Source organism: Sapajus apella, unplaced genomic scaffold (assembly GCF_009761245.1).
Source record: "Sapajus apella isolate SASKATOON/1434 unplaced genomic scaffold, GSC_monkey_1.0 scaffold31, whole genome shotgun sequence".
NCBI classification, from domain to species: Eukaryota; Metazoa; Chordata; class Mammalia; order Primates; family Cebidae; genus Sapajus; species Sapajus apella.
In genome coordinates, this window is record NW_022436971.1 from 10,084,776 (window position 1) to 10,156,864 (window position 72,089).

The following is a 72,089-nucleotide window of genomic DNA, read 5'->3' on the forward strand; positions in this document are numbered from 1 at the left end:
ACCAAGAAGAACCTGCCAACAATGGCTTGAGTTCCATAACCTTCTCTGCCCCTGCCAAGCTCCTCAGGTGGGAGGGGTTCCCGGGGAGGAAAAGCAGGAAAACAAGAGGATGTTACACAAAGTGAGTCATCCAGCCTCAAATAACCAAGAGCTGCAAAGGCAGAAAGTTCTTGACTTGGAAGTTTGCCAGCTCCAATGCTGCAAAAATAACTGTGATGAATTCACATATTTCTGTACAAGTGTCGGTCCACCATAACACTGAATACTCAGCCATAGCAAACTGGAGCGCTGGGCCCATATGCTCAGGCTTTGGTCAGGGTTTTCTTGAAGAAGCCCAAACCTGTATTTTCCCATTGAAGGTCGTCCTGGTCTTCTAGCTTGTCCTGGATAAGACCATGGAATATCAATTCCTGCTCAGGGTTAAAAGTCACTAGGTGCCTTCCGTTTTGGGTCTCAGTATCCACAGAGGAATTTTCATTAGACCCTCCCCACTGTATGATGATCTAATCATAATATTTGTTGTACACCCACTGTGCACACTGTAGGGAGAGAAAAAGAAGCACAGCCCGCCCAGAAACCCTTCACCAAAGCAGAATTTAACCCACCTGGAAATATAGAGGGAGGAAAAAGGTCATAGAGCAGTTTTTAAAAATTAAGAGCTGCGGGCTGGGCACAGTGGCTCACATCTGTAATGCCAACACTTTCAGAGGACAAGGCAGGAGAATCCCTTGAGCCCCCCAGGAATTTGAGACAACCTAGGCAACATAGAGAGACCCTGTCTCCACAAAAAAATTTAAAAATTAATCTGGGTGTGGTGGTGTGCACCTGTAGTCCTAGCTCCTTGGGAGGCTGAGGTGGGAGGGTCACTTGAGCCCAGGAAGTCCAGGCTGCAATGAGCCATGATCACACCACTGCACTCCGGTCTGAGCAACAGAGTGAGATGCCATCTCAAAAAAAAGAAAGAAAGAGAGAAAGAGAGAGAGAGAGAGGGAGAAAGAGAAGGAAAAAGAAAGAAAGAAGAAAGAAGAAAAAGAAAGGAAAAAAATTAAGAGCTGCATTATAAAGTACAAGGGGGAGACAAAGGGTGATGTACTAGGAGGTTTTCCTGGAGAGAGGGCACTTTGGGAGGCCGAGGAGGGTGGATAGCCTGAGGTCAGGAGTTCAAGACCTGCCTGGCCAACATAGTGAAACCCTGTCTCTACTAAAAATACAATAAATTAGCTTGGCCTGGTGGCAGGCTCCTGTAATCCCAGCTACTTGGGACGCTGAGGCAGGAGAATCGCTTGAATCTGGGAGACAGAGGGTGCAGTGAGCTGAGATTGCGCCATTGCACTCCAGCCTGGGCAACAAGAGCAAAACTCTGTCTCAAAAACTAAAACAAAAACAAAATCTCAACCTGGGGTTCTTAGACTTAACTACTCTGGACCTTGGATTCCTTATCTGCAAAAAATGGTAACATTGGCTCTTACATGAGACAAAATATAAAATGGCTGGCTCGTGGCTGGTATTCAAAAACATTATTTCTCATGCTCCCACAAAGGAGGTGGCAGTGACTCGGGTCCCTAAGGATGATGGCATTTCAACAGGAAAGAGAAGGTGGGAAGGTCTTGAAGCAGCAGGACTGAGCAGGGAGTAGTGGACAAGTGCCTAGATTCAAATTCTGGCTCCACTGCTTCCTAGTCACGTGATCTTCAGCAAACCACTAATTTCTTGGTGTGTCTGTTTCCTTATCTATGGAAATGGGAACACCAATAAAATTTGCCTTCTAGGGTGGTGTGAGAATTAAGATGGGTAAACACTTAGAATAGTACCCGATAAGTGAAGGGTCAGAAATGTTATCCATCGTTATTATATATGGAGGGGAGAAAGGAGCCCAGATTTGATATTGAGGAATATAGGAAATAGGAATAGGAAGGCTGGGACTAGACTTTAGATGCCCTAAGTGCCCAAACTAGTCTAGATTTAAAGCAATCAAGGCCCATCACAGGCTCTTGAATGGGGGCTGACGTGGATTAATAACAAGTCTTAAATGGTAGAGGCCAATGAGCTCCTGTCATAGGTATAAATTATACCAAAAGAGCCTGCTCTTGAACAGTGATTCAAGTCTTCTGCTTCCATCCAAGAAGCTATTCTTTGGAGAAAAGCAGAAGGCAAAGGACAGATCACGTCTGGCTGTTTTTCCAGTTCGGATCTCTTAATCCCAAATCCCAAATCTCCCTGTTTCGCTAGCAGGGAGATTATGGAACACTATCGCTTGGGGTGTCCAATCATCACTTATGTTTTTCAAATAAGCAGCCATGAGCTACTATTTGAGGTGATGAGATTCATTATTTGGGCTATCTAAGCCCACACATCCTGCCCTCACCCCCACCCAAACCCCCCGCCAGGCAGGCAAAGTCAATTGAAGACCATTCCACAAATCTCCAACATGCTCTCGAAGGGCAATGCCATACTTCCTAGGATCCTGAAAGACTAGCAAGCAGCCGTGACTTGTTGACATGATACTCCACCTGATTTCGTTCAAATCTGGGCTTGCAGAGACAGGCAGAATCAAAGGAAATGACTGAGAAAAAGCATTCCGAGTTCTGGAGATGTTAATGAGCATAGCAGCTAGCACAAAGGCAATTTTGACATGTGTGGAATTCTTTGTGCAGAGAAGTCCCCAGTGCTGGGCGCAGGAGCGAGCTGGGGTGGTGGCAGTGCAAGCGTTTCGTAACAGGAGAGTGCACTGGAGCACAAACTACACGGGGCAACTCACAGGAAAACAAAACCCTAACGCTCATTCCTTGGCCTTCGGGATCCAGAAAAAAAGACCACAGCCTCTGTCAAATGTAATGGGAAATAATTCCTTTGAATCTGTGATTTGCTCAGCTGAAAAAAAGAAAAAGGAAGTCGGGTAATCCTTAGGTGACCCCAAGTGGTAAAAATACACCAGCACAGTGTTCTTTGTGGGTATTTCTGTGACGCTGGCGCCACCTGGTGCACTCAACTGAGAAAGAATGACTCAAGCCCATGAAGGCTGGCGTGGGGGCCCATGCATTTGTGTTATTTCATAAGAAAGTATTCTCTTGGTGCTAGGTTGGGAGCCAAACAGTGGGAAAATGAATACCAATTTATGGACAGAAGCATGTGATAGAGTTTATTACAACCAATAGAATTAACACCAATATTTTAAGTGAACAGAATTTCATGATAAGGGTGTAAGCCAATGTCTCCAAATTGCTAGCCTTTAAGGGCCAAACAAAACACCTGGAGCTTTCAGCGTGTCTGCAAGTTAGCCAGTTCTCTCCCAAATACATCTAAGGATTCTTGAGAGTGCTTACAGAGCCTGATTGCCACTAAGCCTGACTGTCACTCTTCTGAGCTTTAGACTACGACTCCAGAGAGTCTTCTTGTCCTCTCTTACCATTAGGGACCTATTTCCCACAGAACAGGATCCTAACCAGTTCCCACACCCTGTTCCCAACATTATTTTGTTTACATGCAGAGAGAGCTTTCCCTTTAACACCCAACTCATACTGACAGACCTACTTGCCGACCTAGGTAGTTAACATCTGAAGGTATTCAGAGAATCACAGTGTAGAAAAGGAGAATCAAAACTCATTATCAGACATCATCCCTCCAGCATTCAACTGCACCTGTCCCCACTGGCCCCTCTCTTGACTCGAACTCCCTGCTCTGAGTAGGATTTTCTATCTCAGAGTATCTTCCCTGAGACTCTACTCCACCACAAAACCTGGAAGCCCTTCACACCCAGTTATTGCCCTGCAGAGATACATCCTCTGGCTGCCTCTTCAAAGTTCTGCTTTGGCAGCAGCAAATATTTATCCTTAAATTGGGATTCAATTTAAGGAAACACAGAACTAGCAACCAACCAGAGTCTTTTCTGGTGAACAGAATGAGTTACCCAGCTGGAGAACAAGATGTGAGGTAAAATACTGGGTTAAACCAGTGATTTTTAGAGTATAAACTGGTCCTATCTAAAGCAATGGCAATGTTTTAAATAAAAACAAAGTGGCAATGTCTAAAATAAAAAGAGAGAAAAGACCAAATGGGTGTTGAAAAATTGAAGCATCCTTAAAAAGACTTGCCTGAATCCCCAAAGCAACTATTTTGAAGGCAATTAAACTCACATGGCTACAGGTGAGTAGCCTAGTGAATAATCTTAACAGTTTCTTGAAAAATGACATGTGTTACAATTTTTATCAAAGTTTTTCTCTACAATAATCTCCATTCACAATATTTTAGCAAGGGCTCCAGCTTGAGTCTAACTATATCAAGACACATTAACTTGGGCAGGTGCAGAGGACACAGGATTTGCAACAGGACCAAGAAACATCTAGAGTCAGGCTCAGTTTAAGGCAGCTGCTCCCAAGCCCGGCAGCACATTTACATCACCAAGGGCACCCAGGCAGGCCCCACTCCAGAACAATTAAGTAAGAATTTCTGGAGGTGAAGCGCAGATACTGGTATTTCCTTTTAAAGTACCCTAGGTGGCCTTAATGTGTAGCTGGGGTTGAGAACCACTAAAGCTAAGGAAACAGAACTCGAGGTGGACATCTTGAGCCCAAAGGCAGTGGACCAGAAGGAGACATGATTCTAACTCAGCAAGCGTCTGTCTTTCAGATGTCGTTTTGGATCTTATTCAAGTCTTCAAGGAAAAGACTGCAGTGAGAATAAAAGCTCTAAGCGTCATTTCTCTGTAACTGTGTGTCTTGAATTGTGGTTCGAGGTCCATCTGCATGAAAGCAATTATTTGAGGAATTTGTTAAAATGCAGAGTCCTCGTTCTCACCTTATACCTAATGATCTCTGCAAGCGAGTTAGCTCGAGAAGTCAGTAACTATTGTTGGGATCAAATCCAGGCCCATCTGATGACTTATCTTTCAAATTCCCCTAAGTACTTTTGATCAGAAAGAGTGGAATTTATCAGGAAAAAAATAGACATTTCAATGCGTTTAAATGAAAGGTAATGATTTAAAGCAGTAGAATGGAAAACAACTGCAAAAATTCCCCCTCCACTCCTCCCTCCAAAGGAATCCTCTATCAATTACTTTGGAGTAGCAAAATAGTATCCCTCCCTTTCCTTCCTGTTCCACTACATTTTTTCCCTTCTGACACATATTCCTTTTTCCTCCCAAATAAACCCACTTAGAAAAAAGTCCTGGTAGTACTTTAGAAACTGTCAACATCTATAGGGAAATGATAACAATTACTGCAAGAGAACCTACCCAGGATCTCATTTTATATTTACCTATACCTTTTTGATATTTTACATATCTCATTCAAACTGAAATAAAGCGCATAGTTCCCTTTTAAGTCAGAACAAGGAGAAGAATGTGATTAAATAGCTTTGACCATTTGGAATTGGCCAGGAACCAACTTTTTTTTTTTTTTTTTTCAATCTGGGCAGTTCAGTCATTGCCACACGCACTTCTACCTTGAAAGACAAAAATTAGGAAATTTTAAAAGCCTGCAACCTTATTTAAAACAAGTCTAGGTCCTTGTTTATCTGATGATGGTGGGACCAGGAGTGGGAGGCAAGAGGAGGCAAGAAGTTGCGTGTAAGATGTGAGACTACCTCTACCGACCAGCACGCATTCACACACCATATGAAGAGACGTCATGAAATCACACTTTAAGTGCAACAAGCTATGTTTCAGTTTGTAAAATAAATTGTACAGACTTCTTCCTATATTGTCAGTGCTCATGTCAACCAGCACAACCCTTTCAGAAAGCAATCTGATGACTCTGAAAAATGTTCATAATGTTGACTCTTTAATTCAATAATCCAATTTCTAGGAATCTCGTTTAAAAAAATTCAAAAGACAGAAGATGCTCACTGCATTCAGTGTAGCACAAAAAACTGTAACTTCTATAAATACAGCACACATGCCCCTCATCTACTATTTTGCTGAATGTGTAATATGATCCTGAATGATGTGAATTATCTTCACCATTTTCATAAAGAAATCAAAGCTTAAAGACCTTGTCTCCTGTCACATTTCTAGGAGGAGTAGAGCCAGATTCAAATCCAAGGCTAATATTATAAAGTTCACATCCTTTCCAACTCCCCTCAATGCTCATGAGCAGTAAGTGCAATGGTTCCACAAACAATAGTACATTCAATGCATTATGTAGCTGCTAAAGTATTTATAAGAAAAATGTTAAATAAAAATACAGAATCATATATAGATCAAAACAGTTACAGAAAAAAGAAACGAACCAAAATGTTAGCGATGACTTTCTTTGGAAGTGGGACTATAAATAAAAAGAAAGGAGGAGTGGGGACTCCGCTAGTCTAAAATTTCCATGTATCTAACAGGAAAAGATACGTTAAGAATGAGGTATAAATTAGCCACGCGTGCTGGAGCAGGCCTATAGTCCCAGCTGCTCAGGAGGCTGAGGTGGGAGGATAGCTTGAGGCCAGGAGGCAGAAGCTGCAGTGAGCCACGATCATGCCACTGCATTCTAGCCTGGGCAACAGAGACCCTGTCTCAAAAAAAACAAAAAGAAAAAAAAGAACGAGATACAGAAAGGTTTTAGCAATTTCATAGCTAAGACCACTAGTTAGAATCCTTTAGAATCAATTCTCTTAAGGCAAACATCCTGAGACATGAAAGCATTTGGTCCCTTTATTTGGTTTTCTATGCTCTCTTAAATAAAATATAACTTGTGCTTAAATGAGTCCATCCTAGCAAGGGACTCAAGTTAGCAATACAGGAAAGACATAAACCTGAGTCAGAGCAGAACACTTAGTTTTATTAAGATTTGAATAGCCTCTTCCCTAAACCACTTCAGTCATTATGAAAGTAAAGTTCTAGCAATCAAAGCTTGAAGGTGGCTTTGAAGAGAATGAACAGTGAATGGAAGGCTAGATTGGGAATAAGAAGGAATGCGCCGAGGCTCCTAAGATCTTGGGCCACGTCTATTGGGTGTTGAAGCTGGGGCAAGTCTTGGCCTTTCTGTTTAGAGGTAAGATTGACATACAACTATATACACCAGATCTGTGAGTACACTTCAGATCCCTGCACTAGAGAATGGACAAGTAGAAGCTCTGAATCAGAAATACTATCATATGAAGGTTAATATTTAGCATTTACTGGACTTGGAAGGGCCTCTAGTGTTTTATATATTAGTTGAGATAGAGGCTAAAGTTCTGTAACAAAGAGCCCTAAACATGAGCAGCTCAGATAACATCAAGTTATTATAACAGGCAGTTCAGAGAGGGTGGGCAGCTTTCTTTTTCAAGGCCACCAGGTACCTCTGTCTTGTTGTTCTGTCACTCCCCAAGTATTACACTTTTCTAATGGTGGCAGTGGGGTCACTAATACCACATCCAAGTCCCAGCCTGAGAGAAGGGACAAGGTGAGCAGGGCGAGGCCTAGAAGTTGTACACATCACTTTGACTCATACCCCGCTGACCAGAGCCTGGGAAAGGCAATCCTGAAGGAGGCAGGCAATTAGCATCTCTCAGGCTCACTGACCACATCTCTACCAGACTTTTAAGAGTTACTTGCATTCTTGGCATTAATACAGTGGCCTGAAGGAATTAGCATCTGGATGCAAGACTAAGAGTAAAAGGAAGAATTAATGGTGATGTAGGTAGGAAAAAAGAGCAAGTCAGGTCTCCAAGCAACCCTTCTGCTGGTCTGGTTACATGTGGCTTCTTCGTTTGAAAACTCTTGTTCCCTGGGTAATTCCAGTTGGACAGTAAGTAATTAAAGAGGAAAAACATCCCCACCATTGCTAAGCTCTCTGGCATTCCTCTCTGGCCTCGCAATTTGGACCTGAGGATCATCCTCGAAAGGTAGCCAGTCCAAGAGTAAAACCTGAAACTGAAGAAACCTAAGTTCTGTCTCCAGTTCTACCCACCAGGCCGTGCGAATGTACTTCGTCTAAACTCAGCTTTCTCATAAAACAAGGGTGTGAACGAGGTGATTAGAAAGATCATTTCCACTCTAACATTTAAATGATCTGAAATTCAGTCTTCTCTTTGCTGTCACGTCAATAAAGCAGTGATTAATGTGTGTGAAGGTGCACAGAGCCGTCATCACACAGCTCTGAGCTTGGTTGTAGTAGTTCTTGGATATCTCCAAAGCAAATGGTCTAGAGATAAGTGAAAGAATGGTATCCTCAGAATCATTTCACACAAACTCTAAACTCGGATATATGAGATAATGGTTTTCTCACTACAGCTTTTATCTGTTTACATATCGTGTTTCACTCAAGGTTTTTCAATGCTAAAAGGTTTGAAAACCATCATACAAGAAATTATAACACCCTGTGCTCTTAAAGGAAACTATCGGACAAGAGTAGTTTCCCCCAAAAAACTACCTTATAGGCTAAGAGTCAAAAGGCACAACAGAACAATTCAATTACAGTTTTAAATTTTCACTTTTTTCTTCTGATATTTAAGGCAAGAGCCAAATAAGAAAATATATTCCAGAACCAGACATGGTGGCTCACGCCTATAATCCCAGCAGTTTCAGAGGCCAAGGTGGTTAGATGGCTTGAGCTCAGGAGTTTGAGACCCACCTGGGCAACATGGTAAAACCCTGCCTCTATTTTTATAGAGAAAAATATAGACAAAATACATAAAAATACAAAAATATTAGCCAGGTATGGTGGCACGTGCCTGTAGTCCCAGCTACCTGGGGGGCTGAGGCGAGAGGATTGCTTAAGCCTGGGAGGTTGAGGTTGCAGTGAGCTGTGTACATGCCACTGCACTACAGCCTGGGTGACAAAGCAAGACCCTGTCTCAAAAAAAGAAAAAAGAAAAAAAAAAAAAAACCTCAGTTTAAGTTTGATTTGAAGACTTGGATGGACAGTAGATTAGTTCTACTTGAATGAATATGCATCATCTGGAAAGAAAGGTTCATAAAAAGAAGATACATCTTCACTGTCACCATCACACCAGTCATCAGTCCTTAGACACAGAACCTTTACCGACTCCCTGAAAACTTCCATGCTTCCAGACTAACCAAGAAGTTCTTCTACACTGGGATCATCCAATTTTCCTTCATGTTCCAACTCTCCTCTAGCTTCAAAATACACATAGACAACCTTAACCATCTGAAAATCTACTTTTAGAATATTCCCTAGTGGTTCCACATAAGTCCTCTGCCAGATTCACAAACCCATAAATTCTATTTCATAAGCCCATAGTGTTCTTAAAAAAGAAACAGAAAAAAAATATATCAATATAACTTTAAAATAAAACACAAACCTTCATGAAAATATAGTCATCAAATTTATTTTCATTGGGATGCCATTTTTTGAAGAATTCCTAAGACTAATGTTTCTTGACATGCAAGAGTTAGCATTAATAGCTTACGTTACTATAAATACTGCTGCTTGGAAGCAGTACAACTGTTTTAGAGTTTTAAGACTACAGACTTTCATTACTCAAATCTTGTTCAGTAAATGTAAAAATCAGAAGGTTCTGAACAGCTGGTTAGGAAGGTAGCCAAGATGCAGGAAAGATGTCTGCGCCTCCTTTTCAAGGGCAGCCAACTCTTGAACAGTAGGTGCCAAAATATCCACATGGCCTTTATAGCTTCCACCTGCATCACACACAAATAACAAAGTAATGTAAATGACATGCTTGAAATAACTTGTCAGCAATACTTTGGCTCAATTATATCACTTTAAACATTGCTTGTAGCAATAAAATGTACTACTGGGCAAGTTATCTCCAGAACTTTGACTTTTACAAATGTTAAATCAATTATTTCAATATAAATAAATGCTTAGGGCTCACTAACAGCTGTTCCAATACCTCTACCCACCCTTGGCTTGGAAACAACTAGTTAGGCCTGAGTCTTACAATTTTTCAGGAACAAGCTAACAAAAGGGCATCCCAGGCAGAGGAAATAATATGCTGAATTACCACTTGAATTAAGGCAGAGGAAATAATATGCTGAATTACCACTTAAGTCAAAGGCTTCTGATTCCTTGTTCAAAATCATCTATTATACTCTTGTTTTCTAATAATTCCACAAAATGTTCAATTACTTTTATGATATTAACACTTCAAGAGAAATAGTTAAGGTGAAGTCTTTCATTCACATAAAGATAACACAATTGAAAAATGCTACACAGGCAGGTATGGACAAAGTATTAGGAGTGTAATAAGGAGGGAATAGCTCTTAACCTAATAATATGAAATTACTGCCTTCCTGAAGCTCAAAACAGGTACATTTATATTTAAAATAGATTTTAAAATAATTCAAAGCTTACCACCAGCCGCCCTCTTTTGACCATAGGTAACTTTCCCATCAAATTCATCCAGGGGTACCTTTATATCTGGCTCAACCTGAGAAATGGTACAGTTCAGGTGTTCTTCTATCTCAGACAGTAACTAAGTAAGTAAGGGAGAGAAAATTTTCAGATAAAAATTTAATTTAGAAAGAGCTGTATTTTAACAGCATTAAATAAAACTAGAAAGGCTAGAATGCTTGGTATAAATGAAGTCAGATTTCTGAAGAGAGAAATTCACAACTTACAATTAACAAAGTACAGATAACAGTATAAACAATTATGATCCCTCATAAGTGACAAATAGATAAAAACCAAGATAGAATTTTCGAAGATGAATGCTGTCTATTTCACACATAATGTAACGTTTTAATACATTACGTGTGAGCCTTACTCGAAGTCTTACCTGCATCTCGTTGTACCATATGGTGCAGCCTCCATCTTCCTTGAGTCTTGTATTATAACACCCTTTTCCACGGCTGCTACATACATGGTACCAAACCTAAATTCAAAAAGGAAAGAATATTAACATGCATGGAGATAGATTCATGCTGAATAACTTATACTAAATTTGTTTTTAAGTAGTTTCTGTCCTCAAGGCACTAGAAAAATAGATTATAGGTATGTTATATTATCTAATTACTACTACTATTCAGTAGCTCATTAAGTAAATAGGTCTTCTGAAAAAGTTCTTTTTTGAGAATAATCCAAAAGTTTTCCTAAAATGGGTGTCAGATATCAAAAGGAATTCTCACATAAAAGGATGAAAAAATACTGAAGCATGCTACGTCAAGAATTAACATAAAAAATAAAGTTCAAAAGAAAATAAGTTCAAACGTTTCATATAAGAGAATAATAAAGCAAATAACACAAAACATACAACTAGTAAATTTTGGCGATGAGTATATGGGAGCTCCTTATGAATACGACTTTTCTATAAATTTGTAATTATATAAAAATAAATCTCCATGAAAAGTCTTCCATGGTACCATGCCAGAATTTTTTTTTTTTTTTTTGGTAGAAATGACTACAATAAAGCTAGTAGGAAAAATGACATTTTGCATTTTTCCTTTCTAAATTTCACCCTATTATTTGTTCATTCAATGAATACAGAAAAAAAAGATGCCCTAAAAAGTTCATGTATATTCCATATGCAGCTGAATTAAATTTAAATGGGAAAATCAAACTGCTTTTATTTCCAACATCTAAAATCACAACACACACAATGAATATAATAGAGCACTACAAAGATTACCTTTTCTTTTTCTGTTGCCACCAGGGAAATTGCCAGACCCATCCTGAAAGATGTTAAAAGCCTTCTATTAGACTTTATTCCCAAAGCATAGAAACTTAAAAATGGGGGAAAAATTACAGAAGTACCTTTCAGCTCTTCCTACTCTGCCAATTCGATGTACGTAGTTTTGCTTTTCATCAGGCAGAGTGACATTTATAACTGTAAATAAAAACAATTATGAACAATTATCATTAGTTTCTAATTTTTTTCAAACATACTAGAAGGCTTTACTTTAGGTTCCATAACAATCACACTGCAGGCATAAAAAGCTGCTATTTACCATAAGGAACACCATGGATATCAATTCCTCTAGCAGCTACATCTGTGCAAATCAAGAATCTTACATCTCCTTTCTAAAGAGAACAGAGAAGAGAGAAAGGAGTTTGTTAGCACATACACTAACAAATAAAAACAAATGCTATCCCTCCACTAAAGGAGACCTCTAAAAACTCAAATGGAGATACTCATAATTTACTGGACCAAGTCTTGAAGTTTTATGTCACAATCTGCTAAAACATGACATTTAGGGTGATTAAACCAGAAATTGGGTTCATTTTTGCTTTTCTTTTACTACTCAAAGATATTAAACCATTGCTAAAACTTGGCTTAATCTTTAGAAGAATCTTTAGAAACTGAAGAGAAAGATAAAACAGAACAAAATTTATAGATGTAAGCATTATCTTTACTCTTATATTCAAATAAATCCAGAATACTAGATATTTTACCTAGAGGCTACACTTTTTGTAACAGACAAAATTCTCAAGAGGAGGAAATGAGGGTAGGCCCCTGGTGCTCACCAAGAAATACAAATTAGCCGTTAGATGTAATTTGTGCCTCAAAGCACATAAAAATTAGAGATTTGGGGGAGGGAAGAAGGGTAGACTGACTTATGGTCCAGAAAAATGCCCATGCTAGAGAAAGGTAGCACACAAACTAAAGCAAGACCATGTGATATGTTTTCAGATCCACATCAATTATGCCCAGCACAGAAACAGAATCCAAAGTTCTTGAACCCAATACTTCCCACCCTTTTTCTTAGAAAACGATACCTGTACTATACACTGGGGTCTATTAAATTAATGAGTCTGTTTGCAGGTAGAGAGGTTACTGACCTTTATGGTTCTAAAGGCTCAAAGTTCTAAATGGCTCAAGACCAACCCACCTACACCAAGAGCTATATGACCCATTCATGTGCTGCAAGCACGTAACTGGGAAGGTCCGCCCCAAACAGTATCAAAATATTTTTAATTCTATATAACCATATTCTGATATCTGTCTTAATTAACCTACAAAGTAAGTTCCTTATGGCTCTTGCTGTAGACTATTTTTTAGGGCTTATAGACATGGCTTAATTATCCAATACTTGTCCTAAAAATATATACCTGAAATAATTTAACAAAAATTTCTCAAATTGAAAATTCTTGTTATAGTAGTGTTTTGTTGATAGAGAATGTGTAATTTACCATTTGGGTGTCAACAATGACTAATCCCTGTCATGAGGAACACACATTAGTTAGGGTACAAACATTTTGAAATTTCTAGGACAATAATTGCTTTAACAGTATTAACTGGAAATGCTTAAAACTAGCTACAATGCCCCCTTAAGTATTAAGGAAACAATGAACTATATATCAGTACCTTAAATCTTTCCAAGTTTTGCTTTCTCTCATGAGGCTTTCTGTCACCATGAAGGCAAACACACGAGAACTGGTGTCCTTTTTTATCAGGTCCTAGTGAAAAGCACATTAAGCTTTTAACCTGGGGAAATCTTCTGCATAAGACTATGTAAAAAAAAGCCAATAAAATTGAGACTACAATAGTACCACACAATTCCATAAAAATCTATCCCCCAACTTGCTATAAACCTTGGTTAACACAATTTCTGTCACAAATGAAGTACCATTAAGATGAACTCTATGGAGCTTTAAAGTTGTCTTGCTTTTAAGGACATCTTAAGTCACCCTTCCCAATCTGCAGGAGGAGTGGATCAAGCAGTATGCTAATGAAAATGCATATGTGTACACCAGGATCCTCACTACTCCGCAAAAAGCTGACTCAAAAAGTAGGCAAAGAGATCATTCTTGGAGGAACCAAAATTAAGCATCATAAAGTTAATGACCTTCCTAAAAGGCCATGCCCATAAGCCTGCTCTCTTCTCAAGGTATTTTAAGCAATGTTGTTATCTAGTTTCAAGGCCACAGAAGATTCAAAGCGGCAAACTAAAGATGGAGAGGTGCTATTTTAGAGGCAGGTATAGTCATAGCCAATCCCCCAAAAGAAAACTCTTCAAGTACACGCAGTAACAAAGAGTAACCACTAGGAGGTAACCAAATAACAATTATGCCACTTAACTATTCTTCAAAGTAAATTAAGTTCAATAAGCATACTTGAGAGTTCAAGGAAACAATACATTTTGAAAGGAATCTATTCAAAACGACTAACACAAAAATTAATTACGCAGAGGTGATATAACAGCCAACCAGAACTTATAGAGGCATACAGCTGAGATTTTATTGCATTCTGAATTCAAGTGGTTTAGGGAAGTATTGTATGCACATTCCAACTCTGCTGTTAGGGTACCTGTGGAGGGGGCAGAGATCCTTTAATCCCTTCTTTTAAACCCCTGTAATCTGGCATATATTGTGTTTGAGTGTTAGTAATGGTGTGGTAAACTTGCTTTCTAGGCAGAGGTAACATCCACATCCTAGGATAAAAGTAACTAAGGGATATTACTACTTGATCAATAGTACTCCTTAATACACATTCAACTCCTCCATTCAAAAAATACACAGGAAGAAAATATGTACTACAAAACAGTCACTATAACAGTCAAGCAAGTCCCTTTGCCAGGAGTTCAAGAAAAAACGTGTTACTTAACTGGTCACTATAATAAACAGTATAATGTTTCTTTACATGACTATTAGTTCAAATTTCTAAATTGTTCAAATTTTCTATATCCTTTTGAGTTTTCTGTCTCCTTGATGTACATCAGTTATAACCAGATGTGTTAGTCTTTCCCCACTGCAGTAATGGGATTTGTATGTTACCTCGTATATCCGCCAATTTTTACTTTTTATATTTTTTCCAATATTTATGATTTTAAACATGTAGCAACACTGAAATAATTTTAAGACGGAACAGCTGTATACCCACCACCTAGATTCAACAATTAACATTTTACTACACTTGCTTTAACCACATCTCCACCTACACCTGCATGCAACCATCATCTCATCTTCGTATTTTTGTACATCTCAATGTAAATTGCAGACATCATACGCAGTTCAGCATGCATATAATTAACTAGAATTCAATATTTGTTTAGGTTTTTTTGAGGTAAAAGTTGTGTTGAACAAAATCTACAAATCTTAAGTAGATTTGTTGAGGAAGTCCCACTAAGATACAGATCATTATCACCCCCAAAAATACCCTCATATGCTTTCCCAGCCTATCCCCACTGCCACCCTGCTACTGTTCTGATATTTTTTCCACCATAGATTAGTTTTGACTTTTAAAAAATTTCACATGGAATCATACAGTGCATACTCTTGTGTAAGAATTCTTTCATTTGGCATACAGTTTCTGGGATTCATCTATGGCTGCTGTGTCTACTCAGCAAGGAAAAGTCTGTTCCTTTTCACCGCTGAGTAGTATTCCACTGTATAAGTATTTCACACTTTTTCTCCTACTGATGGACACTTAGTGGGTTCTCCGTTTTAGAATATTATAAATAAAGCTGCTATGGCCATTCTAGCACCCATCTTTTTGTCAATATGTGTTTTCACTTATCCTGGGTAAATAGGAGTCGAATTGATAGGCAATAAGATAGCATGTTTAACTTCAGAAAAGACTGCAAGACCCTTTACTAAAGTGGTCATACCATTTTATATTCTACCAACTGTATGCAGTTGCTCCATAGGCAAAATTTGGTGTTGTATTTTTAGTTTAGCATGTACAATGGTATTATAGTCATTTTATTTTGCATTTCCATAACAACTGATTGAGAATTTTTCCATGTTGGTTTATGATATGGTTTGGCCGGGTCCCCACCCAAATCTCATCTTGAATTGTAGTTCCCATAATCCCCACATGTAGTTGGGACCTGGTGGGAGATAAGTGAATCATGGGGGTGGTTGATTGAGAATTTTTCCATGTTGGTTTATGATATGGTTTGGCTGGGTCCCCACCCAAATCTCATCTTGAATTGTAGTTCCCATAATCCCCACATGTGGGTGGGACCTGGTGGGAGATAAGTGAATCATGGGGGTGGTTACCCTCATGCTGTTCTCGTGATGGTGAGTGAATTCTCATGAAATTTGATTATTTTATAAGGGGTTTTTCCTGCATTGCTCAGCACTTCTCCTTCCTGCCGCCATGTGAAGAAGGGCATGTTTGCTTCCCCTTCTGCTATGGTTTTAAGTTTCCTGAGTCCTCCCCAGACCTGCAGAACTGTGAATCAATTAAACTTCTTTCCTTTACAAACTGCCCAGTCTCAGGCAGTTCTTCATAGCAGCATAAGAACAGACTAATACAGTTTACATACTCAAAGTTATAAGAAGCATAAAATTTGAACCCTTATAATTTTATTGTAGCTTGGATATTTTATTACATAGTGAACATTTCTAGTAATATTTCTCTTAAAGTCTATTACATCTCTTATTAATATAGCTAGACTGGCTTTCTTCTGGTTAATATTTTAGCTGACACATGTATAATATTTTTTCATTCCTTTCCTTTCCATTTTTCCGTGTCTTCAGATTTTGGGTATGTTCCATGTAAATAGCATATTGCTAGACTTCATCCAGGCTAACAATCTATGCCTTATAACAGAAGACTTTGTTCACTGATACAGCATTTACTCATACATTCAGATTTTTCCAACATTGATCTTATTCTATAATTTCTAACCATAATTATTCTCATTTTATTCTCCTTCCTTTCTTGCTCTTGTTTAGGGTTTTCTTTTCTTCATTCTCTTTTTCCACATTTACTGGTTGAAAAGATAAACATTCTATTACTTCAGTGATCACATTTAAAATTTAAAATTAATAAATATCTTTCTTCCAAATGATATAAAGCTCTTAGAATGCTGTGATTCAAGTTCACTGTAATGAAAATGTACCTATGTGGAAAATTCTCTCTTGTTTTTCCTAGGGCTTATCATATGGAAAAGTACTGAATAAGCATACTTACAATATGCCATCACTGCTTTAAATTCTGTGCATGTATTCTAGATTGCATCAACATGAGATTAATAATCTATTACAAGAGGAAATAAACACAATTTATTTCAAGTGAGAAAAAAATTACCTCCTCCTTGTTGCATAAAGTATTGCTCCAAGTTATCACAGTCAATTTTGGTTCTACAGAAGATAATTGCTTGATCCATCTTATGTTCCTTGATTGCCCGGACAGCATACTCCCCCTTGAGGATTTTAATAGCTTCAGACCACATCTCTTGAGTACCATAACAACAACAAAAACCAACAGAATTTCAATCTGAATTTGTCATGAATACACCTAATTATAGTCACAGACTGCTTGATTTTCCTAAAAAAAAGTCTGTTTTAATAAAAGTATTATATATAGACAAGGACAAGAAGTAATAAGATAGAGTGAAACAGTGAGTTAATCCATTCATTCATTTAATTTGTTTCTGTTAATGTTTTTATGCTACTTTATGTGGTATACAAATACCCACAACCATACCTCTTATGAGGGGACACACACATACACACATACAAATTAAGAGAAATACATACAGCAAAACCATTCTTATCTCTCATGAAGAACAAATCATATTCTGCCTTGCATGAACTTCCCTAAATGCTCAACAAATGCTTTATACAATTATTTTAACTCCTTTTAAATAATTAATGTACTCTAAATCAATCTAAATACCAGAAAGTTCATACTTCACTTTACAAAGTAAAAACCTTAACACAAAAATCTAGTAATTTCTTAGTCTCCACCTCCAACTCTATTTTTCAGTGTGAAGCTGTATTATAATTGTTACTCCTCAACCACTAAATGTAAGACTTTCATTTTGTGACCCAACATAGAAGGTCTCTCTGATCATCTCTACTTGTAGTCTAAGCTAAGCAAAACTTTTGCATGAAAAATATAAGAAACAAGAAAATGTGGAATTTTATAAAATGTATTCTCAAACAGTGGGACGACAGAGAGTATCTCTGCTCTCCTCCAACTATAAGGATAACTAAATATATATCTTGTTAATTTAGAGCTACACATAAAACTGAGTTCAAAGGAATTCTCTTTAATCAAGATTTCAGATAATTCACCTTTTTGATATAGTTAAAAACCTGCCAGTGAATTCAACCATGAAGCAAATACAGTCGGATCCTCACCAATGAATAATCTACCCAAGCCATCTGACATCAGACATACAGCTTAATGGATTAAAGATCCATTCTTCTAGGTTTTCTAAGCACCATCCTTGTATCATGATGTACCTTCCTATATTTTCAAAACACTAACCTGAAACAAAGTGTCTCGGCTCTGCATAGAAGATTCTTCACTGAGGCAGAATTTAATGTTAGGCTTTTAAAAAATTGATAAATATTTAACGGTACAGATTTTCAGTTTAAGAAGATGAAAAAGCTCTGGAGATGGATAGTGGTAATGATTGTATAACAATATGAATGTACTTAATGCCAATGAACTGTACACTAACAGTTAAAATGCTAGGTTTTATGTTATGTATACGTTACCACACAATAAAAGTCAACAAACAACTATTTCAAAATCATTTCAGTATCTTTTACAAAGCTGTAGCTAAATAAATTCTTCTTTATTATGCAATATCCCTGATAGGAGGAACTTAGATGATATTTCTTCTGGAATTCAGGGTCAATATACAATAGTCTCGCTAGAAAAATTTGCTGGTTTCCTCTGATCAATGAGAATTCTATAATTAAAAATATCTGTGGCCATGCGCAGTGCCTCAAGCCTGTAATCTCAGCACTTTGGGAGGCGAAGGTGGGTGGATCATTTGAGATCAGGAGTTCAAGAGCAGCCTGGCCAACATGGGTGAAACCTCGTCTCTACTAAAAATACAAAAATTAGCTGGGTGGTAGTGGAGCGTGCATAATCCTAGCTAACTGGGAGGCCGAGGCAGGAGAATCACTTGAGCTGAGAGGGAGAGGTTGTGGTGAGCCAACATTGCACCACTGCATTCTAGTCTGGGTGACAGAGTTGAGACCCTGTCTCAAAAAAACAAAAATTTTCTGATTTAGATGCCAGGAGTCTAACATCTAAATTCAATAATTAAAGCCAGGCACAGTGGCTCATGTCTATAATCCCAACACTTTGGGAGGTCAAGGTGAGAGGATCACCTGAGGTCAGGAGTTCGAGACCAGCCTGGCCAACATGGTGAAACTCCATCTCTTCTAAAAGCAGAAAAAAAAAATTAGCTGGGCGTGGCAGGTGCCTGTAATCCCAGCTACTTGGGAGTCTGAGGCAGAATTCCTTGAACCCAAGTGGCAAAGGTTTCAGTGAGCCAAGATTGTGCCATTGCACTCCAGCCTGGGTGACAAGAGTGAGACTCTGTCTCAAAAAAAAAATAAATAAATAAAAACAAAAATAAATGAATAAATTCAATGATTCCTATTCCTCTAAATTGACTAGTATCAGCTTTTTCCCCATTTCTATTATTTTTGTTGCTTATATTTTCAAATTTCCTGTTCTAATTTTGCAGTTCATTTCACATCCTTCATGAGAATAGGTATATAAATTTCATTTTCAAAATCTTTCAACAAGTTTGATTCTTTGAACTTACCTGGACTATTAGCACCAGGTCTTGTGTTATCTTTTGCATGTACATCATCAGTCTATCAAAAGCAAGAAATAAAAATGGGATAGAGGACAGGTTAAATAATGATTCAGAACAGATGCTGTTTTTGAAAAGGGAGAACTGTATTTCTCTTTAGACTGCATTTCATATGCATGTCTTTATAATGTAATCTGTAGGCAAAATCATTCTTCAGATTCAGAAAACCCTTCATTAACTATAGGTCTAAGACAATCACTTTTAAATGTAATAATAATAATGAAAATGCAGTTTTTACAATATTATATATTTCAAATAAACATAACCTTACTATATAAAGGTAAATCTAATCACAGTGAAGAAAATGAAAAGATGACCACATAAAATGGATTTTTAGAACAAGGTATATCAAGAGAACACAAATGAGGACTCCTACTAAAATACTACTAAAAACGGAAATCATTGTATCTGAAATTAGATGTATATGTATGTTATTTACTTATAAAAATTATATCAAGGAAGCTGATCACAAAAGTATTATTATGAAGAGAGGAAAATAAAAGATGGAGTCCATCATTTATTCAGTGCTTTTTAAAGGTCTAAGAGTCTACAATGTATTGGACTTTTCTTTAACACAATAACTGATTGCTTTAAGCATCACTAAGAACCCAAGGCTAAGCTAGTTTACAAATTGCTTTGTTCTACATAAGCGTTATTATTATAAACCACTTACTCTAATGTGGTTCTTTCCAAGCCTTTCCCAGAGTCTGTCAGTTTTGGGATTTACTGGGACAACAACATGGTGTACAGTGTCTGGAACAGAGTCTTCTCCTTTTAAGTCAACCCATGTAGGAAAATGCATTATCTTCTCAGACAGTTTCTTCACATCAAAAGAATGCAAAGTGGCAGAGCAAACAATCACCTAAGAGGAAACCCCAAACTGAGATGAACTTTTACAATAATAATTACTAAATCACAAATACTGATGTGAAACACAAAGTATGGTAACCTGGACTCCAAAGATATATTCAACACTTGACTCTACGTAGCGACAACTAGAGGTATGACTCTGAGCAGGTTAATCTCTCTAAGGTTCAGTCCCTTCACTGTCACATAGAAATCATGCCATCTCTTCCTCAAGTTCCTATAAAAACTAAGTAAAATGATGTCGTTTTTGAAAACCAAAAATCCTATGTTACTATTTATCCTCTTCACTCAAAAGCCCATCCTTCTTAAATGCTTCCTAAGAAAGAAGGATAAAGATAATAGCAGTATTTTAGGATATAACTAGAGAAGAAAACAATTTTTCAATAGCCGAGTTGTTTCCTTCAAACAGGAAGCAGTACCAATAATCTGGAATACAAACCTTAAATGTTCTACAGGACATAATAACTAAGAATTGTTACTTATAGTTTTCTACAACACCCAAGTAATTTCCTCAAATTTCCTTCTATTTCTAAAAGCAGCTTTTGAGTCTGTTACCTTTGAGTATATTATTTCAACCAGTAACAAAAAGAAAACATTTTACATGGTAGTAAACTTAATGAGAAGGCATCAAAAAAAAAAAAACAAAAAACCTTTGACTCCGCTCATTAGCATTAATGATGGCAGCGGCAGGCAATCTGGAGCAGCTGCTGCCATCAGGCTAGCTGCATGGGGAGGCACGAGCGGTGGCAGCAAGAGTGGCTGTGGGAGCTGCAGTGGTGGTGGTAGGTCCCCTGTGCCCTGTATCCCCAAGGCATCTGACTGTGCCACCCCATGACTGCGCCACCCCAACCCTCGCAAAGCTGGGCAGGACCCATTCCCAGGACCAGAGTATCAACCACTCTGGACCTTGGCCCCGTGTTGTGTTCCCACCTGCTGCCACTGCGGGAAGAGTGTGGAGAGGAGGCAGACAGTCCCCAGAGTCCACCCCTGGGAGGACCCCAGCTCCTGCCACGCTGGGAGCCACCTCAATGGGGCCAGGCCAAGTTGCCTACCAGAGAGGGAGCAGTGCAGTTGGGCACAGAGGGGCAGACAGAGAGGAGCCCCAAGATGGAGCTGGGCCCAGAGTGGTGCCATACTCCACGGAGTTGGTGGGAGCCAGGAGTAGGCAGGATCCCCAGTGTCCCAGGCATGGCTGCAGCCACCCAAGTTGTGGTTGCAGACCCAGGCATCTCTGCATTCTCGAGGGGGCCCTAAAAGGCCCTTCTTTCCCCCAACAGGTTCAGAGATGTCTGCTCCCACTGCCTGGCCTCTCCCTACTGTCACCAGCCACTCAGATCACAGAACAAAGTTAAGACTGAGCTTGGGCCTGTCACAACCCAGCTGGGTGTGCACACACTTGAGGCACCACTGATAAACCAGCCCATTGCCACCTTGGACCCCTCAAGACTGGGCGCCAACAAACATGGAGGAAGGCCAAGGCAGGCTGAGGATGGCCCAGTGCTGGCCTGCAAGTGGCCCTTGCAAGAACAGTCTGGGCACCATGAACAGCGGCAGGAGGCAGACAGGCTCCTGGGAGGAAAGGGGCTAGTTCCCAGTGGGGCCCCACCTTTAAACTGTGGAAGTCCTGAAGCCTGGGGGTCAGGCCACCAGTCCCACAGACTGGAGGGAAAACTTGTGGTGCTTTTCCCTGGGCTTGCCCATGTGCTAATCAGCACTCATTTCCTCCCCCTTTGAGGCCCATAAAAACACCAGACTCAGCCAGACTTGAGCAGAGGATGGAGAGACAATGGGGACATGACAGGACCACCAGCTGCCAAGAGGAGCTACCCTTTCTGCTGAGAGCTGCAGAAACAATGAAATGACCTGCCTGCAGGGAGGAGCTACCCACTCTAGGGCTCCTCTCTGCTGAAAGCTGAATGCTCAATGGGATGACCTATCTGCAGAGAGGAGCTTCCCACTCCAGGATCCCCTCTCTGCTAGGAGCTGAACTCTCATCGGGACACCCTGGCTGTGGAAAGGAGCTACCCACTATGGATCTCCTCTGAGCTGTTTTATTACTCAATAAAGCTCCTCTTTGACTTGTTCACCCTCCACTTTTCTGTGTCTCTCATTCTTCCTGGATGAGAACTTGGGACCCACTGAATGGCGAGGCCAAAAGTGCAGTAACTCAAACAGGGCTGAAACATGCCCCTTGTTCACCATGCTATGAATAATGAGAGAATGGTTCCAGCCAGGGAAGCTGCTTGCAGTGCACTTGGTTTAGCCACAGCCTCACAGACAGATGGAGCCCATGCCAGCTACCCACCCTGATGCAGCCAGTGTACCTGGCTGTGTGCAGTGGCCAGACCCCACATTTGCTCATACACCCCTCAATACTCTGTACCTGGCTCACCCTTGCCAGGCCAAGTGGGCAGAATGAGCCCAGTGGGCCAGAGCAAAACTCAGGCAAAGGCACCACTAGCCACAGAGGTTTCTAGCCATAAAAACAACCCCCACTAGGGTCCTGTAACATTAATACATAACAATTGTTTATATGTATTTTAGGATGCATTGGTAATTTTATACCTGAAGTCTTTTTCCATCAGAGGTAACCTGAGGAATCTGATTGTGCATCCTATTTATAAAATCAGAATAACCTTGAGAAAGAAGACCATCCTGCATGAGAAGCAAAGAATAAATTAAGTTTTTAATCAGTATAGAAAAAAAATAAGTTTCGATCACTATCAAAATCTTTTTTTCTAAATCAAACAAAATATAAGAAAATTCATACATATACATAGCCCTATATTTTCAAAATCATTTTGTTGGATATTTAAAGATAAATTATAAATTTAACTTCTTTGTGACTAAAATATGAAAAGATGACAATAAACAATCTAAAACCATAATCTAATAATCTAGAATGAAAATTCCAGTCAATAGCTTCTAACATATATCCTTCAACAGACTTTTTGTATAACAATTAAAAACCCTTAATGCTGAGGAACTAGTTAACCCAACTTGAAAATGATTTGGAAGTATGTCTAAGAGCCTCAAACACATTTATGTCTTTCCAGATGGTCTACATTTTGTATCTCTGACATAAGGAACAAATTTATAGTATGTAAAAAATGTATGTACAAACAAAGCTGGTTATTTGGAGAAAAAAATCAAACCTACCTATATACATAATAATAAGAGTAACTAAATATACCATGAAATAGCCGTATAATAGCCAGCCCACTAAACATAAACAATATTTATAAATTATTTAGCAACAATTACAGGAAATACTTATGATATTACATTTTTGCATTTTTTCCCAGATTCCTCATATTTTGATTTCAACTACATAAAATAATACATAAAAGAGTATATTAAAATACACCAAACTGATAACAATGATTATCTCTAGGTAGTAAGATCATGACTGAATTATATTTCTTCTTCGTTTTATATATTTTATCTTAAAAAATATAAGTACACTTTTTAAAAAGCATGATTATATTTCAACATACAGCTTCATCCAGGACCAGGAATCTGACTTGAGATAAGTTCAGCTTTCCAGTTGACACCAAGTCATCCAATCTTCCTGGAGTACCTACAACTATATCTACCTGAAAAATAGCAAAACAAGCACTTAATGAAAACTAAAGAAATACTGTAATTACCTTAAAACAGCAACCAATAACTGTCTCTTTTTTAATAAAAACATGCATTTTGAAGTAGTCAGTCAACTCTAAACTTATTTTTAAAAAAGGAGTTACAGATAATGCCGTATGTTAAACTTATACTTGGTTTCAAATTAATGTGAAGACTTTGGTATTTTGACCAAAATTGATTTTGACATCCTTAACTGATATACATTCTAATGTATAAAATTTGTATTTTCCAAGCAAAAATCAGATGAATTTACTGGAACTTAATGGAAAACCCAGAACTCAGGTCCCAGTTCTACCATTACTCAGCTCAACTTATTTAATCTCCTCTAGAATCGAATTCCCCATTTTTGAGTTGGGGAAATACCTTCACCTTTTCAAGATGGCTGTGATAATTAAGAGATAAGATGTATAAGGCACTAGATGCAGAGTGTCCTAGATGCTCAATAAATTTGGTTATTATTAACAATCATGGTGATCAGACTGTCTAGGAAAACAATAATAATTACTATTTGTCAAGCGCTTATAGTGAACAGGCACTCTGTGAATGTTTTATAAGCACACATTTTATTTCATGTTACCACTAAGGTAAATACTACTATAATTATTCCTATTCAGTGAGAAAACTGAAGTTTAGAATACTAAATAAAAAGTTTCAAACATATATAAAAGAGAGTAGTGAGCCTCTGTGCCAGTGCAAACAACTGACAACATTCTGCATTCTCTCACACATATCTTGTAGTCAAGCCCACAGGTATAGTGATTAGAAACATGGGTTTCAGAGTAAAGTTCTACCTATGAATTGTACCATCTTAGGCAAGTCACTTAATATTTGGTATGAAACCTCTTTCTAATCTGTAAAAATGGGGAAGACTACCATCTCAGAGGATTATTGTAAGAACTAAAAACATGTTATTTTAGCACAGTGCCTAAACCTTTTCTAGAAAGCAGTCAATAAAGATTAGGGTTTTTCTTTTTTTTTTGAGATGTAGTCTCCCTCTGTTTCCAGGTTGGAATGTATTGGTGCAAACTCAGCTTACTGCAATCTCCATCTCCTGGGATCAAGCGAGTCTTCCTGCCTCAGCCTCTTGAGTAGCTAGGATTACAGGTGCGTAACACCACACCCAGCTAATTTTTGTATTTTTAATAGAGATGGGGTTTCACCATATTGGTCAGGCTAGTCTCAAACTCCTGGCCCTGTGATCCAGCCACCTCGGCTTCCCAAAGTGCTGAGATTACAGGCATGAGCTGCTGCACTGGCCAAGATTGGGTATTTTTAAAGTGTGTATATGGACCAGGCGCAGTGGCTCCCACCTGTAATCCTGGCACTTTGGGAGGCCAAGGCGGGTGGATTGCCTGAGTTCAGGAGTTCAAGGCCAGACTGGGCAAAATGGTGAAACCCTGTTCATACTAAAATACAAAAAAGAAAAAAATTAGCTGGATGTGGCAGTGTGCGCCTGTAGTCCCAGCTACACAGGAGGCTGAGGCAGGAGAATTGCTTAAACCCAGGAGGTAGAGGTTGCAGTGGGCCAAGATCGCACCACTGCACTACAGTCTAGGCAACAGAGTAAGACTCCATCTCCATAAATAAATAAATAAATAAAGTGTGTATACGATGTATTCAGGTGAGCACAAACAAGGTATTACATAAAATCATTCAGTAAATTAGACAATTCAAAACTTCTACTCTTTAACTGACAGGCATTTAAAAACAACACTTCTGGTCAGGTGCAGTGGCTCATGCCTGTAATCCCAACATTTGGGAAGCCAAAGCAGGCGGATCATGAGGTCAGAAGATCGAGACCATCCTAGCCAACATGGTAAAATCCCATCTCTACTAAAAACACAAAAATTAGCTGGGCGTGGTGGTGCATGTCTGTAGTCTCAGCTACTTAGAAGGCTGAGGCAGGAGAATTGCTTTAACCAGGGAGTCAGAGGTGGCAGTGAGCTGAGATCACACCACTGCACTCTAGCCTGGCAACAGAGACTTTGTCTCAAAACCAAAAAAATCCACATAATTTCCATTCTTTTTTACCGGTTTTCTCCACCCTACACTAAAAATATAGGTTTCTATTAGCAAAGTTATTTCTCTACTTTCATTACTTCGTTACCTCACCGCTCAAATAAACAAAACATTGTGCTGAATGGACTTTTAACTTGATCCAATACGAGGCACTTACTATCCCATGAAAAATAAAGCAGGCATTTTGAAGCTATTGTTTTATCTGTATTGATAGTTACAAGCAAGTTCAACCTAGAAAATATTGTCTGAAATGTGAAGATAAAATCTGTCCAATGTATTAAGAATCACTATGTGCCAAGCATTTGCAAGATTTCTTTGAAGAAACATACTCTTCTGACCTGGCACTAATTTCAGCCTCACTTAAATTTTGTTGAAATGAAACGGCTGTATTGCCAAAATGACAGCCCATGATACTATGTTTTAAAAATTAAAAGTACGACTTACTCCATTTTCCAAAACAGAGAGCTGATCCCGGGCTGCAACACCTCCAATTATCAGAAGCTCCCTGAAATAAATATCAAGATGATAATGTAGAAAAAAAAAAAGATTAAAGTCTGCTTTACACTGATCTGTATCCATTTATTTTAGGTGGGAATTAAGGCTGAGAAAGTAATTGAGAACAAAGTCCGGAACAGGTGGGAAACGAAGCAGTTAAATCCCCGTAGTTGTATCAATTGCTGATGTGTGGTAAATCAAGAAAGAGAATGTGCAAGCTTTTTACACCAAAAACATTAATCCTCATCTACATATTCTTCTATATTAGGACAATTCAAGGTCCTTTAAAACCTGGTTTCAATCTGTGTTTTTAGACATATATACTTGTATGTATATAAAATGCCCTGAAAGACTATACAAAAATCCATTTAAAACGTTGCCTCCAGAAGGGATAACTAAAAATTGGGGAATGGAGCACAAGAAGACTTACTTTTCATAGTACCCTTTGGTGTTTGAACGTTTCTCATTTCAACAACTGGCACTAGGACACATGGATATGCACATGCAAAAGACTGAAGTTAAAACCCTTCCTCATGCCATACACAGAAATTAACTCTAAATGTATCACAGACCTAAAGGGAGAACCCAAAATCATAAAACTCAGAAGACAACACAAAATAAAATTTTCATGACCTTGGGTTAGGCATAGCCTACCTTAACTACAACACCAAAACACCATGACAAAAGAGAAATATAGATCTACTGGATTTCATCAAAATTAAGGCTTCCAAAGGACAGCATCAGGAGAGTAAAGGCCAGATGCAGTAGCTCACACCTATAATCCAGCACTTTGGGAGGCTGAGACACAAGGATTGCTTGAGACCACAAGTTCAAGACCAGCCTACAGAACACGGCAAGACCATGTCTCTACAAAAAATAAAAAAAAATTAGCCAAGCACTGTGGCACTTGCTTGCAGTCTTGGCTACTCTGGAGGCTGAGATGGGAGGATTGCTTGAGCCCAAGAGTTCAAGGCTGCAATGAGCTATGAAGCACCATCTAATCCAGTCTAGATGACAGAGTGAGACCTCATCTCAAAAATAAAACCAAAACCAAAAAGAATCACCTGGAGGAGCTGCTTTTCTTCTCTTAAAAAAGAAATTCTGATTCAGTATATGAAGGGGAGGGAATCAATACATTTTGTGTTTTTAAATAAGGTCCTCAAGTTCCTAGGTTTGGACTACTGTCCTAAACTATCATTTTTTTCTCCAACAATACTTTTACTTTTATCCACATTCATAATCAGATATATTTATCCCTATAAACTTAGCAGAAGGCAAACACACATATACATGAAAATCTATGCTTGTATGAAAAACACTCTAGGGTTGAAGAATATAAAAGAACCACTCCCGCTCTAAGGAATGTAAAACTGAGTTAGAAAGAGCTTTGCGTATTTAAAGCAAGAAATTTTAAGCAAGTATAGCTTTAAAAGGAAATAAAAATGAAGAAAATTAAAAAGTAAGGAAAACTAAAACTTGACAGTATGTAAGGAACAAGGAAAGGCATGTACAGACAGTGTATTGGAGGAGGGGCAGAGGACTGGGTTGGGACAGCTAGCTTAGCTTCATTCAAAGATCACGACTCCAGCTGGGTTTTAAGAAGGAAAAGGTGTGTTTATACTGACTACCAAATGAGTAGCCACGACTTTACCATCTTCATCAATAAACTGATTTTATTATTCATCTTCCCCTCCAGCTTGTCTATAAGTATGTTCATTTTTATACGTAATCATAGCACAAAAATCAATTCATACTAGCATTTTACATTCTTCCCAAAACACTTTTACAAAGAGGTCCCTGAGTTTCTTACACTAAGCAGATGCCCTGGTTACATGGTATGCTCAAGGCATTTATCGTATTTGTTTTCTTTCTCTCCCCTCCACACTATCCCCACACTTTCACACTTAATTCTGTGAAAGGAACATTAATTCTCATTATTGAAGCCCTGACCCCAAGCCTAAGACTTCACATATAGAAGGTATATAACATTTGCTGAATGAGGAACATGTATCAATCCTGAAAATAAAATTAAAAATTATTTTACTTAGTATAATTTATCCCTAATTAAGTTTGTTCAACCTGTAAATATGATCAGTATTAAAAAGACAGGTCTGCCTGGCACAGTGGCACATGCCTATAGTCTCAACTACTTGGGAGTCTGAGGTGGGAGAGAGAATTTCTTGAGTCTAAGAGTTTGAGGCTACAGCGTGGGAAGATCACACCTGCAAACAGCCAGCCACTCACTCCAGCCTCGGCAACACAGGGAGGCTTCATCCCAAAAAAAAAAAAAAAAAAAGAGACAGGCTTTTGTGATGTCAAAATATTCAAAGCTTCTGAAATTTGATAGTGATGACAGTTACACAACCTTGTGAATATACTAAAAACCAATGAATTGTACACTTTCTTTTCTTTTTTTTCTGAGAAGGAGTCTCGCCCTTTTGCCCAGGCTGGAGTACAATGACATATTCTCAGCTCACTTCAATCTCCGCCTCCTGGGTTCAAGCAATTCTTGTGTCTCAGCCTCCCGAGTAGCTGGGATTACAAGCACAGGCCACTGCGCCCAGCTAATTTTTCTATTTTTAGTAGAGACAGGGTTTCACCGTGTTGGCCAGACTGGTGTTGAACTGACCTCAGGTGATCTGCCCACCTCAGCATCCCGAAGTGCTGGGATTATAGGTGTAAGCCACTGCGCCCAGCTGAATTGTACACTTTCAAATAATGAGTTTTACGGTGTATAAATGTTTCGAGTTTAAAAAGTAATGAAAGGCAAAATTAACAAAAATCAAGCGTCAAATTGACTAGTAGTGTTTTACTTATAGGTTACAGCCTTTTTCAAAGTAAAAAGGATTTCTAGTGAGCAATGTCACTTAATTTATGGTCTCCTTCCAATGGCGGAAAGAGCCCTATAACTAGGCAGTGACCAATCTGAATGCCCAAATGGAAGAAAGCCACCACTGTGATGTAGTCTACAACAAACCTCACCAAGTTTACTAACATGCTAGAAATAGAGTGGCATATGTTCTATGCAGATGTAGTGAAGACATAAACTTAACATTGAATGAAATGCTCTCTTCAAAAAACCATTAGGGTCAGGCGCAGTGGCTCATGCATGTAATCCCAGGACTCTGGGAGGCTGAACAGGAGGATCACTTGCACCCAGGAGATTGAGATCAGCCTAAGGAACATAGTGAGACCCTATCTCTACAAAGGTGGCATGTGCCTGCAGTCCCAACTACTCAGGTGGGAGGACTGCTTGAGCCTAGGAAGTCGAGGTTGCAGTGAGCCACAATCATATCACTACACGCCAGACCCCCGTCTTAGAAAAAAAAAAAAGGTTAGATTTTTCCTCTAATACTGTTTGACTAACCATGACTTTTCATGTAAGAGACACAGGAAATAAAAATCTCAATTTTTTAATAAATCATATTTATCATTTAGCAAATAAACAGGAGTTTTATACGGAAATTATCATATTAAAGTATATTTACATACTCATACATGTGTATTATGTTTACACACTAAATTTCTACTTCATTTTTGTCTACCTTACTCTTCTGCCAAAAAACTTCAAACAAAAGACAGTAAGTATTTCAGCACAAAAGGAAGATTTACCTTAATTTAGGATTATCAATGTATTTCTTAAACTGCTTGACGTTATTCAAAGTTTGTTCAGCTAACTCCCGGGAAGGTTCAACGATGAGAGCTTTCGGAGCATTGGGGAGAAACTTTGTTTGTGTCACCTGTGCATTACCTTAGGGGAACAAAAAAGATGAGACCACATTCAAATCACACTTTAAAACACTGTTACTTATAAAACATTAGGACAACTATTCTAATATCAACATTTAAAATAATAATGTCAAAAAGTACAGAAGACACTCAAACAAAATGAACCTTAGCTTTCTAAAACAAATTAAGGCTACTTTAAGTTAAAACTATTTGGGTCGGTGGGGTGACTGGTACCTGTAATCCTAGCACTTCGGGAGGCCCAAGGTGGGAGGATCGCTTGAGCCCAGGCATTCAAGGCTGCAGTGAGCTATGATGCCGCCACTGCACTCCAGCTTGGGTGACACAGCTAATCCCCTCTCTTAAAACAACAACAAAAATCTACTTGGAATAATTCTAATCGATTGATATGTCTAAAAAAATGACTTAACTTGTTTTGCGACAAAGTAAACAGGTTAGGAAATGTGCTTTAAATAACTGAAATATATTAGATAGTACAATGGATAAGAGTATAAACTTCAGAGTCAGGCTGCTAAGATTTGAATTTATTTCTACCACTTATTTGCTCTGTTGACCTTGGGCAAGTCACTTAAAATCCCGATTCTTCAAGTTCTTTGTCTCTAAAATGGGAAAACGACTACCTTATAAGGTTGTTGTGAAGACTAACTAAATCATGCGAGGCACCTAACGTGGTGCCCCGGCACTGAATAAGCACACATTCTATAAATATTACATATAATTACCATTACGATTGGGATTCTAAAATGCCTACACTGAAACCAAATACTTGAGAGTTTATGAATTAGGTTTTAAAAATGAATTTTACTGGTGTGTTAAATAAAGATGTGTGACTATACTAGCAAGGAAAGTGTATGTAACTCACTATGAGAAGACTTACTTACTGGAGTTCTCATCAATTTTTTTCACCATTCTAGAAATCCTTACCCTCTCAGGTGTAATACCTGTGTGCTGCGATTTGACAATGTAACCATCAGGTGCCTTGGAAAGGGCAACAAAGCCATCTTTTGGTGGAAACTTAAATTCTTCTTCACCAAAGTTAAATTTCAGTTCAGCATTCTAGCATTAAATAAAAGAGAAAATTAAAATTCTTACCCTAATTGAAAACCATCAAATACAAAATAATGAAAAGCAAGCAGCTTTTAACTACAGAAAAATTTTCCTAACTAGATTCCTAATTACCTTCAAAACACAGGCAGGAAAGAGGGCTTGGTTTTTCATATGTGGTGGTATTTCAAATGCCAGACCAAGATCTTTTCCTTAAACAAACAAACAAAAAAAAAAAAAGAGAGAGAGAGATTGAAACAATCAGAAAAGAACTTGTTCATACCGACGCCGTCAAATCTGCCAGCCTGCACTCATGCCTGTCTCCTGTCACTGTGGATAAACTGTGCTGCCTAAGGCCAGCCTCTTCACTTTTTTACTTTGCTCCCGAAACTGTCATCTTTACCTCTCTACATTTTTCATTATTCCCTGTGTAGAAGATCATTTCCATTAGACATTCCAAAGCATATAAACATACTCCCACAGTAAAACACATAAGAAAACCTCCCTTGAACCCACTTCTCCCTACATTTACTTACCTTCCATTTTTCTTCTGCCTTTTATAGTGAAACTCCAGTTTCCATTTTCACTGTAGCCATTCCTTTCATCTCATTCTCTATTGAACTGGCTCCTAAAGGCTCCCCAGCCTCACCCCTTTGCTCCACTAGAACAGCTCTCTCATGCTTTCCACTTGTCAAATCCAGCAGTTAATGCACATTCATCTTGCTAGACTAGACTCATCAGCAGCACTGGACACACAATGATTACTCCCTGGTCATTCACACACTTCCTTCATTGGGACTGCAGGACCCCATGCTTTCTTGGTTCTCCCCTTGGCCTTCCTCCTCATTCCCATCTGCTGGATTCACCTCAACTTGCTGACCCCTAACCACAGGAACCCAAACCTCAGATCTCTTCTTCTCTTTATCTACTCCCATTCCCTAGGCAATCTCACCCCATCCTCCAGTCTGTCTTCAACAAAGCAGCCAGAATGGTACTGTTAAACTAAAGACAGATGATGCCACTCCTCTGCTCAAAACCCTCATAGCTTCCCATTTCACTCAAAATAAAAACCAAAGTTTAGATCATGGCCCATATGGCTCTATACGGCCTGGCCTCACCTCACTGATCTAACATTCTACCACCCTCCTTTATCCCCAGAGAGCTCCAGATCCAGTGGCTTCCCTGCTGTTACTCAGACACCTCTAGCACAATTCCATCTCAGGGCATCCACATTTACTATTCCCTTGGTCTAAAATGCTCTTTGCAGATACCTGCGTGGCCCACCACCCAACTCATTCGGATCTCTACCTAAATGTCACCTTATCAGCAAAGCCTTCTGACTGCCCTCCAGAGAAGCACAGACCCTCACACTGCTATTTCCTTCCCCTGCTTTATACCCTCCTTCACAGCACTTATGGCCACCTGATGTGGTATTCTATGTCTGTCTCTCACTACCAGTATGTAAGCCCCAAATGTCTATTCCATTTTCTTCTGTGCCTCCAGTACTTACTAGGGTACCTCACACATAGCCAAAACTCAATAAATATTTGTTCAAATGAAGGCAGGGGGGAGGGACAGGGATTTCAAAAAGAAGGTGGGAAGATTTTTAAAAATCGCAATTACTGATTATCATATATGTTTTCACTAATAAGATCCATATAGAGCTTACCATTTTTGGAGAACTTGACATGTCCTTTATCTATATCTAAGTAACATCCAATGGTATCATGCATAGTGAATTCCTAAAACACCAGAAAGTCAAGTGCTATTAATAGAAATCAAAATCTTAAAGTTAAAATATAGCTGCATCAAAAGTATATGTGTTTCAAAAAATATATATTTAAATTAAAAATGCCTAATAGAGCATATGACATATACAATAGAAGCATTTGACAGTCTTGTTAGAATCAACACACTTAGCCTTATTCACATTACTTAGATTTCAGCTCACCAGATGACCTATATTCAGATTCATCATGATCAAAAATAAGAAATGAGAATAACATGTATCAAAACCAAAATCAAAATGAGGTGAAAAGGGAAGACAATGTAATGTATTTTGGAGGGGATAACAAAGGCAGAAAAGAAATATTATACATTTCTTTTTGTATATATTTTATATGTACTATTTTATAATATGTATATGTATATGCATAAATATACATATTTATCTAGCTTGACAATATTTCTTCAATAAAGCCCAAATCCAAACTTTCTGTGGAAAATATACAGAAAATCCACTGATTTTGAGAATCATTTCTATACCCTCGTTCTGTCATGAGTGATCAAGTATGCAAGAAATTTACTTATGCTATGTTTAAGTTGATAACATAATAGCTTACCTCTCCATAATTATCAAACTGTTTATTATGGGATTTCTTTCCTGTTCCACCGAAGCCAAATCCAAACTTGTCAGTACCTAAATTTTAAAAATATTTTACTTTTCTGGTAAGAGAAAATATAAAATTAAAAGACCTGTAAAAGAAGTAATTTTATTCACACAGTATCTCCATTTCATGAAACCACAGGTGAACTATCCCTTAAGTTTCTGAATCCTGCAAACAACTAAACAGTGCTTAGGCTGTACGAGCATGTAAGACTAGAAACACTGCCGATACTGCATTCCTTTCTGCTCTGGCCACTAAGACATTCAGATGCAAGTTTACGATAACGTGAAGCATCTGTACAGTACTGTGTGGTACAGATTCACACACACTAACTTTACCCTGACTCCATTCATATTCTTGACTCTCATTTCACACTCCTATAATATCTGTACTTTTTGTAAGTTTCTTCAAATCTTTTTTGGAATAGGGTGGGGTACAGATAAATACTATTTTCATGTCTTTAAAATAAATACTTTTTACCATTAAATTTATTATTTTGCTTCCCTAAATAATAATATGTTAACCCACAAATGTAAATCAATCAATTCAATTATTTTAGAAACACTTACCTAGGTCCAAAGAGGCCTGCATAGTAGACCACCCGACCCTACATAACCCTTGGTCATGACAGGATACTTCATAGTAGTGTTTCCCTACAAGGATAAAAAACATTGAGATTTATATAAATCAGACACATGACTCATTTACCATGAAGCCACCTTCCCATTATTTCTGAATTACACTGGTGTGTACCAAATGAATAATTATAGGTATTTTTGTACCATCAAACACCTTCCCAGATCCTTGAATTAAAGCTATTTTTAAAAACTCATGGGCCAGGTGCAGTGGCTCATGCCTGTGGCCAGCACTTGGGAGGCTGAGGCAAGCAGATCACCTGAGGTCAGGAGTTCAGGACCAGCCTGGCCAACATGGTGAAACCCCATCTGTACTAAAAGTACAAAAACTAGCTGGGCATGGTGGAGAGTGCCTGTAATCCCAGCTACTCGGGAAGTTGTGGTAGGAGAATCGCTTGAACCTGGGAAGTGGAGGCTGCAGTGAGCCAAGATTGCGCCATTGCACTCCAGCCTGGGTGACGAGCAAAACTCCAAATAAACAGACAAAAAAACCCAAACCCGAAACCCTCATGTATTAATACATTGTCTCAAAAGTTTATACAACACAAATGCTGTTCAAATACCTTTCATTAATCCTTTAGTTGCTCTGCATCCATGCCATTCTTTTACTTCTCTGCTTTGACAACAAAGACCATCTGACCCAATTGCTGGATGTGAGAAGAAAACACAGAAAAACATCAGTACAGGTTTTATAAAACATGCATTCCTGCCTCTCACCATCAAAAAAAAAAAAAAAAAATCATTCAGTCTCACTAACAAGATAATTCCTTTGCTTGTTGCAATATTCCAGAGACTGAGACTTACTGATTCCCGAGTGACAGCAATATTTCCCAAGTGTAATTAACCATTTCATTCCCTGGATGTCCTTGGTTATGTCGGGGGCTATTTTCTATGCTGTCATCTGTTAACTAAGGTAAGATTTTACAGCAACAAGTCTAGAAAAGATTCAACACAGCTCTTAACCTGACTTGCACTAATAGTGGTTGGACCATCAATACAAATGTGTTTCGACAACTATTCTCTGGAGTCCTTTAAAGAAATATACTCAAGGATGATGCACCATCCACTCATCATTTGCTGTCCTGATTTTACACTTAAATTAACTTAAGGGACTATATACTAAAAGGTAACAGAACTGTCTCTAGCTTGTTCCTCAATCAATGGAAGAAATCATAATGGGAAAATAAGGGAAAGCATGAATAAACATGTATTTGTTACATGCTAATATAAGAACTCTAAAAGATGATGTATATTCTATATTATACATCACAATCAGTCACAGTGATGTCCACGTAGTAGGTGCTAAATGGTTTTAAGATTCAGCTTTTGTCTCTATTGGAAAAAAACTATAACTTCTGTCCTGGTTCATCTTTCCAACTCATATTCTGTAATTGAACGTAGAACAAACTGTTAAAAAAGCACCTCAACACACATCTTCCTACATTTTTCAGAAATCAAATTATTTAAAGTATGAATTCTTACCCACAGGGGTACTGAATTACATAAAACTGAACTTTTAAAAAGTTACCTAGGAGCTTCCAGGACAGCTGCCTGGGGAGGGAGAAGCTCCAACCTTTCCCATGCTTCACCCTAGGCCTCTCTTCATCTGTAGCCTTTGTAATATCTTTAAAAATAAACCAGTAAACATAGTTCCCCAAGTTCTGTGAGCCACTCTAGCAAATTAATTGAACCCAAGGAAAGAGCTGTAGGAACCCTGATTTCCAGCCAATCAGTTAGAAACATAAGCCATAAACTGGGCATCAGATGTGGGGAACAGCCTTGTGTGACTGAGCCCTCCATCTGTGGGACATGATGCTATCTTCATGGAGACGGTGTCAGAATTGGATTGAATTAAGAGTTCTCAGCTGGAAGAGCCATAATGGGAAAGTAGGGGAAAGCATGAACAAACAAACATGTATCTGTTACTTGCTCCATCAGTTCTCAGCTTACTTGACATGTGGGGAAAAAATCCACACATCTGCTGTCAGAAGTGTGCTGTGAGAGTATACAAGGAAAAATGGAGTTTATTTATTTCTCTGTATTCTCAAAATTAGTATCAGAATCAGGGTTTACTAGAACAACCTTGGCTCACAGAAACGTGGTTTGAGAAGAAAAAGGATAAAAGGGTAGGAGATGAGGAACTTTCAGTTTCTTGGTGGCCACATGATCACCTATGGTATGGAGCCATAGCTGTGCCATACTCAGTTACTAATGGTGAAAGTTACCAGTGGAATTTAGAGTTGGATCCAACTCCTGGGGAGCTGGTTGACTGGATGCATAAGAAAATGCAAATAAGGGCCGGGCCTGGTGGCTCACGCCTGTAATCCCAGCACTTTGGGAGGCCAAGGTCGGTGGATCACGAGGTCAAGAGATCGAGACCATCCTGGTCAACATGGTGAAACCCCGTCTCTACTAAAAATACAAAAAATTAGCTGGGCATGGTGGCGCGTGCCTGTAATCCCAGCTACTTAGGAGGCTGAGGCAGGAGAATTGCCTGAACCCAGGAGGCGCAGGTTGCAGTGAGCCGAAATCGTGCCGTTGCACTCCAGCCTGGGTAACAAGAGCGAAACTCCGTCTCAAAAATAATATATATAAAAAAAAGAAAATGCAAATAAGTAAAAAGTATACAGTCCTTTGGTTTCTGTAATAGCTAAAATGAAGTAAAAGAGTGCTGGGTCAGACCTTGATGTGAGACCACATACAGATTTCAGTCCATCTGAGCTTTGGTCACCAGCTTCAAAGCTGACCCCCAAGGGAAACATCATGCAGGGACATGAAAGTACTTCTAGGAACTGTGGTCACCAAGACGGCAGTCAATGTGGGAAAGAGAAAAACCAAAAAACTCCAAAACTGGAGGGCATAGTGTGAAGGTACTGCTGCATTTTGTAGATCAGTATCATAAGCTTCCTGAAGAGCCTTTACTAAAACACATTCTGAGAGGAGCTACTTTAGGAAAGTATCTTTGATTTTAAATGCAGCAGAACAGAAGGGCATGTTTGGGTTGATGCCGGTCTCATAGATTACCATGGAACAATCACAGATGGCTATGCATGATCCAGACACAGGAGGTTATTCCCAAGGGAACAGCCAGGCTGGTGGATTGGGTAAAAGCCACTGTAGGCAGGGTGTGGTGGCTCATGCCAGTGATCACAATGCTTTGAGAGGCCGAGGAGGGCAGATCACGAGGTCAAGGTTCAAGACCAGCCTGACCAAGATGGTGAAACTGCCTCTACTAAAAATACAAAAATTAGCTGGGCATGGTGGTGGGTGCCTATAATCCCAGCTACTCAGGAGGCTGAGGCAGGAGAATTGCTTGAAACAGGGCAGAGGTTGCAGTGAGCCAAGATGACACCACTGCACCCCAGCCTGGTTGACAGAGCAAGACTCTGTCTAAAAAAAAATTCCTCCTAGTCAATTCCATAGCTCTGACTCATTCTTTGTAATGGCTACACAGTAGACTTTGGATACGCTCTAATGTTTGTTAATCATTTCCCTAGCAATAGTATTTACTTTGTTGTTTTTTCCATTAAAAATTGTGGTGTCACAAACACCCTTGTACATATATCTCTGCAGACTGGTGCTTTTATCTTTGTATCTCGAGATACTGGTACTTTTATTCCAAAGCACTACACCCTCTAAGAATGTTTGCCCTTCTTTGCTCTACTTATGAGTTTATTAAAAAGAAAGAATGAGAATTTACATGATGAAAGATTTCAGAACTTCATTGGAATGGGCAGCTTTTTTCAGTCTACATATTCACAATCTCTAAGTAAGCAATAATCCTTGTCTGGCATATAACTTTACTTTCCATTTCTCAACTACATGTGAATTTAATCTTTGCATATTTACTGACTGTAGGAATTTATTCTTCTATGAACTGCCTATTAATATCTTTTGCCCACTTACCTTACTGATGCTGTCTTTCTTACCAAAATAGATGACACTTTATCCGAGACCTTCATAAGGAACCTCTACCAATTATAATGATTATCTTTATCAACATTACCAAGGATTCTTTCTATAATCCTTGTCCATTGACTTTTTAATAACCTTTCCTTGTTAAAAAAAAAATTATACAAATATGCCTATCTTTTCTTTTATAATTTCTGCATTTTCTATTTGGGTTATGAAAGTTTTGCCACTGCTAAATTATACATGTGGTTTTCTATACTCAAATTCATATATATATTTAAGTCCTAAATACATATGGAATTTATTTCTAATTATGAGATTGAAGTCAATTTTATATTGCTTTAGATGGATCATCAATTGTGTACCACCCTTTACTTAATAAATTATCTTTTTGTTCTCACTGAAATGAAATATAATTATTTTTCCCACATATAACTTCTCATATATACTGGGATTTATTTCCATTATATTCCACTGCCTATTCCTATGTCAGTTCCATAATGTTTAATTATAGTGACTAGATTCTAATATCTGGTAAATTAAATCTTAATTTTATTTACTTGGTGTTCTCATGTATTATTTTTTAAAGTTTCTGAATTACAAATGAGCTGATGAAAAACTTATCCACTTACCAAAAGCAGATCCTCTGTCATACGGGTTCATCTGCCACTTGTTGAGCACTAAACAAATTAAAGTAAGAAAAGTTATCCACATATACATGATATTTAAAAGGTGGCTCACACCTGTAATCCCAGCACTTTGGGAGGCAGAGGGAGGTGGGTCACTTGAGGTCAGGAGTTCAAGACCAGCCTGACCAAATGGGTAAACTTCGTCTCTATTAAAAAAAATACAAAAATTAGCCAGGCATGGTGGCGTGCGCCTGTAATCCCAGCTACTTGGGAGGCTGTGGCACAGGAATCGCTTGTACCCAAAAGGCAGAGGTTGCAGTGAGACAAGATCATGCCACTGCACTCTAGCCTGGGTGACAGAGCGAGACTCCATTTCAAAAGCATAAAAATAAAAAATAAATTTAAAAATGCTCTATATAAAAAAAAAAGCTACTATCTTATATATCCTAATGGCTCTAGATTCAACATGGTTTTACAGATTATTTACAATACACAAATAAAATTTGTTTTTATTAAAAGCAAAAACACAACTGAAAAATCAAACATGTTGAAGATAATCATCACGGGCCTATCTAGGCCCAAAACCTTATCTCCTCACTTGCTTGCTTCAGTGCACTCTGCATCAGATGACACCGATCTCTGTCCTTACTCCTAGGTCACTAGTAGAATGAAGTTTTAACTAAACAAGTTGACTTTAATCATGAAGGAAATAACTGATCAACATTTCAGAGTCTAATTATTTTGTAACTAGCAAAAAGAAAAGCAAGTCCTTTACCTGAATTCAATACCACATTCAAAAGTCACATATTTTTTTCATCCTCTTTTACGGAACTGGCATTTTCCTTTTCTGACACATCTTACTAGTCTATTAAGATGTATGTGTGTGTGCGTGTGTATATATATATAAAAATTAAAAATTGTAATAAAGAGAACTCCACGTGCTTTCTAGCTCAACTTTCCACTCAGGGTAGAAATCCTTTCTGGATTATTTCCGGTCAAAAGATATTCATCAACAGCTTAAACACTTTGAACATTAGAGAAATAGCTTTGAGGTTCTCCCTTCCATTGTTGGCTCAATCTAGCTATGAGGGAGTACTTTAAGTTAAACAGAAATCTTCATCTAAACTATTTCTAATTGGTCCTGGTCCTACTTTCTAGAATAATTATTTTCTCTCTAGTTCTCTTCAATAATTTAACAATTATCCCATCTCCACTTTTACTTCTTCTCCATGTTTAAATTTCTAGTTTCTTTATTCCTCATAGGACATAACTTTTAGAACCATTATCATTATGGTTATTCTCCTTTAGGAGTGTTTTCTTTTACCACCATTCCTCATAAATGACGGCACAGTTGTTATAAGTTCTGAAACTATTTTAGAATAGGCCAATAGTGTAAATAGTTACATCAATTACCTATCTCTTAATTCATTCACGAGTTCATAGACTCTATGTTATACATTAAATGTATACATTAAATGTATAACATGACTTTCAAACAACTGAAAAGAATATGTTAATATGCCAGGTTCAGTGGTCTTCAACTTGCTATTTTTTAACAATCCTGTTTTGTATAATGGAACAAGAGTGATTTAAGGCCGGGCGCGGTGGCTCAAGCCTGTAATCCCAGCACTGTGGGAGGCCGAGGCGGGTGGATCACGAGGTCAAGAGATCGAGACCATCCTGGTCAACATGGTGAAACCCCGTCTCTACTAAAAATACAAAAAATTAGCTGGGCATGGTGGTGCATGCCTGTAATCCCAGCTACTAAGGAGGCTGAGGCAGGAGAATTGCCTGAACCCAGGCGGCGAGGTTGCGGTGAGCCGAGATCGCGCCATTGCACTCCAGCCTGGGTAACAAGAGCGAAACTCCGTCTCAAAAAAAAAAAAAAAAAAAAAAAAAAAAAAAGAGTGATTTAAAATACGGAATAAATATTATTAAAACATAACAAAAGATTAATTAAGATAGAATGAAATTTAGAAACCATTCAACAGAAGCAAAACAATTTAAGGATGAAGAAAGTGAGGTAGGATTGTTTATAGTAGAGATAGTATCAGAAACCTAATAAAAAGACCAATTTCCATGTAGATAGGACTGCACATAAGATACAACTTAAAAATCTATATTTTATCCTCCTAGGTGGTTCCCTTCTTATCTTACTTAGAAGAAAAAGAATGCCTCTTTTCCCTGTAAGGCAATACTTCCCACCAGCATGGGTTTTTGCTCCATCAACTATTTGTAAAATCCTCCCTTCATATTTTTGTAAAAGGTATCACTTTTTTCTTTAATATTAAGCATAGAAAGTTATAAGGTTAAGAAAAGCACTAAAATATCGAAATGTAATTTCCAAAACGCCAATGTTTTCTCAAAGGGAGCACTATTAGTATCTTAGGAGGAACAATCTTTCAATGCGTAGGCTCTAAATGACATTTAGCATCGCTGGTTTCCAGGGTTCCAGACCCCAATACCACCCCCCAGATATTGACAATCAAAATGTATAGCCAAACCTCACATTCCTAACTGCCAGTGATGAGAATCAATGGCTTATATAAAAGGAAATATCAGTTTATAAAAATCACCTGAAGCACCAGTTTTAATTGTTGTTTTTCCTTTTTTGCCTTCCTGTTGGTCTTTCAGAGTTTCATAAACTATCTGGATAACTGGAATACTAAAAGCCTATCAAAGAAACAAAAGGTCTCTATATTAGTATTCAGATATTAATGACAGTTTAATAACCAATATAAATGACAAAAGTTATGCATGCACATCAAATAACTATACATATTCCAGATTGCTATTACAATTTCATTTGCCCAAATCAAAAATACCAGTCAGACAACAAAGAGTGGACTGAATGAGGGAAATAGGACACAGCTAATATCATGAAATGATAAAACAATGGGGACCAGTAGAATGAACCCACACTAAAGAGGAAACATATCATCCAGTCTGACAAATTATTTCTCTAGTCTAGGCCAATAGATCAACTTCTGTATGTAACCTTTTTAAGAGTCATCATATTAAAATTCCGAAGTAAGTATAAACACTAAAGATATTGTAACTATCCAATTTAAAAGATGTTCTTAAGGTCATACTTTTTTGTAGATCTTCAACATTAGCTGGCAACAAAAATATCACTTTCAGCGGCAAGTAAGCAATTCCTCGACTTTTGAAGGTCGTTATTTTATTAAATATTTCAAAGCGAAAACTACCATACAAAGCTACTTTAAAATTCAACTTTTAGAATGTAAGTAAATGTAATACTTACACCAGTTTTGCCACTTCCTGTTTCTGCAGCCTGAATGCAGGGGAAAAGTTGATTTTACAAATTAAGTTGTCTATTAAAGAGATGAAATTAACACCATAATATGTAGAAATCTTTAACATTTGACTGGCTACCTGTATTTTCACAGTGCCTCCAGATTATCCAGGCTTCCTCTGTCAACTCTGACTGTAGGCCATCTTGTTACCTTTCCCATAACCTTAAGAATCTTCTCTTCTTTTCCTTTCTTGTTGCTACCATCATTCTAACCTAGAAGCTCTCATCATTCTAATCTAGACTATTATAAAAGCATCTGAACAACATCTAATCCCAAAACTATACTACAATCTGCTACTCATATTAGTCTTCATAGAAGACTAATACTCAAATTCTTCATAGAAGACTAATATTCAAATTCTTTAACAAGACACTTGAGAAAGAGCCCAAATAATCTGACCCATTATCTCTCTCCCATTTTATTTCAAGTTTATCCCCCTCAGACACATATTTTATGCTACCATCTAACTGAAGTATTCCAGGGTCATATTCTACATTCTACTATTTGCTGTTTTTGTTGATGTTCTCTCTACCTGAAAAGCATTTCTCTTTTATCTTCCCTATCTTCCCTTGTCAAAAATCTGGCCCATGCCTATAATTCCAGCACTTTGGGAGGTCAAGACAGGAAGATCACTTGAGGCCGGGAGTTCAAGACCAGCCTGGGCAGCATAGTGAGACCCTGTCTCTACACAAAATACAAAAAATCAGCTGGATGTGGTGGCGCATACCTGTAGTCCCACCTAATTGGGAGGCTGAAGTGGAAAGACTGCTTGAACCCAGGAGTTTGAGGCTGCAGTGAACTATAAATGCACCACTGCACTCCAGCCTGAGCAACAGAGCTTGGCCTTTTTCCAAAAAAATAAAAGAAATCTATTTCCTCTAAGCAGTCCCTATGACCCCTGAAGCAAAAGGATAACTGGACTGGCATTTCTTATGAAGGTGCCACACATTCTCTCTGATACAAGATTTATTTTTGTACATTTCTTATTGCCCTAGTTGGTTTAAGCTTCTCAAGGGTGAATACTTAACCTGTTTAAAACTTTTACCTAATACTCTGAATACAATATATGTATCATAAACGTTTGTGAATAAAGTTAAAGTATCATTTTTAAGCCTATGCAGTTCTTAGAGTGTGCCCCCAGCTCCCAACCACCTCACCAAATTTAAACATACCATGAGTACGTCGCCTCCTCCTAGGATCAATGGGATAGACTCAGCCTGGATATCAGTTGGGAGACTAAAAATCACATTTGAAGAATTTTAGTTAGTGGGGCGAAAAATCACTGAGCAAATTAAGTCATGTTAAACTATAAGCCTAAAAGAGAATTTCACATGGTAAATATAATCCATCTTATTTCACTAGAAATAGGTGAAGATTAAAAAAGGAAACTTTCCATAATTTAGAAAATCACAAGAAAAATTGATTTTCACTTACCCAACCGGACACAAAAAATATTTGATAAAATCACTACCAACTATTTAAATTATAAAACATCCTCTTCCCAGGTACATTTAAGCTTTATGTACTTACAGCCAATCCATCTCTTCCACAGCTTGTGCAATCTCAGGCATAACACCCATCTCTGAAAGTAAAAATTAATTTTAAAAACCACATATACTGAAGTGAAATCATAAATTGCATTGCTCTCAAAATTACTATTCATAAAATAGGATAAAGACATTGAAGGAGAGCTCAGTTACATCAAATCTACTGAGTGTGGAACTGTTGAAAGAGCACAAGTTCTGGAGAAAGACTTGAGTTCAAATCTAAGCTCTCACTTATTAGCAAGTGACCTTAGGCAAGGCTGTAAGTCTGTTTTCTCCACACAAAATGGGACTGATATTACCTACCTTGTAGGGCTATATGATGACCACAGATGATAATAATGTGATACATCTGGAGCATGGTTGCAACCTAATAAACTGTAGCCACTATAGTGCCTGTTTACCTCTTAGAACTTGTAAAAAGTCTGCCAGGCGTAGACAGGGTTGTTGCAATCAGAGAAAAATGAACAAATGGAAAGCACCTATATTTATTGGCAGCCATAACCAAAATTCTGATTAACTGAAGACGGATGGGCCAGTGGCGAAAATGCAGGCAACTGGAAATGTCAGCGGAAGAGCTGCTCTGTTCTTTACTATACACATCTCAGTAATACTACTTCAAGGCCCATCCTAAATGAATAGAGATGAGTTGCTCCTAAATGGGTTTTGTCATTTTATCATTTCTCATATGAACCATAGAAGGTAACTATATATGGAGTAGTGAGCTCGATTACTTAAACTTCCAAATGAGAAGTGATATTCCCAAGCCCTAGAAATAACCAATTTTGAAATTCTGTATTTCTTGCCATTATGAAAAGGCATAAAGCAAACATACAAATTGAAAATATTCTTCATAAAATTATGTAGCTTTTTCTTTGCGTCAGATGAGAAGGATCATCATTTTCAAAAAAAAAAAAGAAGGCTCTCCTAACTCAAAAAAAATCCACAGATAAACTAATGAAGATCTAAAGTTGAATATCTAGGCAGACCTTGCTAAGAATGAACCTATATTACAATCTATGGTCTCTCTCCTAAAATGCAAACTGCTTAAACTAATGGAGTGGTGGGTTCTTACTACATACAGAATATTGCAAGCTGAAGCTGTATGCAAAATTGGTAAATATAACAAAAAACAACATACCACTTTCAGTAAATTCTAGACAACCTCTTGTACCACTCTGGTCATATTCCTTGCATGTTTTCTTTGAAATCATGCCTTAAGTCTAATACTTTCAACAGTTAAGGAAAAATTAGAAACATTCATGGTTTTAATTCTAGCTTGTCTTTATTTCATATCATAGACTCTTTTTCCAGTCCTTTACCTCTAACATTCATGAAATTTGTGTATGACTCCCAAAGATGCGAACCTGTAAGATGACTACCTAGAACTTCCCTACAGACCTTGGCTCTAAAATCTTGTTTTAGGAGAATGTTGGGAAAAGACAAACAGCAACAACTCTGAGCAGATTTCCAACTGAATCCCATTAGAAGATGTAACTGAAACAGTCAGAAATCTTACATGACTGTTGCACTTTATGAGGCCAAGGTGGGCATATCACCTGAGGTCTGAAGTTCGAGACCAGCCCTGGCCAACATGGTGAAACCCCAGTCTCTACTAATAAAACAAAAATGAGCTGGGCATGGTGGCCGGAGCCTGTAGTCCCAGTTACTCAGGAAGCTGAGGCAGGAGAATCGCTTGAACCTGGGAGGCAGAGGTTGCAGTGAGCCGAGACTGTACCCCTGCACTACAGCCTGGGCTACAGAGCGAGACTCCGTCTAAAAAAAAAAAAAAAAAGTTAGGAACATTAAAGGACATTACGCCTAACGTGATACATTTATTTAGCAATAAACATTACATAAGTGCTACATAAATGTAACATGTTTGGCACATTTAAGGCTGATTACAGCTTCCTAAAACTGGATGTCTAATAGGATGATAAAGAAAGAGGGGAAAATGTCAACCATAGGGTTCAATAAGCCACATCAAATCGTATTTGGAATAAAGGAGGGCATCAGACGGCAAATAAATATAAATTTTCAAAACTTATGTTGGACTGGTGCGTATGTGAATGAAAATGCTTTCCCGCTAGGTTGAACACTGAACGTTAATGTTGATATAACAGCATTTAACAACAAATAAAGATCAGGTTTATGCCTGGGACTTTTGGAAGGGCCTGAAAAACCTGGACAGAGGCAGGATCATTTTCCCCAATGACTCCTCCCCACGCCGTCTCGCTTCTCTCCCCGGCAAAGCCCAGATGAGCAGCGGGCAGAAAAGGGTTCCCAAAGGGTCACTGCCACGTTAGAGGTAGGAGGCCCAGGCGTCTGGGAGCTGCCCGAGCAACGCCGCCGCCTGGATTTTGCAGCCGAAGGTGCACTGTTAGGAAGGCCAAGTGGAGATTGGTAGAAGGGAAAGGGTAGGGGTGGCACGTCCCGGCCAGCTCCTGGGAGCAACTGCCCTCGGAACCTAAGCCGCGGCCGCCCCTGATCCCGTAACGCCAGTCCACAAGGGGCTGCAGCGGACAGCGCCCTGTTGTCTCCCTGACCCCAGTCCGCTCCCGCCCCTTTAGCTTCCCGCGGGCCGCCCAAGGGCCGAAGCGTGCAACAAGCCGCCCCACCACCCCCAGAGCTTCCACAAACGCACCGGAGAAGGCCGCCATCTTCACCCCGTCCTCCGCGGCTTGGCTCGCTCGCTCGCTCCCTCCCTCCCTCCCGACTGACACGGCGCTGCAGTGGCTGCGCGCGCTTCCGGTCCCCGGCCCTCGGCGTTCGGAGTCCGGGCAGGGACTCAGCCCCGTGAGAACGGTTCCGACAGAGGGAAAGGCCCACGCCGGCCCCGCCTTAGGCGCCTGCAGCTGAGCAGATCGCGGGGACCCTTGGCCTCCGGACGCCGCCTTCCTCCTGGGCACCACGTGTTCAGAGCACACCACGCGGCCTCAGGGTTACTGCCACAGAGAAGGAAGCAGACGTTTGGTGATTAGGGTCACCCAGTGGGCTCAGGCTGACACCACGCCGTGCCCTCCCCACTCAGTCCCCCAACTTCACAAAGATGAGCAGGGCCTTGGCGTGTGAATGACCTGGAGAGATGGATTCGATTCGTTGCCCCGAGCACCAATGCTAGTGAGTGCCTGGCAGCCAGTAGGTATTTGCTACATTTTCTTTCCCCTGAAATAAATAATGATTTAGGTATCCCTCCCTTCACCCATGTTTGATGTTGCTTTGATAATATCGGGTTTGACAGCCTTGCAATTTTGACTCCTTTCTCTTTGCAGAGAGATGGGGAAAGTAAACGAGGGATTAGTCCTCCCAACCAAACACTCTGTCAGGAAGGTACTTGAATCTTTAGATGAGGATGCTAAGATTCAGGAAAGTTAAGACACTTATCTAAAGCTACACATCTACCGAATGGCAGCGTGGGATCTGAGCCACATCTGCCCCACGCCAGGGCCCATGCTGTACTATCTGTAGCCTGCCCCAGAGCGTCAGGGAGAAAAGTGGAACTCTCAGGCAAGATAGAATGGGGTTGCAGCTACTCGGGAGGCTGAAGCATGAGAATCCCTTGAACCTGGGAGGCGGAGGTTACTGTGGAGCCAAGATTGCACGACTGCACTCCAGCCTGGGAGACAGAGGGAGAGTCTCAAAAAATTAAAAAAAAAAAAAGGATAGAATAGGGAGGGTTAGAAGTACAGATATGGGAACCATATGCTGAGTTTGGATTCTACCTCTGCCACTTGCTTGCTGTGTGACCTTGAACAAGTCATGAAGCTTCCTTAGGCTTCAGTTTACTCATCTGTGAAACAGGGATGAACAGTGGTACCTTTCTCATACAATAGTTATGAGGATCAAATAAAATACATAAAGCACCTAAAATACTGCATAGCACATGGTAACAATATAGCTAGCTCTGTTATTACTATTACATGTAAGAGGATTCACCTGAAGCTCCAAAGGCCCAGGACAATACACTCAGGCCTGCAGCGTCACACTTCCAGGGGGCACTATTCACATTATATTCTCTATCCTTGTTATATTTTATCTAAATAATGCCTTGAGATAGTATAAAATAATATAAATAATATACTTGTTATATAATATTATTTATGTTAATAATATACATAATATAAATAATATCCTTGTTATATATAAAATATAATATATAAATATATATTTTATATATACAAATAATATCCTTGTTATATAATATATAAACATATGTTATATTTAATATATAAATACATATTATATATAATCTATAAATAATATCCTTGTTATATTTTATCTAAATAATACCCTACATTTATGCAATGTTGCAGTTTTGAATGGATACCAAGTACCCCCACATTCCCAAGGGAGATCATGTTATGCAGGACTTGCCAAAGGGAAATCCGAAATCTAATATTTGTGCCTTTAGCCAATGCCCACTTTAAAGTATGAAAAATTGGCTGGGCATAATGACTCATGTCTATAATCCCAACAATTTGGGAGGCTGAGGCAAGGAGATCACTTGAGCCCGAGAGCTCAAGACCAGCCTGGGCAACATAATGAAACCTCCATCTCTACAAAATAATAATAATAATAATAATAATAATTAGCTGGGCATGGTGGGACTACTCCTGTAGTCCCAGCTACTTGGGAGGCTGAGGTGGGAGGATCTCTTGAGCCTAGGAGGTGGAGGCTGCAGTGAGCCATGACGGTGCCACTGCACTCCAACCTGGGTGGCAGAGCAAGACCCTATCTCAATGAAAAAATAAAGTATGAAAAAGTTAAAGATGCAAATTAATAGAAAAGATTTCTGTGAAATGAAAGCCTTTTCAGGGAACTACTCTGAGAACTTTTGATCTGAGAGTTTGGAAAGCATAAGGACTGCTCTGAGAAGCTGTGCCTAGGAGGACCTGAGGTGGCAGGGCAGAAAAAGAGACAGAGTGAAGGGGAGAGAAGCCTGCTGCTGGAGCTAACTGCATTTCCAGCAACTGTGGGGGAATCATGTGACATTTTTTGCCCCAGGGATAAATAGATCTATGAAGAGTGGACTAGAAGTTTTCTTCAAAGGGAATGTACCCAAGAGACTGCCTAGAGGAGCTAAATGATTCGGCACACAGACCCCCAAAGAACGCAGTGGCATCCTGACCTTCCAAGCTGGAGAAGAGATATCCCTTGACTCATGGAAGTTGCATGTGGATGATGCCAGCCAGGAGAATCTCCGAGATACCACAAAAAGTACCCTCTGGGAGAAACACTCAGCCTTGAGTATGTTGAAGCCAGAGTGTTGGGGGTGCCCCACGTTGGGTGCCATTGTTGGGGTCACCACCTGTAGGGGTCTGTCCTGCAGACCCAGAGTCAGCGATAGATGAATAAAGTACACTGACACACAGGTATTATGCTTTGCCAGTTTGACTGAGTATATCTGGGCAGCTTACAGTTACCCTGGAGAGGGCTGTAAACAGTTGCAACTGCCAGCCCCCACCAGCCAGTGAGACTCTCATTTATTCAGTACACATTAAATGACAAAAACTCTGAGTCAACACCACTAGAAGTTAAAGATTAAAGGCACTTTTTTTTTTTTGTCTACGCAACATCTCTGTCTAACACACAACTCAAACTTTCAAATTAGGATTGCCAGATAAAATAAAAGATGCCCAGCAAATTTAGAATAATAGCAGATAATAAGTATAAGCAATAGCACATGGGATGTACTTACACTAAAACGTCTGTTATTTTGCTGAAATTCAAATTTAACTGGGCTTCCTGGCTTTTTATTTGTCCAATCCATCAACCTGACTCAAAACCACGTTCAACCCACCATCTTTTTTTTTTTTCCTTTGAAGAAAGAGAGAAAGAAAGAAAGAGAAAGAATAAAAAAAAAAAGAATGAAGGAAAGGAAGAAAGAGGAAGAGGAAGAGGGAGAGAGAACAGGGGTGTTGCTTTATTGCCCGGGTTAGAATGCAGTCTAAAAATGGGTATGCCTGTAATTGTGTTTAATAATAAAGACATAAAAAAAAATGAGGGAAGAAAATAATTAACAAGCAGCCAACCAATATTTCATTTAAACCTATAAATAGGTGTGATGAGGTGCTGATAAGAGTGTATACTTTGTGTATTTAAAGTGGAGGGTTCTACAAATGTCAATTAAGTCTACTTGTTCTGGATCTGAGTTCAAGTCCTGGATATCGATGTTAACTTTCTGTCTCATTGATCTGTCTAATATTGATGCTGAAGTCTCCCACTATCATTGTGTGGGAGTCCAAGTCTCCCCATAAGTCCTGTATATCTGGGCATTCCTGTATTGGGTGCATATACACTTAGGATCTTTAGCTTTTCTTGTTACATTGATCCCCCTATCATTATGTAATATCCTTCTTTGCCTCTCCTGATCCTTGTTGCTTCGAAGTCTATTTCATCAGCAAAAATTGCAACTCCTGCTTTCTATTTATTTATTTTTGCTCTCCATTTGGTTGGCAAATTTTTCCCCATCCCTTTGTTTTGAGTCTTTGTGTATTCTTGCATGTGAGATGGATCTGGATGTAGCATACCAATGGGTCTTGGCTTTTTTTGCCTGTCTGTGTCTTTGGGTTGGGGGATTTAGTCAATTTAAACTTAGAATTAATAACAATATATGTAAGTTTGATACTGCTATTTAATGTTAGCTGACTGTTTTGCCCATTAGTTGATGCAATTTCTTAATTATGTTGATGTTCTTTATTTTTTGGTATTTTTTAGAAAGGATAATACTGGTTATTCCTTTCTATTTGCAGTGGTTCTCTCAGAAGCTCTTGTAAAGCAGGCCTGGTGGTGATGAAATCTCTGAGTGCTTGCTTGTTCACAAAAGATTTTATTTTTCCTTCGCTTATGAAGCTTAGTTTGGCTGGATAGGAGATTCTGGGTTGAAAGTTCTTTTCTTTAAGGATGTTGAATATTGGCCCCCACTCTCTTCTGTCTTGTAGGGTTTCTACTGAGAGATCTGCTGTGAGTCTGATGGGCTTCCCTTTATGGGTTACCTGACCTTTCTCTCTGGCTTCCCTCAGTATTTTCTCTTTCATTTCAACCCTGGTGAATCTGGCGATTATGTGCCTTGAGGTTGGTCTTCTTGAGGAATATCTTTGTGGTGTTCTCTGTATTACCTGGAGTTGAATATTGTCCTGCCTTGCTAGGTTGGGAAAGTTTTCCTGAATAATATCCTGAAGAATATTTTCCAGCTTGGATTGATTCTCTTCGTCACATTCAGGTACACCTATCAAACGTAGATTAGGTCTTTTCACATAGTCCCATTCTTGGAGACTTTGCTTGTTCTTTTTTATCCTTTTTTCTCTAATCTTGTCTTTTCGTTTTATTTCATTAAGTTGGTCTTCGACCTCTGATATCTTTTCTTCTGCTTGATCAATTCGACTGTTAAAACTTGTGCATAGTTCGCAAAGTTCTCGTGTTGTGTTTTTCAGCTCCATTAATTCACTTATATTCCTCTCTAAATTGTGTGTTATTGTTAACATTTCGTCAAACCTTTTTTCAAAGTTCTTAGTTTCTTTGCATTGGGTTAGAACAAGTTCTTTTAATTACCAGAAGTTTCTTATCATCCACTTTTTAAAGCCTGCTTCTGCTAATGGAACACAGTCTTTCTCCATCAGGCCTTGTTCCGTTGCTGATGAGGAACTGTGATCCCCTGTAGAGGGAGAGGCCTTCTGATTTTGGGTATTCTCAGCCTTTTTAGGCTGATTTCTTCCCTTTGTTATAAATTTATGCATCTGTGGTCTTTATAATTACCGTCTTTATAGGTGCATTTCTGAATGGACGTCCAACTTGTTGATTCCCGGCGCTAGAATCTGAGCAACCCACTGCGCCGGCCAAAACAGTGGCTTTAAGATTGATGGTGCTTTTCTGACTCTGCACTGAGAACCGCCGCACCAAGGCAGCGGCAAAACCGCCTCACCAGCCTCAAGAGTCGCACTGGCGACACGTAGGGCTCCTCCGCTGGGAATCTCTTGGTGTGTGAGCAACAAAAATTGATCTGAAAGTGTGGCGTCCTCTCGTTCTCTGTGCTTTCAGTGGGAGCTACAATCCCGAGGTGCTAGTGATCAGCCATCTTGGATCTCTCGTTTTGATGCCCAAAGCAAACACCATTAGTGGGTAATATCCCTGGTCGACCTCCCCACAAGAGAGCCATCCAGCTTAAAGGTTAGTTTTAAGACCACATGAATAAACAAGCTAGCTAGGTAAACTATTCATATTCCTTTGTATTTGCATCCTAATATCTCTGGCTCCTATAAAAAGATTCTGGCTGCCTTCAGCCAAGAACTATAGAAAAAACCCTTAGACCTTCCAAAAGTGTTTGAGACTACATTCTATAATTTTCTCTACTATTTTTCCCATAATATTTTTGTCACCACCCTGAGTGAATTCCCACACCAGAGAGCACCAGCATCAGATCACCACAGCCCCAGCCACATAAAGCTGCATACCCCCGCCACCCCATCTCTTAGACTTTATCTTCCCCAGGAGTCAGAAACAACAGCTAATGGGAGAGGTGAGTGTAGAAAAGAGAGTGACCCCACCCTCCCTCCCACTGCAGACTTCTGGCATGGAATAGGCCAAGCAGGAGAGGACAAAGCCATAATGTTGGTTAAAGTCATGCATTTCAATCATTATACTGGACATGATGCTTTACAGAAATGAGGGCATAATTATATGAAAATAACCAGATAACTTTTCATTATTTCAGAGTGACCAGGAAAGCTCTGGAAGATGCCAGAGACTTCATCTAGGTCAGGGGAAGAAAAAACCCATAGAGATGATTTCAAGGTAAAGGATAATGTTTTCTGTTTGTGCTTTATCAAGTTCAGCTCATTAAATATACTGCTTTAATAATTATAGATACATGTATATGTGTGTTGCAATGCCCTCGGTAATGGGAATCCGGATATGTGGATTTCGGTATGAGATTGGCTCCTCTCCTTGGCAGGTAGAGTAAACCAGGCAAAGAAACAGCAGCCAGGCCCCTCACCAAACCAAAAGATAGAGGATGGGTGCCTTTCAGTCCACTATTTTGCTGGTCTAGTCTCCCCCAAAACAGGTTGATTAAATGGTTGTCTACTACCTGGGAGATTCTTGGGAACTCTGCCTGGTCCCAGAAACCAGGACAGACACCACCAGGTGGCACCAAACTATAGCCAAACCAAAAAGAGATTGGACTGGACCCTAAAATTTCCCAGCCTAGGCTTTTGTTCAGTTGTGTCCATTTATACAAATGAATGAGAAACATTTAAGGGGGGTGATGGAAGTCTTCAACAATTGGATTGTGGGGCTGGCTGCACAGCTCTGTAAGTCATTTAATTGTACACTTTGTGAATTTTATGGCGTTTATACCTTAATAAAGCTGTTTTAAAAATTGTAATTAAAAAACACACATGGCCTGGTGCAGTGTTTCATGCCTGCAATCCCAGCACTTTGGGAGGCTGAGGTGGATGGATTACCTGAGGTCACGAGTCTGGAAAAGATAAAGCTAGCTGCTTCATTTCTGAGGATCTCACCACCAAGAAGGAGGAAGCAGCAAGAGAGAGAATTTGTTTTAATCTAAAAGAAGTTGAGTAGAAAATACAGTATCTTCATTCCATGAACTCCCTCCTTCACAAAGTCCTTCCTCACAATGTAGGATACAAACCCACCCATCATTCCACACAAATAACAATAACCTTTCCCCTCCATAAATGCTGTCCATGTAGGTTGCCCCTGATCTAACTGTTAGGAGGAAAAAACGACTCAGGAGTACTTACTGTGGATCTTGAATCTTGCTATGGTCAGTCCTTCCATTACTAAACCCTCTCCCCTTTGACTCTGTTGGCAGGCTCCTGAATCCCTCCATAGCATGGTCCTCCATGTCCAGCCTCCTGCTTACTTCCAGCCTTTTTACCTGCCACTCTCCTCCACAAATTTTACTTTCCAGCATATCAAACTGTGTAGAATTCCTTGTACACACCATATTGCCTTTCACCACCGTATTTTTTATTTATTTTTATTTTTATTTTTATTTTTTTTTGAGACGGAGTTTCGCTCTTGTTACCCAGGCTGGAGTGCAATGGCGCGATCTCGGCTCACCGCAACCTCCGCCTCCTGGATTCAGGCAATTCTCCTGCCTCAGCCTCCTGAGTAGCTGGGATTACAGGCACGCACCACCATGCCCAGCTAATTTTTTGTATTTTTAGTAGAGATGGGGTTTCACTATGTTGACCAGGATGGTCTCGATCTCTTGACCTCGTGATCCACCCGCCTCGGCCTCCTAAAGTGCTGGGATTATAGGCTTGAGCCACCACGCCTGGCCTCACCACCGTATTTTTTAAAACGCTGTTCCCTCTCCCTAGAAGAGCTTTCTCATTTTAGTTTTGGCTATCTATTGCTGTGAACAACTACCCCAAAACTTAGAGGCATGCTATAACAACCAATATATTTGCTCATAATTTTGGGGGTCAGGAATTTGGGCAGGGCTTAGCTGGCCAGTTCTTCTTCTCCATGAGGCATTCCCTGAGGTCACTCACTAGGTTACATTCAGCTGGTTTCTTGGCTGAGATGGGAGGTCAAAGAAGACTTCACTCCCATGTGTGGTCCCCCGTTACTTCCCTACATGGTCTTGCTCTGTCCACGTGGCCAGCTTGGACCTTCTCACAGCAGGATTAGTATTAGGGAAGACGGACTTCCTACATAGTACCACAAAGATGGATTTCAAAAGTAGAAAGCAAAAGCTGCATATCTCTTAAGCCAGCCTTGGAAGTAATACTTCTATTACATTCTATTGGCCAACACAAGTCATATGACCAGCCCAGTTTCATGGGGAAAAGAAACAGACTCTACCATTCAATGCAGTAAAAAGCAAAGAGTTTGCAGCCATTTATAATATGCTATCTTCTATAATGTAGTAGGTGCATTCACAATATGACAACCTATAATAACACCTATCTTCTTGGCAAACTCTTAATTATTTTTCATATTCAACTAAGCTAGCACCTTGCAGCAAAGCCTGCTTCCCCAAAATTTACTTCTCTTTTTCCTTAACTTTCTGACTTAGCTGGACATATGGCTGCTCAGAATAAAGACTATTTGCCAGCCTTCCTGGTAGCTAGACATGACCATATGCCCATGTTCTGACCAGTGGTATATAAACAGAGGTATCAAATATGACTCCTGGGAAATGTCCATAACAGAGGTGTTGTGTTCTTCCTTCCTGTTGGATGGAATGAGGATGTGATGGCTAGGGTTCGAGCAGCCATTTTGGACTGTGAAATGCGAGCCATATACTGAGGATAGCAGAACAATAAGAGAAATAGCTTGAGTCTCTGACACCTTCGGAGCACTAGGCCACAAAATTGTGGCTCTACATTTCTTAGACGAGAGAAAAATAAACATCTATCTTCTTTCTTTGTAGGAAGGGCAGAGGGGGGCAGTCTGTCCCCCACAACCAAATCTAATCATAATTTATATACTCTCATTAGTTATCTATTGCTACAAAACAAGTTGCCCCAAAATCTGGTAACTTAAAAACAGTAAACATTTATTACTACTCCAAGCTCTTGAGGAACAGGAATTCAGAGCAGCTTGGCTAGGCAGATTCCACTCGGAGTCACTCTTCCAATGGTAGCCAAGCTGCTAGCTGGGATTGCAGTCATTCCAGGTCTTCTCTAGGGCTGAAAGATCGGTTTTTAAAGCTTGGTCTCTCCACTGTCTGTGCTGGCAGTGAGTGGGAGGCCTCTGCTTTCCTCCACATAGATCTCTCCCTAGGCCACTTCAGTGTACTCATGATGTTGCAGCTGGGGCCCCCTTCCCCTTCCCCACCAAAGCAAGCCATCCTAGAGAACAAAGCAGAATGAGTATTATCTTTTATGGCATAGCTATCAAAGTCACACTGTCACTTCTGTGATACCTTAGCAGTCACACAGGCCTCTTCAGCATGGAAGAGAGCTGCACACACAAAGGTGTGAATTCCAGTAAATGAGGATCTTTTGGGGGCCAGACAACACAGAGGCTGGCTATCATAACCCTGCTTCCCTAACAGACCCCCTTACTTGTTCATGTGGCAGGTGGTGATCCCTCAATCTTAGGAAAAAGTATGTTCATACCACATTCTCTGGGGTAAATCACGTTGCTTCTAGACTCGCCGTTGTCGTTAAATTTGTTGGTTTAGCTTTCTGTGTTTTTCACAATTTACCAAACTCACAGAGCACTTTGAAGCTACAGAGGCTCACATTTAGACATCCTTTTTCCCCCTTGTATTTCGTATGACTTCTGAGTTGAGCAACAATCATTGAATTTCATGCTTTTGTCAAAATAAGCTGTCAGAAACTGGCCCAGATCTATTAGAATGCAACATCATTCTCGCTGCCCCGGCATTCACCTTATGGTGCAGGGACCAAAGCGGGCCTTGCAAACAGACATAAATCCAGAGATCTATAATTCTGTATCCCCTGAAGAAGTGGCCATAAAGTCTATCACTTCAGATATATGGGGAGAGGGAGACAAAGGGCAACCAGATGAGTTTCAGAGGGATTGTAAAACAGAAAAAGAGATCGCACTGACTGCGTCGCTCTCCGCATGACAAGCCAGGCAGGGACACAGTTTATGGTAAGGTGCCGACTGGCTGGCAGGTGTGAGTGTCCCTCTGTCTCCCACACCCGCCGTCTTGAGTGTTCATCAGCCCCTGTGAGTGATGCTGTCAGCCCTAGGGGAAATGGTGCCACATTTGGAGTTCGAGCTTGTGGGTGTTTAAGAACAGAATGTACATCAGACACATATTCCAAATCCAGCAGCCTAGAATCTGCCAGGATCCCCAAGTTCCATCACCTGAGGCAGAGCCATTTTACACCTGCACCCAAAGCTCAGGCTTGCTTCCTCAGCCTCCCGCCTAGGGTCCTTGCTTCGCTGCACCTCCTTCCTGTCTGTGAAATTGATCTCAGGTTTCCTTGTTAACAAGACCTGTGATTTTTTTTTTTTTTTTTTAGTAGGCTGAAACAAAACCACTTGCTATATGAAAAAGAGGAGTAAGAAATAAAAAGTATGATCAAGAACCTTCAAAATGCCTGGAGAAAATAATTCTGAATATAGGAATCTATACTGCCTGGTTCCTATGATACAATAATAAAAATGGAAATTTGTGGGCTGGGCGTGGTGGCTCATGCCTGTAATCCCAGCACTTTGGGAGGCCGAGGCAGGCAGATCACATGGTCAAGAGATTGAGACCATCCTGGCCAACATAGTGAAACCCTGTCTCTACTAAAATACAAAAATTAGCTGGGCATGGTGACGTATGCCTGTAGTCCCAGCTACTCGGGAGACTGAGGCAGGAGAATTGCTTGAAGCCGGGAGGCGGAGGTTGCAGTGAGCGCCACTGCACTCTAGCCTGGTGCCCGGTGAAACAGCGAGACTCTGTCTCAAAAAACAAAAACAAACAAACAAAAGGGAATTTGTGAAGGCTGCTTCCGCTATAGCTCTGAATGGGGTGTTTCAGTTACTATGACTGCATAACAAATTACCCCAATATATTTTTGACTTAAAACATGTGTTTGCCTTACTCATAGATTTTAAGGGTGAGGATCCTGGGCACAGCAGGGATGGCTTATCTTTGTTCCGCAATACTTAGCACCTTGTCCAGAGGCTGGAATCATGAGAAGGTTGTCACTCGCATGACTCTGTTGATGCTCATCCTAGCTGAAATGACGCCCAGCTGGGACTGTTGGCCAGCTGTGGCCTGGGCTTTTTCACAACACTGCGGCTTTATTCCAAAGGTAAGCATCTCAAGGGCCACGTGGCCTTCCATGTTCAGGCTTCAGAAGTCAAGTGGCGTCATTTTCTTCCCATTTTATTCAATAAGATAATTACAAGGTTGCTCAGATTCAAGGGGAGAGATCGTAGATGCCACCACTTGAAGGGGGAGTGTCAACATGACACTTTTTTTCTTTTTGAGACAGGGTCTTGCTCTGTCTCCTAGGCTAGAGTGCAGTGGCAAAATCATGGTTCGCTGCAGCTACAATCTCCCAGGCTCAAGCCATCCTCCCCGCTCAGCATCCCAAGTAGCTGAGACTACAGATCTGTACCACCATACCTGGCTAATTATTTTATTTTTTTTTAGAGACAAGGTCTCACTATGTTGCCCAGGCTGGTCTCAAACTCCTGAGTTAAGTGATCCTTCCGCCTTGGCCTCTGAAAGTGCTGGGATTACAGGTGTGAGCCATAGTCCTCGGACTCAACATCACATTTTAAGAATAACATGAAACAAAGTATAAATTGGTGTAGCGATGTGTTAGAGCTCTCCAGAGAAACAGAAGCAATAGGATGTGCATATATATAGAAAGAGATTCATTTTTAAGAAATTACCTCACATGATTACAAAGGGCTAGCAAGTGCAAAATCTATGGGGTGGGCTGGCAGGCGTGAGATCCAGGAAGAGTTGATGTTGCCGTTGAGTCCCAAAGACCATATGCTAAAGAATTCCCTCTTGTTGGGGGAGGTCAGCCTTTTGTTCCATTAAGGCCTTAAACTGAATGAGGCCTACCCACATTGGAGGGCAATCCACTTTACTCAAAGGCCACCTATTTATTCATTTGTTTATTTATATATTTTCTGAGACAGGGTCTTACTCTGTCACCCAGGCTGGAATGCAGTGGCCTTATCATGGCACACTGCAGCCTCGACCTCCTGAACTCAAGTGATCCCGCTTCAGCCTCCCAAGTAGCTGGGACTACAGGCACATGTTACTACATCCAGCTAATTTTTGTATTTTTTGTAGAGATGGAGATCTGACCATATTGCCCAGCCTGGTCTCAATTGTCTAGGCTCAAGCCATCCTCCCACCTCACCTTGGCCTCCCAAAGTGCTGGGAGTACAGGTGTGAGCCACCAACGTAAATGTAAATCTCATCCAAAAACATGCTCACAGAAATATCCAGAATATGTTGGGTTTTTTTGTTGTTGTTCTTGAGATGGAGTTTTGCTCCGTCGCCCAGGCGGGAGTGCAGTGACACAATCTCAGCTCACTGCAACCTCCGCCTCCAGGATTCAGGTGATTCTCTCACCTCAGTCTCCCAAGTAACTGGGATTACAGGTGCCCGTCACTATGCCTGGTTAATTTTTGTATTTTTAGCAGAGACGGGGTTTCACCATATTGGCCAGGCTGGTCTCGAACTCCTGATCTCAAGTGATTTGCCCGCCTCGTTCTGTCAGAGTGCTGGTGATCTCAGAGTGAGCCACCACACCCACCCCCAGAATATGTTTAACCAAATATCCAGGCACAGTAGCCCACATACATTGATACATAATATTAAACATCACACATGCATGCATTGTTAACTTGCCGCCCATACGCATCTCCTTAAATTATACTTAATCTCCAAATAAACACAATAACAAGGTCATAATTCTACCTAAGATGTTACAACTGACTCACATACAGTGGAAAATATACTAGCTCCTTCCCCAAAAGAGGGTGTAAAGCACTTGGATGATGTTTATTCTCCTTGATAGTCTATTTTTATATCAATATTCTGATATAAAATTAACAATACTTAGGTACTATAATATAAAATCAGAGTATCTTATGTTACATGAGGGGATAAGAGGGAAGAAAACAAAGATATTTGCAGCCAGGCACAGTGGCTCACGTCTGTAATCCCAGCACTTTGGGAGGGCGACCCAGGTGGATTTCTTGAGCCTAGGAGTCCAAAACCAGCTTGGGTAACATAGTAAGACCCTGTCTCCACCAAATAAATACATAAAGATATTTGCCATATATGTATGTACATATGTATAACAAAACATATACACACATATACAAATATACACACATATACACAGATACACACACATATACACATGCATATATACATTATAAACACACAAATATATTCATAACAAAATGAGGAAGAAATACTCACGGCAATTAAAGTCCTTGTTTATGTAACTAGTTATGTGGTCATACCTGGTATTTACTTATTTATTTAGAGATGGAGTCTTGCTCTCGTCGTCCAGGCTGGAGTGCAGTGGCACAATCTTGGCTCACAGCAGCCTTCGCCTCTCTAGTTCAAGTGATTCTCCTGCCTCAGCCTCCTGAGTAGCTGGGATTACAGGCGCCCGCCACCATGCCCAACTAATTTTTGTATTTTTACTAGAGATAAAGTTTCACCATGTTGTCCAGGCTGGTCTGGAACTCCTGATCTCATGATCTGCCAGCCTATACCTGGAATTTATAACTACTATACTTTCTTCCACTATCTGTTCTGTATTCCATTTGCCATAAGCAAGCACAACAGCTGGGCGCGAAACCCTATTTGGTGACTCAGACTTTTATTCTGAAGGGTCTGGACCATCAGTAGTCTTTCCTGGAATGGGTTGTTGTCGTTTTCCATTGACTTTAACCATGGGGCATGGTAATAGTAAGAATGCCCTAAGGAACTTCCTGTATTCCAGACATATTCTTCCTTACGTCTCTTGCAGAAAAGCAGTTCAGTTTTCCCTTGGTGATCAGGATCAATCACCCCAGCCACTCTTTTCTTTTCCTGTAGACTCAGAGGCATGCGAACCCCAAAGTGACCAGGTGACAATCTTAACTTCCAGTTCAATGTGATCGTTGTTGTGTCTCCTGGTGGAAACATTCCTGACTTTGGAGCTAAGACCTCTGTCTAGGTCAGAAAAGTGTAAAGTCACAGAAACTGGAAGTAAAAATTTTGCTAATGGGTCACTAGAGGTAATAGTGAGGGGCGCTACTCACATCTCTGCCCCTTGCTTCCTGGACCTTGGAATCTTGGCTATGGGAGAAACTGTACCATATATTGGATACCATATATGATGATGTATTAATCATCTAGTGCTGCATCACAAACCACACTAGAACTTAGTGGTTTAAAACGTAAATATTGATTATCTCACATTGTTTCTGTGGATCAGAAATCCAGGAATGACTTATCAGGATGGTTCTGGCTTGGAATCTCTTATGAGGCTGCAGTCAACATGTCAAGTAGGGCTGAAGGATCCACTTCTGAGCAGGCTCCCTTATGTTCCTGGCGAGTTAGTGTTGGCTGATGGAAGACCTCAGTTTTTCACCACCTGAACCTCTCCGTAGGGTACTTGAGTGGCCTCACTCATCCCTATTCTTGGCACCACACTGCCCCCTAGTGCTTCATTCTCATGCCATCATTTCCACGATATCCTGCTGGTTATGCAGGCCAGCCCTGTTCAATGTGAAAGGCACTGCATAAATGCGTGGACACTGGGAGGCTGGGATATGGGGTGGGAGGTCATTTTGAAGATTGGCTACCATACGTAGAAATAAAAAATATTCCTCCATTCCTCACATGTCAATTTCAAAATCGAAAAGTAGACAGAAATAAAGCTAAGAAGTTTGGACCTGAGCTGGATTGGAGGAACTTTGTTTGCCTGATCAAGATTGGTTTACTCTGGGAGGTCAGTGGCCCTCAGCCTTCAGTGTGCATCAGAATCACCTGGAGCTTGTTCAAACGGGAGGTAGGAACCTCCTCCTCAGACTTTCTGATTCCGAAGTTCTGGGGCTACACCCATCATGCGCATTTCTCACAAGTTCCCAGGCAATTTGTGAGTACCATGCTAACACTCCTGGTCCAGGGATCACAATTTGAGGACCACTATGGTGGGTGGGACAGATTTTAAGCAAGACAGCGAGATGATCATATTTCTATTTTATAAAACTCTTCCTGGTGATTGTGTGAAGAAGAGATCTGTGTAGGCACCATTAGAGGCTATTGTTGCCACAGTGTACATAAGATGTAACTGAAACTTGAAAGAGAACAAAGAAAGTGTGTCAGGCAGGAAAGGACAGGTAAGACAAATATCATTAACGTGCTAGGATTTGATGACATTGAATGTAATGGGGGTGGGGAGGAGTGGAGGGAGAGTAATGAGAGGAAGAAAGTCCTTAGTGCAACGCCCAGGTTTTAGTATGGATAACTGGGTGAATGATATTAGCATCAGTTGAGAAAAATAGATTGTAGGAGCAGCAGCTGGTTGGTAGGCATGGGTTTGTTGAGTTTGGGGTAAATATAAGACTGCAGTTTGATGCAGATGACCAGCGAGCAGTCTACTGTGTGAGACTGAAACCTGGAGGAGGTACTTTGGGTCTAGACAGAGATTTGAGAAGCCTCAACAAATAGGTAGTGACCCTGGGAAAGGATGAGCTCATCCAGAAGAGAGAAGAGCCCCTGCTCCGTGAAGACTGAGTCGTGGGGCTGATTCTCACCCTTTGCTGTGCATGAATATCGCCTGGGGATTCTGTTAAAATGAAGATACTGACTCAGGAGGTCTGGGATGGGCTTGAGATACCACATCCCCGACAAACTCCTAGTGATGCCAAAGCCACTGCTCTGAGCAGCACTGCTGTAGTAACAAGGTCTACAGAACCCAGCACTAGGGGGCAGTGTGGTGCAGAGAACAGGGAGAAGGCCCTAGAGGATGCAAATGAAGTCAGTTCTATAAGGACAATTCAAAGAGTCTGTTATCACAGAAACCAAGAGAATAGACATTCTGGAAATTTATGGGATGATTAGCATTATATGCTGGACACATTCGTGGAGTAATTAGAACTCTGGTTATAGTAGGTTAAGAGCTAAATGAGAAGTGACTACTAGTGAGCACAGACTCCTGTTGTAAGAAGTTTGGATGAGGTAAAAAAACTAGATGGAAATGCAGGATGGATGTGGGGTCAGGGGATGGCTTCATTTTTTATTGTTGAGACAGTCTTGTTCTGTCACCCACGCTGGAGTACAATGGCAAGATCTTAGATGACTACAGTCTTTACTTTCAAGTGATCCTCCAACCTCAGCCTCCCATGTAGCTGGGACCACAGGTGCGTGCCACCACACCCAGCTAATGTTTTGGCATTCTTCTGCAGAGATGGGGTTTTGCCATGTTGCCCAGGCTGGTCTTAAACTCCTGGGATCAACGATCCACCTGACTTGGCCTTCAAAAGTGCTGGGATTACAGGCGTGAGGCATCATGCCTGGCCAGTTTTTGTTTCTTTTTTTGAGATGGAGTCTTGCTCTGTTGCCCAGGCTGGAGTACAGTGGCACAACCTCGGCTCACTGCAACCTCTGCTTCCCAGGTTCAAGTGATTTCAGACTAATTTTTGTATTTTTAGTAGAGACGGGTTTTCACCATGTTGGCCAGGCTGGTCTTGAACTCCTGACTTCAAGTGGTCCGCCTGCCTCGGCCTCCCAAAGTGCTAGGATTACAGGCATGAGCCACTGTGTCCAGCCTCTGCCTGGCCAGTGCTTTAATCATGAGAGAAACCTGAGTGTGGTCACAGGCTGCGGGGATGTCGCTAATAAAGAGGGAACCTGCACAAGGATGAAGATGCCCAAGTTTAAGCCCATCTTCAGAGAAGAAAGAAGGAATTAAGATGGGTGAGGGGAATGGTTTTGATCAGGAGAAAGAGAAAAACTTTCTCCCTTAGCTGTGGGTACAAGCACAATAGAATTGGACGACTGCAGTGACAGTGGTGTCCACAGGGATGTCTCAGTTTGTGTCTCCTAGTCCAATACTCAGCCCTAGAGAGACAGCAACTTGCCTTTCAGCCAGTGTGCAAGGGCAATCAGGCCCTTGGAATGGGCTTAAATTAACTATGTTCACTTAAAGTCTTAAGATCTACAAATTTGGAAAGGAAAACTTTATTTATTATCATTGGTTGCAACCTCCAGGCTTCGAAGTGGAGCCTCTGGCTGAGACCAAAGCCTGTATTTTAGGCTGGGTGTGGTGGCTTATGCCTGTAGTCCCAGCTCTTTGGGAGGCCAAGGCAGGTGGGTTGCATGACCCCACAAATTTGTTCAGCGTGGGCAACATGGTGAGACTTTGTCTCTACAAAAAAAAAAAATACAAAAATTAGCTGCATGGTGGTGTGTGCCCATACAGCTACTCAGGAGAGTCGCTTGAGCTCAGGAGGTGGAGGCTGCAGTGAGCCGTGATCGTGCCACTGCATTCCAGTCTGGGTGACAGAGCAAGACTCTGTCTAAAAAAAAAAAAAGGGCTGCAACTTTGAGGAAGGAAGGGTGGACAAGAGTTTTATGCTAAATGGGTTGGCTGAACATACATATTTAACAGCTTGTAGGAGTTAGGAATATTCATGAAAGAGGGGTCATACATAAGTGTGATAAGCAAACATATATGTTACATATGTTACATACTCCCCATGTTTACTTTGGAGATATATATCATTAAAATATAGTAAAATTAGACTCCATATGTCAAAAGGAGCTATAGGGTATGGAAGTGCTTGGTGCGCAGTCTCTGTAACCTGGCCAGACCCATTCCATGGTGGACAGTCATTCCTTCAGTGGAAGGAGTGCCTTGGTCAGCTGCCATGTCAAAATCTTGAAAAGGGAGGGAAGTCTGGCTGAGACACCAAGCAGCTGGATGAAGTTGATGTCAATGAAGTTTTCTGTTCTTTGCTTTCCAGGGCTGGTTCTGCATAACTCTCAGGAAAAAAAGGTAACTCTTACTGGTTAGTAAGGAAAGGGGTGTACTGAGGCATGACCAACCTCCCATCTTGTCTCGGCCAGGAAACAGTTTTTTTGGTTTTTTGTTTTTTGAGACTGAGTCTCATTCTGTCACCCAGGCTGGAGTACAGTGTCATGTTCTCAGCTCACTGCAACCTCCACCTCCCGGGTTCAAGCAATTCTCCCCAGCTCAGCCTCCTGAGCAGCAGGGATTACAGGCACCTGCCACCATGCCCAGCTGATTTTTGTATATTTAGTAGAGATGGGTTTTTCCTCCATGTTTGCCAGGCTGGTCTCAAACTCTTGGCCTCAGGTGACCCACAAGCCTCGGCCTCCCAAAGTGCTAGGATTACAGGTGTGAGCCACCACGCCAGACCAGGAAGCAGTTTTTAAAGTTTTTCTGGGGTCTCCTTGGCTGAGGGAGGTCTGTTCAGTCCACTGGGGAAGAGGGGCCTTGGGAATTTATTTTTATTCCATGATTCACATCTACGGTAAAGTTTAAGGATCACTGGTTTAAGTAATAAATTATAAATGTGCTGCTGAAAAGTTTCCTCCAAACAAGTGATCTGGGCAAAGCACATTTGCTATGTGTTCAAGCATGCGAACGGTGAGCCCTGAACAATGGTACTAACATCCAAAGGGAGCACATTTTCAGGAGGAGGATGGCATATTTTCAGTGTAGCTTCCTGGACTACCCTCTGTGAGGGCTTTAAGGAGGTGGGGGCTGCTGCTGGGGGCCTGTGGGGAGTACGCCGTGCTACCTGCTGCTCTAAGGCCCCTTCATCTGGCCTCCCTCTCCCATACAGTGGCCTGGCCTTCCTTCCTTCACAGTAGCTCAGGAATCAAGGAAACTGAAGTTGCCAGGCCTATCTTAAAACCAGGGATAAAAAGTAAAAGCTTTTACTCACAGGCCCAGTCCAGATTCAAGGGGAAGAGACATAAGCTCTATATGTTTACCCACCAAAAGTGACCATCTCCCTGTGATTGTTGATACTGAGTGTCAACTGGATTGGATCGAAGGATGCAAAGTGTTAATCCTGGGTGTGTCTGTGAGGGTGTTGCCAAAAGAGATTAACATTTGAGTCAGTGGGCTGGAAAGGCAGATCCACCGTTAATCTGGTGGGCACCATCGAATCGGCTGCCAGCAAATAAAAAGCAGGCAGAAAAATGTGAAAAGGCAAGACTGGCCTAGCCTCCCACACTGCATCTTTCTCCTGTGCTGGATGCTTCCTGTCCTCAAACATCGGACTCCAAGTTCTTCTGTTTTGAGACTCGGACTGGCTCTCCTTGCTCCTCAAGCTTGCAGACAGCCTATTGTAGAACCTCGTGATCATTAAGTTAATACTTAACAAACTCCTTTATATATCTATAGTATTCTGTCCCTCTAGAGAACCCTGACTAATACACCCCCCCACATAGAAACATTGGAATACTTGTCCTCAGCCTAAGCTCCCTTTCTTTTTACTGATTGCAAGCTGATGAAATTCTATGCCTGCTCCCTCCACACCCCACTCCACCCTCAATTTCTATATGTGACATCTGACATCAAACCAGGTTCATTTTGCTCATGGACAGCAAACCAATCATTGTGACTGTGGATTTTGCAAAAGAGAAAAGATTTTATTTTGTGAGATTGCTCACAAGGCCGCTGAGCAAAGGAGAAAGAGAACAAATTGCAAATCCACCTGAAAACAGGGCTTAGGGGTACTTATGGGGATGGAAAGTGGGATGGTGTGAAGTGTGGGTAAAGGTGATTGGCAGGTCAGAAAGTGAGGTAATCAGGGTTTTTGCACAAGCGTTATCGAGCTACATGGCTCTTCATAGGATGCACGTTCAGAAAATGGTTGAATTAGCATAAAAGGAGGGTGCAGGTTTTGGTCCTTTGACATCAGAAGGTCACTCTTCATGCACCCACACAGGTACATTTGAAGAGTTGGTGGTCTCAACTGGCTTGAACTGGACAAGAGCTGCCTGCTACCTCCTGCAAAACAGTAAGCAGCCATTACTATGGTGATCCATCGTCAGAGCTGTTATCTGCAAGGAGGCTACTGGAAGTTTAGTTATGTATTGTTTGGCTGCTACGACTTGCTAGTGGGAATTTTAAAATTAAGTAGATGGAAGCAATTAAAAGCAAGTAAGGCAGGTTAAGTTAGGCAGGCTTAATCAGGTTGGCCCTCGGTTTCCCATTTTGCTTAATCCATGGTAGACAGAATATGAGCTAGGCCTTAACCACTTGTTTGGAAGACATTTTCAGAAGCACATTTATATTTAATTGTTTACATCAGTGATCCTCAAATGCAAGTAGCTTAGAATTACTCCAGGGGAGGCCGGGTGCAGTGGCTCACACCAGTAATCCCAGGGCTTTGGGAGGCTGAGGCAAGAGGATCACTTCCATCTGGGAGATGGAGGTTGCAGTGAGCCAGGATCATGTCACTACACTCCAGCCTGGGCAACGAGCAAGATTCTGTCTTAAAAAAAAAAAAATTACTCCAGGGAATTCTTTCTCTAATGCATATTCCAAGGTCTAGCATTCAGGAATTTTGGTCTCCCTAAGCTGAGGTGGAGCCCAGGAATGGGCATTTAAACAAATTCTCTAGGTGGGTGATTCTAGAGGGCCTTCTAGAAATGCGGGTGGGTCTTCTTGGACCATATATGTAGAAAGCTTATTTTAGAATATTATTGTTTTAAGGCTCACCAACATGGTCATTTTTATTTCATGGCTTTATTCTTAGATGTCATTTTATTTCCTACTTCTTGAACTGTTAAAGAGGTGAATGTTAGTTAAAGTGATAAGGACAGATTTTAATCAGTAATATACTATTGCAAGAGGGAAGGGTGTCCAACATGAACTAAACTCAACTTGGGAGATGCTGGGGGGACTGCTGGAGCTTGAGCAGAGTCAGAGAAGTGAAAAATTAGAAAGGGTGGTCAGTGCAAATGCCCATTAAGTCAGCTGTATCTGTTAGCTGACGATTCATCAAAGTCAGGGTTTATTTTCCCAGAGACTAGAGACAGAGGACCTGTCCTTCCTGAAGATTACATTTCAAAGGAACAACTTTCACTCCTGAGTTGTTGGAGAAAGCTGTACATCTCAAAGGGACAGAGGAAGCATTCACAATAGTAAATTGTGCATTTAGTAAATTTTAGTGAATGCTCTAAGAAAGGGTGGTTGGGGCTTATGGTCAGGTGTTGGCTGGGACAAACAGTAAATTCTTTTAGCAGCCTGTGCTTTCTCAGTCAGGCCCTTTAAGGAGAGCTACAGTCGCTTAGGGTGCTTGTGGCTCTGAGCTGTTGGTATCTGTTAGTATTTGCTTAAGTCTTTAAATGGGGAGGGGAAGAGAGTGGACGAAATGGTTTACACTGAGAGTTTGTGGTTTTTACAGGCCAAGGTTGAGGCCTGGCAGATGAGAGGGCTCAGAGGAGCCTGGCTGGATTTTGGTTAAGAACGATGCTTTAGTTTATGTCCCTCAAACCATTCCTAATGGTTTCCCGTTAGGAAACCGAGATACAAATAGATGAAATAATCCCTGCAAGGCTATGGAACTAGTCAGTAGCAGAACTATTATTCAAACCAAGGTCTTTCTAAATTAGAGTCTATCCCAGAGGTAGGAGAAGGAGCTGGAAGACTGTACAAGTCAAAATCCATGGGAAGCAGAAGAAATGACATTCTATAAATGTGCACTGACTGCAAAACGATTGTTTTATTGGTTAGGTTCACTGTAAATTCTAGAGCAATTTTTAGCATAGGGATACATTTGACTTTAGCGAGCTATTTTATTTTATTTTTATTTATTTATTTTTTTCACTTGGATCAGATACACAGGGAAAGCATGCTATTTTCTTACTTGGTGACTTCAGTTTGGTAAAGATTTTTGCTTACAGTCTTTCTTTTAAATGCCTTCAATCTTTCTTTTAGTTAATCCCTTCAGGACTTAATTAGGTTGCAAAGTTTCTTTTTAAAATCATTTATCTCATGTATGTATCAGAATATAACAATTTAAACTTAAAAACTTTAGAAGTTTAACATTAGGTATAATTTTTTTTTTTATCTAAAGGGAAACCTAAAATGATAAAGACTTCAATAGGACACAATTTGCATGCAATTCCATGGAAGAGCTAAAACCTTTAATATTGAGAGACATTTAATAATTCTTCCTCAAATGGTTTTTAATCCTTGGTGTTTAATTTAGTTTTTCCACATAGCTGAAGGTGTCTGATCCTGATGCTTTAATAACTTCTACATTTTGAGTTGGTACTTTGCCCTATCAAAACACATATTAATTACTTGTCAGCTTCATTGACTGTTTGCTCTTTTGGTTCATATTTCCATTGTAGTTTTTAATTAGAGGAAACTCAAAGCTAAACTGAAGAACCTAACCAAAATCCACTACAATGGTAGAAAAAAAATTATGGCTCATGAATGTCCATTTATTGATAGAAATTTTTCTTGAGCCTATATTATTTTGCTGAAAAAAAGTGATTTTTAAAAGTTACTACGTCTCTTTTAAGCAAAAAAGTTTAATCTATAATACCATCAACATAACCATGTGTAATTCATGTAGTCAATAAATAATTTTCTCAGGGCCTGCTCTCAGGCTGAGTTTACAGAGATTAAAAAGCCATTGACCCTGTCCACAAAGAATTACATTGTTTTGATTTTCTAGTTTGAATTTTAGTATTATTGGTGTTATTTGAGACTCCCTAGCCTTGCTGTCTATGGACATGAATGGTAATCACTGAAATGGTAAATTTGGTAATTTCACTAGTCTTGTTCCCAGCAGATGACAGGCGACCCTCGGTCATTTGTAAAATCCTCTATTAAATATTTCTGGGGAGTCCAGAGATGTCTGATATATGTTGCAAACAGGCCCATTTCTTTTCTTTTCTTTTTTTTTTTGAGATGAAGTTTTGCTCTTATTGCCCAGGCTGGAGTGCAATGGCGCGATCTCAGCATACCGCAACCTCTGCCTTCTGGGTTCAAGCAATTCTCCTGTCTCAGCATCCCAAGTAGCTAGGATTACAGGCATGTGCCACCGCACCTGGCTACTTTTTTTGGTATTTTTAGTAGAGATGGGGTTTCTCTATGTTGGTCAGACTGGTCTCAAACTCCCGACTTCATGTGATTCACCCTGCCTCAGCCTCCCAAAGTGCTGGGTTTACAGGCGTTAGCCACCGCGCCGAGCCAAGCAGGTCCATTTCTTTTGAATTCTGCCAATCGTTTCCCTTTGGAGCCATTGCTGATCTGCTGCCTGGGGTCTGTGCTGTCTGTGAGTTGCATGGCTGTTTGTATTAAAGCAGGGGAGAATGCTTTCCCCCTTTTTGCTTCCCTATGCCAGGTTCAGTGGGTTTCATTTTAGTCAGTTTGTCAGAGAAGGCATCCTAAAAGACTCCCACAAACACCAAGAGTACTGGCTAATATAGGAACAAGAACACAACTTTTAAAATGAATGGATGAGTTTGTAAGAAAGTAAAAGATGTCTGAGTCCTAGCAATGGTGGGGGAATCCATGGAAGAAGCCAGAACTCTGACTCTTTAGGGATCTTTATGGTTCTGGATGTCCAGAGCTTTCACTGCAGGACTGAAAACACGGGAAGTAGGAATGGGGAGGCTTGGGCCTTTGTAATGGGAGTGAGGTCACTAGTATTCCTAAATAAAGTTAGGACCCATGAAGAGCTACAATTTTTTTTAATCCCATAAAAAAGAGGCAGAGAGCAAATAAATTTGTCTGTTTAGCCTGGAATCTGAGTGGATACAAAAGTCTCCTTTAAGAATTTGTTGTGAGGGGAGATCCAATGGCCGATTAGGAGCAGCTCAGGATTGCAGCTCCCAGCAAAATAGTGGAGGATGAGTGGACGCTGCATTTCTAGACGGATTTTTATTGCCCACAGACCAGGAGAGTCCCAGGCGGAGCAGCCCCGCGGGTGGCCAGTGCAGCTGTTTTGGCCGGCCCAGCTGTTGGGCCTGTGCAGCTGCTTTGTCCACCAAGGCTGTTTTGACCAGCGCCACGGTTCTCCGCACAAAATACACGGGTCTGGGCGCCGTTTCAGCAGGTGATTGGAGCTCCTGGGATACAGAGTCACCCATTCAACTGATTAAGAAAAGGGTCTGAAACAGGGAGCCAGGCCAGGAGATTCCCAGGCAAAAAAGCGCCACCAATCTCAGCGCGGCTGTTGCAGCTGGTGCAGTGGGTTGCTGCACGGGAAATCACACAGATCCTGGTGCCTTTTCAATAGGCAACTGGAACACCTGGGACACAGAGTCGCCTGTTCAACTAAAAAAAAAAAAGGGCTCTGAGGCAGGGAGCCAGGTGATCAGGCTCGGCTGGTCCCATCCCCACAAAAAAACAGCAATCTGAAGTGCTCTGGATTGAGAGTTTCACAGCAAGCACAGGTGAACCTGGGACGGTCCAACTCTGTGGGGGAGGAGCATCTGCCATTACCGAGGCAGTCCACCACTACAGAGGTAGTCCACCATTGCTGAGGCAGCCTGCCATTGCTGAGGCAGCCTGCCATTACAGAGAGAGTCCACCATTATAGAGGTGGGCCACCATTGCTGAGACAGTTCAAACTATACCCATATAAACAGGACTGCAGGGAATTTCACATGGCAGCTGGGTGGAGCCCACAGCTGCTCAGCAAAGCCTCTGCAGGGAGACAGTGACTATGCTGCCTCCTGGCTGGGCAGAACAGCCCTGAAAAAGGCAGCAGCACAACAGAAATTCATAAATAAAGCCCTAAATCCTCGGGACAAAGCACCAGGGGGGGAAAAAAAGGGAGTTTATGAGTTCTGCTGCAGCAGACTTAAACATACCTGCCCAGCAGCTCTGAATGAACAATGGAGCTCACAGCTCAGCACGTGAGCTCCTATAAAGGACAGACTGTCTCCTCAAGCCGCTCCCTGACCCCTGTATATCCAAAGAGTCACCTCATAGAAGGAGAGATCAGACTGACATCTGGCAGGTATCCTTCTGGGACAAAGATAGCAGAAGAAGAAACTGGCAGCAACCCTTACTGTTCTGCAGCTGAAGGTGATCCCCGGGCAAGCAGGGCCTGGAGTGGACCTCAGCAGTCCTACAGCAGAGGGGCCTGAATGTTAGAAGGAAAACTAAAAAACAGAAAGAAATAACTTCATCATCAACAAACTGGACATCCACTCAGAGACCCAATCTGAAAGTCAACAACTACAAAGACAACAGGTGGATAAATCCACAAAGATGGGAAGAAACCAGTGCAAAAAGGATGAAAACACCTGAAACCAGAATGCCTCCCCTCCTACAAGGGATCACAACTCCTCACCAGCAAGGGAACAAGGCTGGATGGAGAATGAATGTGATGAATTGACAGAATCAGGCTTCAGAATGGGTAATAAGAAACTTCTGTGAGCTAAAAGAGCATGTTCTAACCCAATGCAAAGAAACTAAGAACCTTGAAAAAAGATTTGATGAAATGCTAAAGAGAATAAACAACTTAGAGAGGAATATAAGTGAATTGATGGAGCTGAAAAACACAACATGAGAACTTCACAAATCATGCACAAGTTTTACGAGCTGAATTGACCAAGCAGAAGAAAGGATATCAGAGGTTGAAGATCAACTCAATGAAATTAAACGAGAAAGCAAGATGAGAGAAAAAAGGGTAACAAGGAATGAACAAAGTCTTCAAGAAATATTGGACTATGTGAAAAGACTTAATCTATGTTGGATATGTGTACCTGAATGTGACAGAGAGAATGAATCCAAGCTGGAAAATACTCTTCAGGATATTATCCAGGAAAACTTCCCAAACCTAGCAAGCCAGGCCAATATTCAAGTCTAGGAAATACAGAGAACACCACAAAGATATTCCTCAAGAAGAGCAACCCCAAGGCACATAATCGTCAGATTCACCAGGGTTGAAATGAAGGAGAAAATACTAAGGGCAGCCAGAGAGAAAGGTCGGGTTACCCACAAAGGGAAGCCCATCAGA

The 72,089-nt window shown here is 40.4% G+C and overlaps 1 protein-coding gene across 1 annotated transcript; it reads right to left on the minus strand.

The window, feature by feature from the left end:
- Positions 1–9,239: 9,239 nt before the first annotated feature.
- DDX1 (DEAD-box helicase 1) lies at positions 9,240–46,596 on the minus strand. The gene is made up of 26 exons (XM_032294079.1): positions 46,285–46,596; positions 43,627–43,678; positions 43,269–43,332; positions 42,045–42,074; positions 41,356–41,452; positions 38,783–38,830; positions 34,802–34,885; positions 34,173–34,256; positions 33,559–33,635; positions 32,886–32,958; positions 31,352–31,428; positions 31,114–31,228; positions 30,038–30,176; positions 26,375–26,435; positions 23,767–23,865; positions 22,835–22,924; positions 20,076–20,264; positions 19,352–19,403; positions 16,864–17,010; positions 13,192–13,283; positions 11,834–11,906; positions 11,640–11,712; positions 11,515–11,557; positions 10,666–10,761; positions 10,242–10,362; positions 9,240–9,565 (listed from the first exon to the last, which is right to left on the minus strand). The coding sequence occupies exons 1-26, from the start codon at positions 46,298–46,300 to the stop codon at positions 9,435–9,437; spliced, it is 2,223 nt and encodes a 740-aa protein (XP_032149970.1). The 5' UTR covers positions 46,301–46,596; the 3' UTR covers positions 9,240–9,434.
- Between the last annotated feature and the right edge of the window lie 25,493 nt (positions 46,597–72,089).

Coding starts and splice junctions, on each gene's coding strand:
- DDX1 (XM_032294079.1), bottom strand. Junction 42,075..43,268: donor GAGGAGGCGACGTACTCATG/GTATGTTTAAAT, acceptor CCCTGCATTCAG/GCTGCAGAAACAGGAAGTGG. Junction 10,762..11,514: donor TGGCAACAGAAAAAGAAAAG/GTAATCTTTGTA, acceptor TTTTGAATTTAG/GTTTGGTACCATGTATGTAG.